This window comes from Candoia aspera, chromosome 3, assembly GCF_035149785.1.
Source record: "Candoia aspera isolate rCanAsp1 chromosome 3, rCanAsp1.hap2, whole genome shotgun sequence".
NCBI classification, from domain to species: Eukaryota; Metazoa; Chordata; class Lepidosauria; order Squamata; family Boidae; genus Candoia; species Candoia aspera.
The window spans coordinates 79,878,887-79,941,045 of record NC_086155.1 but is presented as its reverse complement, the minus strand read 5'-3'; the positions used below and the strand labels follow the sequence as shown (position 1 = coordinate 79,941,045).

The following is a 62,159-nucleotide window of genomic DNA, read 5'->3' as shown; positions in this document are numbered from 1 at the left end:
AGAAAGGAAGGGAAGAGAAATCCCAATGAAAGTGCTGCCTGTGAGTCTGCTCCCTTCATAATTCCAATAAAGTTTTTACAGACTCCATTTGGCTCAAATTTCAACAGAATAAGGTATAAGAAGGGGGCAAAAGAAAGAGCCTAGAAATGATAGAGTCCTGCAGCCGGACCCACCCAATTCTTTCTGCAGTATTGTGCTTTGACAAATGTTTTTCTGGCTGGTGGACAATACTGGGAAGAGGGAGGCAGGCAAAATCAGAGGAATCAACCAATTGCTTTGCTTATCACTTACTGCATGCACAGAATCAGGGCAGAATCATTTGGCAATGAGTCAGAACAGATTCGGTATAGGCAGCCTAGGGATCAACAAAGTGGGCAGCAAATTTCACGCAGTATGGTTTTTTGCCAGTTTCAAGGATGAGTGGAAAGCAGTAACTCAGCAATGGGAAGAGGGCCATAGTCAAGGCACATGCAGATGATAATAAAATGTATTGCCTTAAATTTTAAAGCAGGTTTTCATATAACCTCTTTCTCAAAATAAAGCATATAGAAAGTCATCATTTAAAAAAAAAAGAACTGATCTGAGGAATTAGGAACAAGAATGTATCTACAGTAGTTCAAAAATTTATTCTCATAATCATTTTTTAAAACTCCAGCCTTCCCCAATCTTGAGTTCTCCAGATGTGTTGGGACTAGAATCTCAAATTTCCCTGGGAATTTTTTAGGATTTATTTTAGGATAGGAATACTTTGGGATGGCACCGAGGTGGAAAAGGATCAGCCTATTTGAAACTGGACGTTTTAAGTTTTTCTTTTTTTTAATAATACAGTTAGTTTTCTGATGCCCTATACTGAGTCAGACAAAACATCTAGACTGGGGTGGAAAATGTGCTTTCAGCATTGGGTGGGACTCTATCATTTCTAGGCTCTTTTGCCATATTACTGTGGCTGCTGGGAGTGTGTGATTCAGGAACATGTCGGAGATTTTCTGATCCTCAGTGCTAACTAGTCTACATTTTAATTTCCAGTGTACAGTTCATCTAGGACTAAACTGCCTGTTTAGACTTTTTTTTTTTTTAAAGAAATGACCTATGTTTGATTTTACTGTAAGTGGGAGCAGGCACAGTTCTCTGGGAATGGTCTAAGCGGACCTCAAAGGCACAGCTGCGTTATCTATTCTCTCTCTCTGGTTGGCATGGCTGGGCAAATAGGTACAAGTTCTCCTTGTACCACCCAGTGAGGGAAAAAAGTGAGTACAGCATTGCTGGAGAAGGTAACTCCAAAATAAATAGAAGGGGTAGCAAACTTTTGTTGCCCCAACTTTCCAGAGCAGTGTTTCTTAACCTTGGCACAAAAAAGCATTTTGTGATAAATGCTTTTAATGATCTTTTTTATTGAAACTTGTTGAAAGAGAGTACATCTTTGAGAGAAACAAAAGTAAATAAGCATTGCAGTAATAATGGCCACAACAACTGATCTTCAGAACTGTAGGGATATTCTGCTTAGCTACTGCCCCTCGATTTAACGCAGACACATTATGGTTTATATTTGGAAGGATTTACCAGACTTAATTTGTTACGGCATCAGCCTGCCTTACATGGACTGATTATGTGATGTTTAGGGTTTGGAGGTGATAACGAATTCCGTACACTTCTATTGCAATTACTACACAGCCTGGGAATACAGTATATTGTGTTCCATGTTAATAACAGGCTTTTGCGTTAACTCGAGGACGTCAGAGAGCGGGGCAAAGTATGGCAATAAGAGGGGCGCCCGGCTTACTAAGAAGCCGGAGGGAGGAGGAGGCTAGCATCTCCCAACAGCTGCTGTCCCTGAACTGCGTAACCGAGAAGACAAGCGAGGAGGTCGCCCGACAGCGGGTGACTTTGAAATGCAGCGAGCGTCCCCTCCGGGTCCAGCCTCCCCTCCTCGACCCGTCTCGCCCGAAGCAGGAATAATACGAGACTGAATCCGAGCCATCCCCCTTTCCTAGCAGAGCGCTCGCTTTTCACGAACGGAACAAAACCAGCCCTGGTCAAGGGGAGGCAATCGGAAGGAGGCGGAAGAAGCGCCCGTTCGAGGGAGCGGGCAGGGGCTCCCAAGGGAGGGCGCCCCGGCTCCGCAAAGGTTAACCTTCCTCCCGACCGCCCCGCCCCCGGCGCCGGAGGAGCCCGTCCCCGCCCCAGCCGCTGATTTAGCTCGTGGCGCTGCCTTGGCCGGCGGCTTCGGGCTGTGTGAGGTTCGGGTTGGGGACAGATCGCCGGAGAGCAGCGGGCAGATGCCAGGCATCTGAGCGCGGTGAGTGAGTGGCTGGTGCCCTCTGGGTCTGCCTGCCGCCCAGACAAAACGGGCTGGGTGGGGACAGCGTCCCGGCACAGTGACATGCCTGCGCCGATTTTCCCAACTGTGCCTTTGCTAGCGCGGCGGGTGTGATTTGGGGTGTGCGTTTCACGACTTACTCTGACTTTCCTGTTCGAGCCTCTCATTCTGCAGAGAGGCGAAGCCGTTCCCTTGCTGAACTGACGCTCGAATTACCCGTTGGCGGCGTTCGCACGACCGTCGTACTTGCGGTATATGGTCTTGATTCCACCCAGGTTTGCTTCTATCTTAGCCTACTCTAAATTGGAAGGCAAAGGCAAGAGGAATGGCAGGGCCTCCATCCTCAAGGTCCCTGAGCTCCGGGTCAGAGGGGATCAAGGTGACCCAAAACAGGGATTGGGAGCAGGTGCAGTTTTTTTTAATATATGTATATATGATCTTGATTAAAACTTTTAAAAAAGAAAGCTAAAAACTAATACAAACTAATATAAAGTAAGGGAGAAAAATAGAAAAACAAAAAGTGCAAGAAAAGAAAAACTAAATAAAAATAGAAAAGAAAGAAAAAAGATACAAAGAAGTGGCTTCCAATATTCTTTGCAGCAGCTGTACGTGGGAGCAGGCACAGTTCTCTGGGAATGGTCTAAGCGGGCCTCAAAGGCACAGCTGCGTTATCTATTCTCTCTCTCTGGTTGGCATGGCTGGGCAAATAGGTACAAGTTCTCCTTGTACCACCCAGCGAGGGAAAAAAGTGAGTACAGCATTGCTGGAGAAGGTAACTCCAAAATAAATAGAAGGGGTAGCAAACTTTTGTTGCCCCAACTTTCCAGAGCAGTGTTTCTTAACCTTGGCAATTTTAAGATAGGTGGACTTCAGCTCCCAGAATTTCCCAGCCAGCATGACTGGCTAAGGAATTCTGGCAGCTGAAGTCCACCTATCTTAAAAATTGCTAAGGTTGAGAAACACTGTTCCAGAGAAAAAGAAGCCAGGAGTAGCCAGTACTACTTACTGTAGGTTTCTTTTTCCTTCTCCTACTGGTTGTGTTTTCAGAACATGTTTGCTAAAGGTTTGCTCAGAACTCTAGTTTTTGGGCATCTGTGTTGGCTGGATTCACAAAGGACATCAGTCTAAAGTACTGGCTTTGGCATTGTGTGTGTGTCATGCCCTCTCTGCATCACTCAACAGAGATTGCAGGTAGAGGTGAGGTGGATCCACTTTTCATGGCCAGCTCTTTAGATTGCTTTGCCCAGGTGGAAGATGGAATGAGGTGGCTGGCTCAGTTTCTCTCAGGGAATATTTTGGATCCAATTCATGCTTGCACCCAGGGGAGATGAACAGTTTTGGTCTTCCCAGCTCCTCCCTCAGTTCTTAGACCCAGCACAATGAAGAGGAGGAACAGTATCTGTGGGACTCTTTAGGGCAGTGTGTCTCAACCTTGGCCACTTCAAGCTGTGTGGACTTCAACTCCCAGAATTCCCCAGCCAATATGACTGGCTGGGGAATTCTGGGAGTTGAAGTCCACACAGCTTGAAATGGCCAAGGTTGAGAAACACTGCTCTAGGGTCTAGCCAACTTTGGCTGATCCTGCAAAGCTGAGCAGGGTTGGATGCAATTAATACTTGGATGGGACACCAGGAAATCCCAGGGCTGTAAGCTAGGCTGGAAAGTGCGGGGAAAAAAACCCAACAACCTAGCAGAAGGTAACGGCAAATAAATGTGTTGTACTCATTCCAACAAAACTACATTGACATGTTCATGAAATCACCAGGATCTGAGCTCAGCTGGAAGGAGTCTATCTTACATCGTTGGAGTGTGTTTTCACTTTGAGCTGCTGGTCATCTGTGTTTCCTTTACTCTAAAATAAAAGTGGAAACCTCAAGTATGATCTTTTAAAAAAATGTACTTGCTAATCATAGTCTGTAATTTTCAAGTAAGGGTCAGTCACCAGAATTCTGATGCCAGTATCATATTGGTTATCTGTCTGGAGCTGTGACTGACTCAGATTCTGCCTCACAAAGGCCAGTGTTTGGCTTGTGCCTCCTGCCTGAGCATCAGTCACTTGCAGGAAGGCTTAATCCTAACTCACGTTCTGTGCCCCATTGAATTGCTAGTTTGCTTATTTTCTGAAATGTGCATGAATCAAATAAAACGATGGTGGAGTAAACTCTTCGCTTTTCATTTGCTCAACGGTTTGGTGAATAATCTTGAAGTGTTTCTTTTTCTTCTCTTTGTCTGCTGTTAATAATTTTTTTAAAACTGCTTTTTTATAATCTGGCTTTGCTGCTTTTTTGGAGTGTCTATATATTTTTGGTTTTGTCCCAATTTCCTTTGGTACCTTGGCCATACGCAATGCTGGGCACTCCTGAAGTTTCATGTGTAAGCACTAGTGCTGAAAAAAGATGACAAAGTCTGATTATTAGGGGGGGAAAACAGTATTTGAAATAACGCTTCCAGTCCTGGCAGGGAACATGGTATAACCATGAGATGGGTACTGCCTTATGTTAAAAGTGAGATAGGAGTTTGCAACAGTTATTGGATAGCCAGAAAGCTGGTTTATTTAAATCAGGACTCAGCCATAATCTTGTGAGGTTTATACAGTCTGCAAGCAAGCTGGAGCTTTTTGTGTATTGTCAGAACATAGATAAGACCTATAGGGTGGACCTCCCTTGTCACAAATGGAAGGCCGTCGGTTTAAGAATGAGTTTTCATAGGATGAGTGTTTCAGTCAGTTATGAAAAAGAGGTAAGCAATTGTATTCATTAACATCTGTATTCATTTGGGATTAAAACACAAGTGCATGATTTTTTAAAAGGGTGCTAACCAATTCAGTATAATATGTTCTATTTATTGTTTATTGGAAGGTCACAGTTAATCGAAGGCATAGCTTATAAGTCAGCGCCACTGAGTCTTGTAGACAAATAGCTTTTAGAGGGCAAATTATTGACTAATTGATGCATGAAATAGTTGCACCTCGGAGATAAAATGCTTCCGAAGTGGGTAGCAACAGTATGTTTCTGGTTGTTAAGTAGTATAGCTGGGACTTCAGCATAGATACACCCAAGTGTTTAATGCTAACATTTGAATATGTTCCCTGAGTTGTGCCTAATGCACATGCAAGTATTTGCTGGAGTCTGTGTTTCAAAAAGGTAGTAGAACAGTAATGGTTTGTTTGCTGTTTCATCTTAGCAGTCCCCCTAAGGGCTCTCTTAGATGCAACCTAACTACGACAGCCCTAGATGGAGCTGAATATGAATTTGGGAAATATTTCCATATTCACATTTTACTTAAACTCTGACTATGTACTTTTAAACATGAAATTAGCTCCCCCCTCCCCCTCCCAATTCCCTTACCCCACTTGTGTGCTGGAACGTGGTGCTCGATGAAAATATTGAAAGTTCTTGAAAGGGTGTATATTCTAATCTTCTTGATATATATATATATATATATATATATATATATAGTAATTGCATTAAGATGGATTTTGGAATGGTTAAGAAAGGAAAATAGCACACAAAATTGTCTTCTTGCCAATAGCTTGCTGTCCTGTAGCCTATACTGTTGACCTGGGATAAAAATGCTTGGAGAATAAACTACTGTGCTGGGGAAGAATGAGAATCTATCAGCATACCGTCTACCTTCCCTTAAGTTCTCAGAGTCGAGAGATACAGGTGTTACATTGTGCCATGTTCCCATATATGAAGTTTTATATGACTTCTACCTCTCTCCTTGGAGAAGGGGGAAATTTCTCAATTTTTATACAGATCCTTATGTGTCCCTTCTGTTGCTTAATGGATTCGCTATTTTTCAGTGTAATTAGGGCATGTGTATTTTGACCCTGAGACGCATCAGAGGATCCAGGGTATAGCAAATGGTGTTCCCACAAGCACCAGCCATTTAAATCACACTGTTCAGAAGGAAGTGATAGACTAAGTGAATAACATAAGCTTGTTTCACTTAAGAGAGTGGCACTTTAAATAAGATGCCCCTCTAATTCTTATTGTGTAGTAACACTTTACATAGCAACATGTTACTTTTGCAATGTTAGAAGATAAGACTTCTAAAATATGGACTCTTTTTACTGGCAGCTACAATCAGATAATCAGATTGGCATGGATGTAAAAATGGTGCACTGGAAGTAAATTACACTGTAGAAAAGGATTTGGGTATGCTATAGCCGAATGATCGGACTGTTATTTTGCTCCAGTGATTAGATTTTTAAAGTTCCCAATTGTGACTTTGTTTTCTGGGGGGAAAAAACCCAGCCTACGCTGAACTAGAATATTGTATACAAGTAAACAAACAAAGAATGTCCTGTCTTTCCATTCTGTGCCAGATATTATATTCCCAAGTGCCTAGGGAGGTAAAATGAACAATATTCTGATTGTGCTACCTTTCTCATTCTGTACATTTAATACAAAGCATGAAATGAGAAAAACATACTGTTTATGGCTTGCTGGCTATTGATAGCAACTTAGGCATTTTTAACTTTGCTTTGTATGAGTTTTGGAAGTACACCGGAAACTGTAACAAAAATATACCCTGTAGTAGGAAGCAAATCCTAGATTTGCTTAGTTTGGACTCTTATTTTATTTTCAGTCCACTGTAATCAAGACATTTTAAGAACCTTGAGGGTGCCTCTTTATAGCTTTCTAAAATCAAAATTTGCTTAGATCTTCTCCTGCTCAAGAATATAAACAGTGTACTTTGACGTTGTTGATTCAGCTTTGAATACTGTCCTGTATATATATAACCAGATTGTTGCAATGTAGATATAGTAAAATGCAATTTGTCCTGTTTTATTTTTTTTTAAGTGAGTCAAGATTTCTACCCAGTGAAACACTGTATCAGAGAAGCCAATGTTTTTTGTGTATATGAAATCCCAAATTCAATTCATGAGATTTCCAATTAATAGTTTTTAAGGAAGCACAGTTGGAAATAAATATATCTGGTAGCTAGTCTTCAAAGGTTCAGACACAGTATGTGGACCAGTGGTCTGATTTAAGCCCTCATTTCATCTTCTTTTCAATATACTGTATGAAGAAAAGTGGGACTATTTTTTTCTAATCTGTATATCTGTTGGCTATGCAAAAAGCCAAAAGAAATAAAAAGAACATCTGTGAATAAGACTATGAATCGGTCAGGTATGCTAGTGTGAATTGGAGCCAAATTAATTGGATATACAGATAGTCCTTGTTTAGTGACTGCCTCATTTAGCAACTATTTGCAGTTACAACAGAGATGAAAAAGTAAATTTACAACCAATTCTTACATTTATGATCTTCGCAGGCCTGTAAAGCAAAAGAAAGCTAGAGTAAGATATAAGCATAGTCACAGTTTCACTTAGTGACCACCACTTAATGACTGAGTTGCTGGTCCCAATTGTGATAGCTAAACAAGGACTACCTGTATGTTCCTTCCAAAGATAATGAGGGTTGTCTGAATATTATAGGAAGATGTACTTTAGGACCATTGTAAGTTATCTCAGTTGCTGTGTATATGGAGTCACTTATTTTTTGGGGTGGGGGGAACTAAGTATTAAATGCTACTTCTGAAGTTGGAATTTCCTTCCTGGATCCTGCCACCTGTCCTTTTTTGAGTGCAGGAAAGACATACGTGTTTTACTAAAACAGTTAGAAAAATTAAAAATGAAGCATATTTGGAAATGTCAAGAAATAATTGAATTTTCCATATTGATTTGTATGTACTAGCCACATGGATCTGACAGCGATGAAAAGAGACGGAATATTCCTCTTTGGTAAGCAGCATCTGTAGAAAAATGAACTATTATGCAAAAGGCTTTGTAATATCCTAAAAGATGAGATTATTTCCACATTATAGACTGAATTGCCAAGTCTTCCTTTAGAGCCCTACTCTGGGAATCTCTAAATGAAAGCTTAGCCATGACCTTTTTAGTTTAGACTCCATGTATAGACTTCCTAAACCATAATTTCAGAAGATCTTAAATTATGAGAGACTCTACAGCCTAAATTTGTGGTAACTAGAGATGTACTGGGTGTCTGTCCTTAACAAGTTGCTGAACGTTTAAAGTGATAACTTTAACTGGAAGAATATACTGTAGTGTAAAGTGGCCTATAATATCATATAGGATTGCACAACGTTTTTTTAATGTGGCTTCTCTCTATATTTGTTTTTCATAGTTAGCTCATCACTGAAAGAAAATGCTGCCAACTGTTTATTGTTTTGTTGTGGATTTTTTTTTGGCTAAGATTCTTCTTTGTAGCTCAGTTAAACAATCATTGGGAGCTGGAATTCCAACACTTTTGAAAGTCAGGTTTAAATATATCTTCCTTAGACTAGATATAGGGACGCGGTGGCGCTGTGGGTTAAACCGCTGAGCTGCCGATCGGAAGATCGGCAGTTCGAAACCGTGCGGCAGGGTGAGCTCCCATTGCTAGTCCCAGCTCCTGCTCACCTAGCAGTTCGAAAACATGCAAATGTGAGTAGATGAATAGGTACCGCTTCGGCGGGCAGGTAACAGCGTTCCGTGTCGTCATGCTGGGCACATGACCCGGAAGTGTCTACGGACAACGCCGGCTCTAAGGCTTAGAAACGGAGATGAGCACCGCCCCCTAGAGTTGGACACGACTGGACTTTACGTCAAGGGAAACCTTTACTTTTACCTTTACCTAGACTAGATATACAACAATAGATATTTAGCATCTATAACAGTGTGGTATAAATTGAGTTGGGATTGGCATATCAGTCAAGGACCCATCAGATATTGACAACTACTTGTTCTTTGACCACATTTTTCAGTGAACTGATGATGCTTGAAGAATTCTTCTGTTCCTTGATTAAGCCTTTTAAACATCTATTTGTAAAGAAAGTTGTACCATTCCATTCCTACCTTTTCTTCCTTCAAATAGAAGTTTTAATATGCCCAACTCAAACTCAAGGATGATAGTACTACTATATTAACTACATTTTTTTTTAAAAAAAATCCTTAATTGTTTCTCAGATAAGTTGATTGAGGCCAGAATTATATACATACTCCTTAGGGGTTATGAAACATAATTCAGTGTTGGTTTAACTTCAAGTTGATATGTATAGATTGGACTGTAATATGTTCCATAAGTATCTTAAAAGAGGTAGTTCTCTACAGTACTTACCTTGAAGTAAGTCCAACTGAACTCACGTGTACTATTAATGTTTTGTTGTAGTGGCTGACTTATACTAACAAAGTACATTTAAAAAAAAAAGAATGTGATGATACTGATTCAATATTTTGATTATCAATTTACCTAACTGTAATTTTAATCAGCCAAACATTTGACTACTTTGCACAAGTTTTAGCATTTAAGATACTTCTAGGCCGATTGTCAGACAACATATTACCCAGAGTCACTTATATTAAATCAGTACAATCAGTCTAAATGTAACTATTGAGAGCAATAAAGCTTAAACCATTAATTTCAGTAAAAAAGCAGTATTGCCAAAAGGTAAAATGCTTTTTAGAACGTAATGTAAAATACACACAAGACTGGGATGGTAGCATTATTTTATGGACAATGTTGCTTCTGACAGAACCAGATCTTGAAAGCCAGATTCTTCATGTAATACTAAAATGTAGCTTATTGTTATCTATTGATTAAACATTTGTATGCCAACTCCACAAGGAATTTTGGCAATGTATATACATTCACAAAAGAGTAAACTATAAAATATTCATTAAAACATACCACTAACTATAACAAAATAATATTCCACGTAGTGTCCATGCCCAGCAACTTAAGAATCAAATGCTCTTTGCAACATTTCTGCTTTAATTGTCTTTGTAAAAGGAAAATAAGTTGCTTCATAGGGAAAGAGCACGTAACAGGAACATTGTTTTATAGCTCCTCTTCTCCAGATCTCCCATGGGGAGGGGTGGGTCAACATTCCTAATTAGGAAGTGTAGCCTGTATAGGCAGACTCTACTTGAAGAGGGCAGTCTTAAAGGTGCCCAAGTGCCAAATCATGTTGGACTTTATTTCTAAGTAAAAACCAGTCCTTTGAATTGTGCTTAGAAGCCTACTGGCTTTATTGTTATTCTTCTGTGTTGTTACTTCATGAACCACCCAGAGTCACTAGGAGTCAGGAGGGGTACTAAACAAACAAACAAACACATGCAGTGTCTACAATACCAGAGTTTATGATTATGGCAACTCTCATTTGCCAGAATGCGGGCTGCTACATTCTGTATCAATTGTGGCTTCTAAGTACTGTAATCTCTGAAGGCAGCCAACAGAGAGCATATTACAGTAGTTCAGTCATAGATAACTGTCATCACAACCTCCTCCTTAAGGTAGGGCCACAACAGGTGCAGTAGCAGAAACTGGACAAAGGCCCTGCCTAGTCTAGGATAAATCCCAAATTTTACCTAGGGTGCTGCTTGGAAGCCTTACCACTGACTCAACAAACTTTCTTCAAAAGAAAACATTTGAGCCTGAGCAGTAATCGTTCAAACTGGCTGGATCCCATGAAGGCCTCTTTCAAGGCCTCTGGTATAACCCTTTTTCTCTGCGAAGTGGCTGACTCCCTCCCTGATCCAGCCATTCACCTCCCCCCAGCCTCTTGTAGAAGCCAAGTTGAGCATGGATTTAGCCCACAGGTGACAGAGGTCATTCTACAGATCAGCCTATCCATTTCCTCAGAATCAGCAAACCCCACGGAATCCTAGGTAATCTCAGAAGACCACTTACCTCCTTAGATATTGTGCAGTGTCTAGATCTGAGCAAACTGAGAAATGTTATCAGCCAAACAGGTCAGGTGTACGTTGCCCAAACATCTCATAGCTATCCTCAGGTAAATCTTCTTGTACCGCCCCACTGAAAAGGATTGGGTAACCTACAGCTACACAGGTGCACTTTGCTGACAGAATAAGAGCAGAGAAGTAAAACCACTTTTCCACCCTTATTCCCCCAGTGTACCCCTGGCACAAGCTGTTACCCATGTCCTGGTCTATCTCGTCGTCTTCTGCTGGCATTCCAGGCATTTCAGAGGCTTCTTGGGAGTAATCTGGAAAAGCTGGACAAGGTGCTTGGATGAACCGTCTGCCAAATTACTGGGGAGCTCCCTGAACACCCTTTAGAATCCATCCTTGGGTGGGGCATGGGAATCATTCCAATCGAGTTAGTGGCAGTGGTAAACCTAATTTGGATCAGGGAGTGATATGACTATAGCATCAGACAACTGCAGTGTCTTCCAATTTAGCAATTGTTAGGATATGAAGACCAGATCTAGTGTATGACTGCCTGCATGGGTCAGCCCTGATATTATTTGGGACAAGCCCATATTTACCAAGGTGATTGTGAACTCCTGAACCTTCCCAGAACCTTCTCCTAGGGCATGTAGGGTGAAATCCACCAGCACCCTGGGATATTCCAACACCAACCCTTACAATCTGCTCCAGAAGCTCAGGAAGAGATCCTGCCATATAGCAAGATGGGCAGTACATGAATAGGATCTCTACCTTGTTCCTACAGCCCGATACAGACAGACATAGCCTGTCACATCAGCAGTATGGTCACACCAAGGTTTCTTGGAGGATCATCACAACCTCCCTCCTCTACCTCCACCTCCTCATCCTCTTAGGATGGAGCAAAATAATCAATGGATTCACAAAAGGCATAATGTGGTTTGTTTACAGGTGACTTAGTGTGATGTCTGAATGCAGCTATTATAGTTTGAAAATTATAGTTTATGGCTTAATACAGGCAGTGAACTTAGGTAATTGTGATTTATTGAAAAAACAATTGTTAATGAAGTCATGGCTTAGCATGATGTGCAACCCAGGCACAATTTATTAACGCACCAGAAATGATGAAATCCTAAATGCTAAATGCTTTGTATCTGGCAATTCATTTTTTTTCCATTTGTTGTTTTGCATATGAACCAATTTCTTATTTCAAACGCCTACCATACATTAATAGATAAATTTACATTCTTATAAACATTAAGAAATATTACAATAAAATATAGAGGATCCAGAAATGCTTTATATCTTCAGTACAAATCAGAAACATACACCTCTTGCCAATTCTACTACATGAAAGCTTTTCTTTTCCTTTTGCTCTTCAGATATTCTTAAGTAAGGTTGTATGTTACTCTGTCCAAAAAGTAGGCCATTATTTTTGCAAACCCGCACTTGGTGACGGGAATCTGGTAGCAAGCCTTTTCACTGCAAATCAAGTTGCACTGGATATTATTACACAATGTGCAAAGTTAATGATTCATGTTTATGTGTATAAAGCAACCAGATTAATTTAACAAGGATATAATCAAAGCCTAATCACAGTGTTTGCCTTTACACTTCACATTTACAATGTTGTTTCTCAATATTCTTCTCTCCTGTAGCCTCAAGTTGCTGCTTTTTTTAGAGTTAACCTTTTGATGGTAGGTACAATTATATCATCCTAACTTTTCCCAATGTGGCAACTTCCATAAGTATTAGATTAAACTCCGAGATTTCCCACCATGCTTATAAATAGGGACAATGTCCAGTTGGAAAAGCTAATCCATGCTCTTTTGAAAGTTTGTTGAAAATGTGTATTTGCTCATCTTCACAGTTGCTTCTGTGCTTCCCACTTCATGATTTCAAGGCTTGAGCATGCTCCTTAGTGATCATGTCTGAAAATGTTCATTGAGTTAACTATGAGTGATACTGCACGAAGAACTTGTTCAGAATGGCAATAACCATTTTTATCCCTATTAGTCTACATAGACTGGCACAAAACATACTGCAACTGTGATGGTCACTCATAAAGCTAGTTTCATTTGAAAGTCTTTAAACAAGTGCTTCCTGGATTCTCATGGCCATTGCTAGTCTAGACAGGTTTGGAAGTGTCTTATCTTTCTCTAAGTGTTGGTTATTTATGAGGAGTGGCTTGCCAGATAGACTGGGTGATCTTTCCTTGTGCCATTGTGAATCTTTGACGGTATCTGAAAAAGTAAGGGAGAGAATTGTCTGTCACAAGCCGTGAGTCAAGTGCAGTGATTTTTAACCAATTTACAGCTTTATGCAGTGGATGCCTCAGACCTTTTGAATATCTGCACTTGAGAATTTAAAGGAGAAGGGGGAAAACCCCACATTCTTCAGCAGAAATTCTGTTACGCATTTTGTTAGGCTACTGCATGAGCAAGGCAAGTACACTGTGTGTTTATATGGAACAAGCAGCATGTTCTTATTCTTTGGGGATAACAATGTAAGCTAACTGTTTTTGTCATGGGAAGGATCTCGTGAATGATTACTTTCAGAATTATGTGGAGGACTGAAAATAAAATGGGACAAGTGCTCATAATCTCCAGTGTAATAATAGGTTAAGTTTTTAAAATTTATTTTTGGTTCCTTTGGGTTAGGGTCAGTCTTGCTTTCTGGTGACTGCCTGGACAAGTCCCTGCGGTTTTCTTGGCAAGATTTTGGAAGTGGTTTGCCATTGCCTCCTTCCTAGGGCTGAGAGAGAGTGACTGGCCCAAGATCACCCATCCAGCTTTGTGCCTTAGACAAGACTAGAGCTAACGTCTTCCAGTTTATAGCCTGGTGCCTTAACCGCTACACCAAACCGGCTCTTTGGTTAAGTTTTAGTTGATGTTAATAGCCACACACCACATACTCTTCCTCAGAAATTACAGCACTTACCAATATAGCTGTTCAGTAACTAATCTATTACCCTAACCGCCTAACTCCCTTGAAGTAGAGAGAGAGAAAAAATTCACATTTGCCAAATTGGTAATGAACCCAGGATTGCGTGGCTTGATTCAAGAGGCAACCACATAGAAGAATAATGCTGCTGGCTCAAATGCAGCCATCACCCATAATTTCTAATACCCAAATATGAAGTGGTGCTGGACAAGGATGGACTGAGTGCTGGTCTACTTGGGTAATAGAAAAAGGGCTGCAATTTACAATTAATGATGGCCAGTGGCAGAGAGCTATATAAATTCCATAATCAAATACCCTCTGTTTTATCAGATTTCTACACTTGTAAGAAGAATATAATAGGGCATATGATGAGCTGAAACCCCTCTGTTCATTGACATGAAATTGTGGCTTCAGTGCCAAAAGGAAAGCTAATTCATGTAGAATTAGTTGCTGAGATTACATTTTCACAATTTATAATTCTCGGTCCTCTCTAGATTTGGTGCCTTTTTTTTTTCATTTTACTTTGGTAGGACTTTGTAACAGAGGTTGCTCAGTCTGGGGAGGAGTGCTTTGTCACTTAATGATTCCATATTCTATTGTTTAAGTAATCGGCTGCAATGATACACTTAGTTTTAATCTTCAGAGTCTGAGATTTGCTAACAGGGAAACTGAGTCTTCCTGTGCTTGCCAATGTATTGTTGACAGGACAAGTAGCGGACAGGACCGGACTGGACGGAAGGAGTAACACTTTTTGTGCCACTATAGCAACCAAGGAGGAAAATGGAGAGTTCTATGGTTTATGGGTGTGGTTTGATGTTATAATCAAGAGACCTTCTTTGCACTAACTGTAGCAGATTTGCTACTGTTTCCCAAAGCTGTAGTACATCTTACTCAAGGTGTTGCCTTCAGACTCGGCAGTGTGGTGCTATTGTTTTTATAAATGCATGTTGTTTCATGTTATTTGAACCTAAGACTCATGGTATTTCGTATCACTCAACTTTCTTTATGGGTGTAAGTTTCTGAAGCAAAATATCTGTTTCTGATCATAATATTGTCATTATAAGCTGAGGAGAGTAGAAAAGGACTATTTTACTCTGATTAGCATACAATAGGTACATTTTAAATTACCATTCCCAGGGATGTCCATATGTTTTTGTAATGAAGAACTGAAACCTAGGATAAAGCTAATTATTCCCTGAGCTAACTGTATAGATTTTTTTTAAACAAAGGTGCACAATGAACATGATCCCTTACAATTTGCTTTTGAAGTTTTTAGAAGATTCCATCCATCAACGTTTTTTTTAACCATCTTTTAAAGTACATTTTGTATTTACAAATATTTCCTGTAATATTCTGCAAGTGCTTTCCCTTGGAAAACAAATACGAACAGGAGCATTTAGTTCTGGCAGTATTCCCAGTCCCTCTCCACTATTTTATCAATGGCTGTGATATGAAGGACCATGGATGTACTTTAGCTGGTCTAAAAAAATTGCTTTTTGTATTTTCAACTGAATATCAAGAGTCATGTTGCTGACCGCTTCTATGTTTCTTCAGTGATTGGGCAAAGTGATTGGCCTTTGAATAACAAGAAATGTTTCCTATCACACTTCATCTTCTAAAAATTTGTGGAGGCACTAATCATTTCCATTCAAGTATTCTGTTTTGATTTCCTACCATTCTGGATGTCTTTCTCCCACAAAATTTGAGCTATGAATAAAGAAGAGTTGTTTTATCAGACCAAAAGTTTGTATCTCTTTTGTCTTTCTCCTGCTGTCTATATTAAACTGAAAATTCAGCTTTGCTTCCTAAGTTTGTAATAGCCATCTTTAAGTTATAGGATTTGATACCATGCAATAAGAAAGCCTGTGCTTTTCTCTGCTGCTGTTCTCTGATTTGAAGACTCTCCTCTACTGAGATTCTGGGAAACTAAGAGAACAAGGCTGCTGTCATGGTGGACATTTGGACAATTACTAGGACATACTCGGATGACTTTGATAGCATCCCTTTGTTCTAAGCCTGGTTCAGTAAAACACACTTAAAAAAATAGCCAGAATGGCCTGGTTCATAGAAGCACCAAGCCATGAACCATGAGCACACAATGACTGCAGTTGCAGGTTGCCCATAACTGAAACCAAGCCATTGTATTATAACTTGGCACAATATGTGAACCCAGTCATCTTTGTCTGTTTCATTTTAGGACCACAACTAATCTGTTTTCTGATCTGGGATCAGGGGATTGTAATCTCTGTGGGATAGATAGGAAGTTTTGTGATCACTGTGTTTAGAAGGTTTCTGTTAAGCACTGTGGGTGCTTAAATTCCTTGATGGTATATGCTAGTGACTTTATTGAATAAGGAATATTTATGTGTATTATTCTGCTTTCTGGAAGTTTATCGTAACTATTGTTTTAATAGTTGTGGCTTATACATTATGACTTAATTTGAAGTTTGGCACATTATGTTTAACATTTTATTATGTTCTGCATTTAAAGAGAGAGAGTTTCATATTTTAACCAGTGGAGTTCACAATCCTGTATTTATTTATTTAAAATGTTTTATTCCTATATGAAAAGTATAGAAAGTGGCTCAAAATATCCTAGTTCTGCAGCTAGCTTATGTTGCCTGTACATAAACAGGGTTAGGTTTTGTGCAACAAATCATAGTTGGAAATTTTGATTTAATGATATTAATGTGAAAATCATTTTTGAGTGAAAATGTACTTAGTCAAGGCAATTGTAAAAGCACAATGAAGCAAAACTTCACTCTAACTACTTTTTTTTTTATCTTTCCCCCCCTCTAGAATGCAATTCTCCAGTCCAGGATGAATGAATGCCACTATGACAAACGCATGGACTTCTTTTATAATAGGAGTAATGCTGACACAGCAGACGAGTGGTCAGGGACCACTCTTGTAATTGTTTTATGCTTTGGCACCTTTTTTTGTTTCTTTATTTTCCTTTCAAATTCCTTGGTTATAGCTGCTGTAGTAAAAAATAAGAAGTTTCACTACCCTTTTTATTATTTGCTAGCCAATCTCGCTGCTGCAGACTTTTTTGCAGGCATTGCTTATGTATTTTTGATGTTCAACACTGGCCCAGTGTCAAAAACATTAACTGTAAATAGGTGGTTTTTGCGCCAGGGACTTTTGGATACAAGTTTGACAGCTTCTCTGGCCAACTTACTGGTAATCGCTGTTGAGCGGCACATGTCTATTGTGAAGATGCGGGTTCACAGTAATCTCACAAAGAAGAGGGTCACCTTTTTCATTTTGTTGATCTGGGCCATAGCTATTTTCATGGGTGCAGTGCCCACATTAGGCTGGAACTGCCTCTGTGACATATCAACCTGCTCTTCTCTAGCTCCTATTTATAGTAGGAGTTATTTGATATTTTGGACAGTCTCCAATCTGGGAGTTTTCTTCATCATGGTTGTTGTGTACATAAGAATCTACATGTATGTCCAGAGAAAAACAAATGTTTTGTCTCCACATACTAGTGGATCCATCAGCCGCAGGAAAACGCCGATGAAGCTTATGAAGACAGTCATGGCAGTGTTAGGTAAGATATAGTCAGCTGTGCTCCTATCATTATTTAATTTTAAGAAGCGTTTTCTCTGCACCTGGATATCTATTTCTATTTGTTGTTCCATCCTTCAAGTAATTAGGACCCGGTCTCTGTTCTTCTGATGTATCACACAATCCTGGCCCCATTCTTCAGAAAAATATACTCAGCTGTTTTACATGTAGTTGATTTGTGATGTTGTGGGAGGGCTATGCAGCTGTTGAACCAACACTAAGACTTGAATTCCTCCTCTTTAGGCTGTCTGTGAATGACAAGTTTTAACGGACTGTTTTATTAGTGAAAAACATTCCAATTGCGGATAGAAAACCTATTTGCCTCAGAGTCACCTAAATTCCCAGGTTGGTGTTTTAGTGCAAAAATGGAAGTACAGCCATATTAACTACCTCCGCTCAAATGATTATTTTAGATGGTAGCTGTGGCATTCACTCTTTGCGAGGACCCTGATGCTTATGATAATAGCTTAAGTTGGTCATGTTTCTAGCCATCCCAGTAGTGAAGATGCTGCTTAAGGATCAGTGATAGCCATGCATTACTATTGGCATATAGGAATCAAGAGGCCAAATAAGCAAGGATTGTGCACACAATGTCTTGTTAAGATGCTGTATTGGAACTATTTTGCTAAAAGACAGAATCCACCAAAGAATAATAAGTGTCAAAGGGCAACAAATGAATCATTGTTAGTAATAGGAGCATTGAAATGAAAAATGGGGAGCAGTTTGGTTTGAGCTTGATAGTTATCACATATGCTCAATTGTCTATCTAAATTAGAGGAAAATTGGTGTATTCTGTCCTTCAGGCCATAAATAAGTCACCTTTAGTTACTTAATTAAGTAATTAACAAAATTTTGTAAAACACCTTTGTTAGTTGCTTGAATGGCTAATATGGATTGGTAAAAATTGAGGTAGCTTTGGTGTTCTACAAAACTAGTTGAAATACTGGCATGGTCTGAGAGTTCAAATTATAGAGGATTTAGGGAATTTGTCCCCTTTAAAACCTGTTTGTTCTGAGATATTTATTTTTACTTCATCTTTTTGACAATCGGGGGCCCATCAGATGTGATGGACTATAGTTCTCATCATCCCCAATTATGGGTATGCGGCTATAATTCAGCATATTTGGAGGATATCAGTTTAGGAAAGGCTAATAAAAAGTGTTACCTTATATTGCTTGTATCATATTTCCTAACTGTTAGCAACTTGGTTGGGATTCCTGTCTTATGTAAGATACTTTTACAAAGACCATTTCTTTCCCCATGTTTACTGTCATCTGAGAGGAGAGTTGTAATGTTACAAAGCAACATCTTGGACTCAAGCTGTTGAGCAGGTGTTCAGTTCAGTTTTATTACGGTCACTGACCAGTACAAGATACAATTCTATAAATATATAGAAGAACAGAAGCTGTTGAGCAGGTGTTCAAAAAAGGAAGATGAAGAGGCCTTGAGAAGCTTGGGGGTGGCTGTTTGCACAGCTTATGATAATAGCTTAATTTGGTTGTGTTTTTAGCCATCCCAGTAGTGAAGATGCTGCTTAAGGATCAGTGATAGCCATGCATTACTATTGGCATATAGGAATCAAGAGGCCAAATAAGCTGAATACCTTCTTTCCTAATTATGAATATGTCATGTTAATCTTCTTAGAATTGTCTTATTAACAGAAGATAACAAAAGAAAGCATTGCTCTGTCTTGCTGGGGACAACTCCCATCCATATTATAACATTGTGAGATAGCAGTGACTTGCAGAATGCAAGCGTAACATGCTTATCTATGCTGTGCCCAAGGACATAGTCTGGTAGATGAATTCAGTCTGGCAGATGACTTGCTTTTCATCTAACAAGACTTTAGAGGGATGGAAAAACCTATCTATATAACCTAAATAAATAGTGGCATAGTTAATAATATACATCGATAGTAGCCCACTTCAAGATAGATTTCTGCACTTAGAGTGCAGTCTTCTATTGCTAAAACAAAACTTGAATTGTTTCACTCATCCAAACCTTTTGGCACCTCTTTCTAGTTTTATTTAGCAGATACAAACTATAGATCAGGAGTGTGTTTGCAGGTATACATTTCTGAAATTAGACTGTGGCATTGGGTAGGGGGCGTAAGTCAGTGCTAAGCCAAGTAAATCAATGTTACCACTGCTATACAGACCTTTTGTATGTTTATAAGCATTACTAGTTGTTGGGAGGTAATGTAATCTGTTATCCTAAGCAATAACTTTGTGTATGCTCTATGATGTGAAATTTCTTCTAGACTTTCCCCCCCCCCTTCTCTAGGTGGTTTTACCTTTCTTTTCCTTATTTTAATTTCCTGTTAGGGCCTGCTGCGAGACATACTATGGGATGTCACAATCAAGACAGTCTCTCTAAAAGTGGTGCTAGATCAGATCTATCAAATGTAAAGCTTCCATATGGTGAAGATTAAATTAAGCCATAGTTCACAAAGGCTTGCAGAACTTCCTCAGCAGTAGCTGGTTGAAATCCAAAGTATCAGCATTACAGTTCCCTTACCATGTGTAAAGCCAAAACAAATACCCATATAGCTGTATTTATAAAAGAAAAGCTCTTAAACAAGAACAGCCCCCCTGCAATTTGGTGCCCTCCAGAAATTTGACTGCAAATCTCTTCTCACATGGCCAGCACATGGTTGGTAGATTATGGCTTCTGAACAGTTTTTCAGAATAGGTGATATTTAGTGGCATTTTTAATTTATTCCTGTTTAATCCAGCTTTCTGCTGAAATGGATACTCACGGCCCTTAGCAAAATTTTAAGAAGTGAACTCATGCAAAAAATTAAACATAATAATGATTAACAATAATGCTTAAAAGCATGGCATAAGAGATGCATCTTTACAGATTTTTGAGATAGCAAGAGCGGGGGGGCCAAATGCAGCTCTCCAGTAATTCATTCCATGGCTTGGGAGTGAATACAGGAAAAAGCTCTCTTCCTCATGGCAGATGGACAAACCTCTGACAGTGAGAGTATCTTTAAAAGGACCTCTTCTGTAGATAACACCAGGACAGGTTTGTAATGAGAGAGGGGGCCCTCATGGAGTCAAGACCCAAGCCACGGAAGCCTTTAAATGTTAAATTTTGTTTGCTAAGCAACTGACAACCAGAACAGATTTTTCAGTACAAGCATCATGTGATCCCTGTACCTTGCAGCGATTAATAGTTTTACGTTTATCACAAACTGCAACTTCCAGGAACTTTTCAGAAGTAATCCTGTATAGAATGCATTGCACTGCAGTAATCAAGACCGAGTGTAACTAGTGCATAGATTATGGTGTGTACCTCATTATGCCCATGTTACTCCTTTGTTCCATGAGCCACACTGGCTCCCAATTTGCTTCCGGGTGCAATTCAAGGTGCTGGTTATTACCTTTAAAGCCTTTTTTGGCATGGGGTGGGTGGGGTATTTGAGGAACTACCTTGCTCCCATTGTTTCTCCTTGACCCATTTGGTCAGGCAGGAGGGGCATGTTCTGCATCCTCATCTAGTGGGACCCAGGAAGTGTGCCTTTTCTGTAGCTCTGCCTGCTCTGTGAAGTACCATGCTGTCTGAGGTGAGGATGGCCCTGACCCTGTTCACCTTTTGGAAAGCCTTGAAGACCTGGCCACTTTCCTGGGCATGTGGGTCAAGAGAGTAATTCAGCCCACATTGTTGGTGTAGGCTTTTTTCAGCAGCCACGTTGTTGTTTTTTTTAGCTTGTCAGGATATGTATTTTTATATTGTATTTTTTTACCTGTATTAGCCACTCAAAAGTCATATTAGTGAGATGGGCACCCATATAAATCAATTAAAAGAAAATAATTAAAACTAGTTAACTTGCCAAATCTAAGCAGCTCAGAAAGAACCTCAGCTGCATAGCAGCCATCATTATGCAAATGCACTCATTGCAACAGGTACTACCTTTGAATCCAGTGACACCTGAGGATCAGGGAGCACTCCCAGACAGTGGACCTGCTCTTTCAGGGGAAGGACAATCCCATCCATGAAAGACTAAACCTCTGCCCAGCATCCAGATTTGTGTTCACTAGCAGCACCTCAGTCTTGTTCCCCCTCATCCAGTCCATTATTAAACTTAGTGTCCAAGGGTACCAGCTGTTTCCTTGAATTGGATGGCAAGGAGCAATATATCTTGGTGTCATCTGCATACTCCAGAGGTCCATATGTCCTCCCCTAGCAGTTTCATGTGGCATTTCATGTGGATTTGAGCTCCTTTTAGTACACAAATGAAATTAAAACCTTGACAGCTAGATTTGAGAAGAGGAAGTGGCTCTGTCACATATACATGTGCCTGGGCAAACTTGTACTTCTTGGAAGGGCTCTGTTACACATGTTTGTGTATATAAAATTGTAGTTCATCTCCCAGTTCCCTGACCTTCTAAATGTTATATCCATTTAAACCTGGCAAATTTAGTGCTTAGTTGTCTTCCTATGTAGGGAAATGGTGACCATCCACTGTACAGAAGAGAACAAAAAGATACATTTGGTGGACACCATTTTGGTGTCAAGACTCAATATGCCATTAATAACTTCAATTTCTAAGGTTCTGATCAGCCTTTACTGTGACACATAACTTCCTAATGCCTTTTTCTCATGGAACTCAAGCCTGTAAACCAGCACCTCTGGGCCAGGTCTTAAGATTGTAGTCTGCAGAGTGATTTCTAAAGTGTAGTAGATATTTAGGAACCTCAAAGATAAAAACTTTCAACAGGGAGGCCTTGAATTCTGAATAGGATTACACCCAGTCTCTTTGTCAGAGCTTTTGCATTCTTCAAACCTGTGTGTCAGCAGAAATTCATCCAGCAACTTTTTCCTGTCAGGAATATTCATACAGAAGCTCAGTTGATGAACTTCTGCAGTCATTAGATTGAAGGAATATTTCTAGGAAAAGATTTACAATCCTAATTTTGATTTCAAATAAGATCAGTTGGTGTTCATGATTCAGCTTTTAAAATATATGATCAGAAGTGCAAGTGGAATGAGCATCTGATAACCCTTGCTCTAGTAAGTACAGCTAACAAGAATTACAGATACCTCTAGATAAAAGTGATATTCTAGAGGTGATGGACTCATCCCTGGGGGAGCTGGGGGTGTTGACGACCGACAGGAAGCTCTGGCGTGGGCTGGTCCATGAAGTCACGAAGAGTCGGAAGCGACTGAACGAATAAACAACAACTAGATAAAAGACCTAATGCACATATTTGCACTCTTTCGAGTATGTTTCATTGACTTTGGGTGGGAAAAAAAGTTTTCTAGTATGAACTGCTTGTAAAATAAAGCATCTAGCCAATCTAAACTGATGGAGACATTTTCAGTAATCAGATAAAGGCTATGTTTGCAGTAAGTTATAACTGATTAATTTGTTCAGAAGAACAGAAGTATTTTCTTTAAGGTCACACGTCATCCCAGTTGCCTTTCAGAAGTTTCTAATTCTTTCTACAATTATGTTTAGAGATAACAATCTACCTAAGTTTCTTAAATGACTGTTCCCACTCCCTGGATCTGCGTATTTTAGTGCTTGAAAAATTACAATGCCCCTTTCATTTATCCTAAGTTGTCCAATGTCTTATTTTTATTCCCCAAAAATAGTTTCCCATGGATTGATACCTAAGAAATGGAAATGTGTCAATGGGGAAATTTCTGTATGGCTGGTGTTGATTCCTGTATTTGAAATCTTAACTGGAGCCTGGGAGTCCCCGCTGAATATTCTTATGCCATCAGAGTCTTTGGACAAACCTTTTAGAAAGTGGGTGGGGATTGAAGAAATACTCTCTCAAACTAGCTAGCCTGGATACCATCATCACTTGAAACAAAAGACACAGGTTCTTAGAATAAAAGACCTTGGTAGACTAGCAGGATTGTATTGCTAGCTGCTTTAGCTAAGATTCAGTTTGCTGTGAACTAGTGTTTGAAGCAACAATAGTGTATGAGGGCTTATATTTCTGCTCCTGTACTCCAAGCTCTTGATGCTTTCTTTGTTTCTGATCCCTTGCTATTAATTCTCATTTCATCTTGCGTTATAGACTGTGCGTGATGCCTGACCTTCACATTCATAGACTAAAAGCTGTTATCTGCAGCCAGACAGGGAAACATATGTAAAAATTCACTCCCTATTTCCACTTAAGTTTTTTAAGAAGACGAACAGTTTTGGGTTTTGGCCAATTTACTCACTTCTTCATGTTCCTTTAGAATAGAAGACTAGAAACCAGAAGTGTACAAGTTTGTTCTGTTTTTTTTTTAACATCATATAAGTGCACAAACAGAAATTACCATGCTGTCTTATCTCTTTGCATGATGACAGGAACTTTCTGGAAAGAGCATCAACTGCAGTAGGAAGTAGTAGAGAAATATAGATAATCATGGATAGCAATTCTTTTCTTCTTAGTTCTTAGTTCCTTTGATATAATGTATATAATGTCAGTGTCAGCCTTTTGAGTGTTGGACAGATATGCTCTACATAGTGAGACTTTTATGAAGCTGAATCTTGAGATATGTTGGATGAATGAAAGTTTTTCTTCCTGCAGTACATAGCTGAACTATTGATTGCAAGATGTTGTGATTTCCACTAACTCAGTTGGCTTTAAAAGGTCATTAGACAGCTATATGGAGGGAAAGACTATCAGTAGCAAGTGGGCATGATGGCAGCGTGTCTTGGAATACCAGTTGCTGATTAACAACAGAAGGAAATTCCACATTTTCATCTCACATCTAATTGGCTGTTGTAGGGAATAAGAAGCTGAACTATGGGAATCTTTAGCTGATTTAGCAGGAGTCTTTTTATATTCTTCACTTTCCCCCCCTTTTTGCTCTTTATGTTAATTTCCACACATATACACACACAAGTAATTATATAGGGTGCAAAACTCACAAACTATATCTTTTGGATTTTTTTAAAAAATGCAAACAGTTGATATTCTTTAGGAATATCTCAAACATAACTAGAGAGTTATCTTCATAGTTTCCCATTTCTTGCTTGTAGTCTTGATGTGCTGAAGATCAGGTAACAGCAGATGCTCTAGGACAAGAAGTGCTTTAACATACGATCATCGCTGTCATCCAAACTTATGCACTCAATCATTGTTTAGTAGCTGCATCAGATACTAAATATTTAATATTTGTTCCTTGCTTTCCTCTGAAAGGAAGCTTTAAGTGGTTAACTGTAACTAGAAAGAAAGACTTAAGTGGTTAACAGGAATGATTAAGCAACCTATGTAAAAACACTGGAATTAAGGTCAAAATATGTAAAAAGGATATGTAATATGTATTATATAATATATAATAGGTACCAAGATATATGACAAAAGTAAAAGTTACTGTCCTGAATTCATGATGCATCAACCAATAAATGAAAAAAACATTTGAATGATACAATGTAATGTTCTGTTGAATATTATATGTTAGTTTATCCAAAAGGATTTTTTTTCATGTTTTAGATCAGTGTTTCCCAACTTTGGACAACAACTTCTAATACCTTCAATCAGTGTGCTTGATGGGACTGTAGTTCAAAGTATCTAGAAGTTGCTAGGTCAGAGAGGTTGCTCTAGAATAGCTTTTCTCAACCTTTTGACCCTGGATGAACCCTTGAAATATTTTTCAAGCCTTGGGGAACCCTTGCACATTCAGGCTCAAATATAGGCCACAAGTTACAAAATTACTAGATTTCTTTCATGGGCAGGCCAGTATATATGCATTAATACTGTTCTTAAACTAAAAACAAAGAATGAAACTTAACCTCTTTAATGTGAAGTTGCCTGAATTTGAAATAATTTTTTTAATAAATCGTGCTCTCCCAGGGAACCCTTAGTGACCTCTCACGGAATCTGGTTGAGAAATCCTGCTCTAGAAGCTTCTCAATTTGCAGACTACTTTTAAAAAAGCATCTTGGCTAAAAATGCAAAACAACTTTTTGAAAAGAAAGAATATGGCATTCCAGGCAAGCCAGCACAAGACTTTTGGTTTGCTAATTCGAAGTGTGCTTGGCAGTTGTTGTGACATGCCTATATTTGAGAAGAAATGCTATTATTTCCCTAAGTCTCTCTTCATATAAACATATATGCTTACACTGACAGTATACAAATGTTTTGAGTGGTTGTTTAAGAATGTTTAAGAGTGGTTAAGAATGTGCTTTCCAGAATGTGGAATGCAGGAACTAATAATTGAAGCTAGAGGATTCATCAATGCAGTTTTAAAGAAAGACTTTCAGAGAAATTGGATTTAGGTTGCAAACCCTTTGAATAGATTTGTGAATGCAGCTAATATTGTAGCAATGTTACAGAATGTCTTCCAAGTCTCAAACTCATCCAGATTCTGAGAAAGTAACAAAAAATCATTCTGATTTGAAGAAAACTAGACCTGCAGACCAAAGGTACTTGCATTCTTGAATCAGCATCATATATGGAAGAAGTGGGTACCAGTAGGAGAAATCTTATGCCTTGATGATGAGTTACATATGTATGAAAGCTTTATTACACTTTATTTACTTGTCCTGTTCAATGCTGTTCTAAATATACTAATATTTAAGTATTTGCAAAACTTAGAAAGTCTAGCCATCTGCATGGCGCAGTTATGGCCGCAATTTCAGAAAAAAAATTAAACAATTAAAAATGAATGTGATTATTTTTAAAAGCCAAATCTTCCCTGACTTGGTATCATCTAGATATGGTGGGATTACAACTCCTATGATGGTGACATCAAAAGGGATTATGGAAGTTGTAGCCCAAGACATTGAGAGCGCCAGATTGGGGGAGGTTGCTTAAGGCGGTATCCTGACAATACTTCCTGTAATTATTACTTACAGGAACTTCTTTCAACATCTAAAAATGCTCCAAATTAAACCCTCTGTATTTATGCTTTGGATGTTAAATTATTTGGGGCTGTAAGCTAGAGTTGGAAGTTGAAAAACATTCTGCAAGAAAAAAAGGCCAAACCATTTCCTACTGTTCCTAAGAAAAGTAGAAGAACCTAACTGTGGAGTCACCAGGAGTCGAGCTTGATTTGCAGGCTTTAGCATTCTTAGCTAAAATTCATGCTCATGTGGTGCAGAATGGAAGCATGTAATATACACATGCAGTCTTGATCATATAATCAAGCTTTATTACTCACATTTTGCAGTTAGAAAAGTGAAGGGCTTCCTTAAAGCTGCACAGCAAGTTGGGCACAAAAATAGGAATTGAACTCAACTTCCTTCCCTATATACTAAGAGTTACTGAATTGAATATTAGTTGGATGGTACACTGGTAAATTGAACTCTAGGCAGGTAGTTGAATCACTTATTTTAATATCTGCCTGGTCAAAGGATAGCCATACCACCTAAAGTGTAATTCCTTGTTGCCACAAGAACACTTACTAAAATATTTATGTGTAGACTTTAGGAGAGTGGGGAAAGACTTCTTGGAATATAAATTGTGACTTTAAAAAAAGCAAACTTTCTTCGGTATGACTTCTGTAGCCTGCTTTTTGTGCAGAGCTGTAATTTTTCTATTCTTATAAGCTAGGCTGCAATTGTGGCTTCAGCTAAGCACACATTTGGTTTATGAGTAGCTTCTCTCTCTCTCTCCTCTCTTACACTGAAAGCCTAGAGTGACAAACTTGCAGTGTTGGCACTAGATATGAGAGCATAATACAGTTGAACTGCTTTATAATTATTTAATGTATTGGAGGGTTTTTTTTTAACATGGTAGCTTTAATTTTTAATTTAATAGACATTCTGTTAACTGTGGAATTGAATAATGGGATGTAAATAAAATAAAATGCCCTACTGTTGAACCTTTCTAACCTGCTCATCTATGCTTTCGTAATCATTCTGTTGTGAATCCCCTTCAACCAATCCTTTAATGTTTGAATGGATGATGCAGTTTTTACAGGTGAATAAGACTTGTTGCATTTATTTTTACATCCCCGACATATTTTCTTTACTGTTATAAGACGGTAGTGAGAACAGGGGAGTCAGTGGAAGCAACTTCCTCTATTTTTATTTTTGGACGGTAAAGGATGTGGCATACCCCAAAAGGTCTAAGCAGGAAGTAAGCCATTAGCCATGGTTTTCAGTGAGATACCATGAAAGATCTGGGAGGAAGCTGCCTGAATTAAACAAGCTAGCCAAACTCTAATTGCAGAGCTGTGCTATATTCCTTGAATGAATTTGATGGTGGTTTTGTGCTTTGCATGTGCATCTGTTGTAAGCTGTTCTTAGTTTCTTTTTCAACATCGCACCTTATTTCTGAGCAACATGATGTTTCAGGAGTTCCAGCATTCACTTAGTATCTTTAGAAGGCAGTAAAAGCTGAGCATAAGATGGGGATTCTCTTTTTTGACTGGAGGCTAGACTAACTTCCTGTCAGAGGGAAAGTGATGGAGTTGAAGGGAGGAGAAAGATTTGTCATTTCCGTCCATTACTTCTGCTTCCTTGGGCTATCTTAATTGCCATTGAAATACACTATCGGAATGTTACTAGCCATCAACAGCTTTCTACCAATTTGTAAGGACATTGCCTCAAGGAAAAAATACTGATGAATTTATACTCTCAAATTTTACTCAAGAATTAGATTGGAAGGGATCCTGTGGAATCATGTGACCAACTCCTAATCCATCACAGCCCCCCTTTTTCATACCAGATAAAATGTGTAGGATTTAAACATTGGATTCAGAAACCTATTATGTAAGTTGAGGATAGTTAATCTTTCTAGCTGTTGCAATCTGAAAATTCCTCCTATTTTATCACCGCCTTGATTTTTTTAAAAAAGAATGATCCTTCACTGGTGTTCTTATAACAAAAAATTGTAACACAGGGTATCAAAACAATGGAAGTTTAAGCCTTTGTAGTTCATGTGGATGCTCCCGCCCAGTGCTTTGTGAAAACATAGGTCAGCCACTTGATTCATAGTCCATAAAACATCTCTTGTAGCACTCCATGTTATTTTGAATGGTTTAAAAATATTTTAGGCGATAACAACAGAGAATTTTGGAGGATGTTCAAAAGCAAGTTAAGCCCTCTTCTGCTGATTATCTGATTTAAGGCTTCCAAGGAGCATTAGTGGGTGTGGTATACTTCCCTTTATCTCTGGAGCAGATCTTATACTGCTTAATTAGACACCTTTAAATGTAAAATAATTTGAGGGGAGGGTAAACTAGTGGAATCTTGCTCCATTCACAATCTGTAGATGAATTGTGTGAGTTTAGTACTGTTTTAAGCCTATACATTTTAGGCTGAGTAGTGTTTTTTGTTTAGAAAATGTAAATTTGTTCTTGAATAATCCTTCTAAATCTTTCCTTTGTTCTCCCTGGTAGGTGCTTTTGTTGTGTGCTGGACTCCTGGACTTGTTGTACTACTCCTTGATGGCTTGAATTGCACTCGTTGTGAGGTTCAGAACGTGAAAAGGTGGTTCCTTCTCCTGGCTCTGCTGAACTCTGTCATGAATCCAATAATTTACTCCTATAAAGACGACGAGATGTCAAATACCATGAGGCGCATGATCTGTTGCTCATTTGAGGAGAGAAGCCAGGAGCGTCGGTCTTCTAGGATCCCCTCTGCGGTACTCAGTAGGAGCACAGATTCCTCTAGCCAATACTTAGAAAATGGCATTAGTCAAGTAACTATCAGTGGCAAAGAAAATACATGATCATGAATTCTTTTTCTCCGAATGTGGACTGCAGTGGGGGGAGGCCGCAATCCAAATGATCTCTGAACTACCTGAGATCACTGAACCCTGAAACCACAGAAGAATATGTTCTCTGTACCAAAACCCAGATCCCAGGGTTACCTGACATCGTTGTAAATAATTACTGGATGGGAAAAAAATGTACTTGAAGGGATGAAAAAGAATAGAAGGAGTGGTTTTAACTCTGCAGTGTTCCTTTTAAGTCTGGAAACAGTACAAGCAGCTTTATGGAGTCTCCTTCTTCAGAGGTCTAGGCAGTGGTGAGATGTCACTGTGCCAGAGCTGCACCTCAACAGTCAGTTGTGGTGAGGTGGCAGGGTCAGGAGCAGGGTGAGATCCTCATCCTCAGGTGAGGTTTTATTTTTTCATCTTTTGAGGGCTGCCATTGCCAAATGTGTTTTTTGTGCCTGGCACAAGCTACCTCAGTTGCCAGACATGGGACCCAGCTGGCCCAGTGCTCAGCACCTCCTTCTGACAAACTTCTGTTGAGAATTGGACATTAAGCAAGTACTCCAAAGCATTGACTGCTTTTCTGCCACCACAGCAAAGCAGCTGGTTTGGTCTTCTGGAGCTTTCTTTCCTCCAAGTAAGGCATGTTAGTGGCCCAGCAAGTAGAAGACACTCTTCACCCTCAGGTGGCAGAATGAGTTGCACCCCCATTGCAGACTTGGGGTGGTTCCCATTTAATAAAAATCCACACAGGTAACCAGGATATTAGGGAACAATGTAAATAAGCTTCTCCACAAGGTTCTAGTTCTTTACTGAAGGGCCTACTCTTTTGTGATTAGTGTTTCTGTAATATAGAGCTTTCAGTCATATTTGCTACCCCTCCTCTGAAGTGGTACAGCTCAGATACAGTTTTCTTTGGAGGAGCTAGACCAGAATTAACATCTGTTATTCAGTGTGCCTGACTTTCAAATTGTTTGCTTTAGGTAGCAGCCTACAGCTGCTCTGAACTCAGTGGGACTTGCTTCTGAGTAAACATAATTGGCTGTTTAGTTTTCTAAGTGGAATACTGTATGTGTTCCTCAATTAAGCATTTTAATACAATTTTTTTCAGGCTGTAAATGTGAGCTGTAGAACCAACATTTGTCCTTTATCTGGTATTTATCTCCCCCCCACAAAAAAAATCAGTGTACAGAAGTAGTTTCTAAGCATGGCACTTCCACTCCAGAGTGGAAATATTTAGTAACATTCTAAAAAATTAAGTGCATGCTATAGACCTCCTAATAACAAGTTATTCCATGCACATGTAGCTCCCATGTCATGTTAATAGACCTAGAATGGCTGGACTTCCAAATCATTAGCATCTGTTTTAACTGAATGAGTGGACTGATTATGGTATTTTATTAAAAATGTAAAGGTTTTTGCCTTACAATCATTTATAGCCCCATTCCAGTGTATTGCTAGCAGAAGTACGTTAGACATTTTGTTAGCAAGCTGAATTTCTTGAAAGCGTGTGAGTTTAGAAAGCAGTATGGTCAAGGTAGTCTGTTATAATCAGAAGAAAAAGAGAAAAAGGTAATAATATTTATGCAGTTGTGATTGAGGGACGTAATCTTCTCACATTAGTACACGATCCTGGAAGCTCCTGCAAAAGCATGAATTTGTATATACTTTTATTGCAATATTTTCATTTTTAAAAATCTTAATACGTACAGATTACTTTTCACATGTTACATTTTAAATGGTTTATTGCCTGTGGAATGTGTGTAAGACAGGATTGCAGTTATCCAGTGTTTTGAATAAATACTTGTATCTGAGTTTGGATACCTCAAGTACTGGGATTTTTTTTTGGAAGAAATTCTGAGGGTCTAATCACATATGTTGTTAATCTCCTTACTGCAATCTTGTTCATTTAATTGCATGTGATGAATTGTTAATGGTGGATCATTTCTATTGAGCCACAAAGTGGTGGTTTATCCTTTCCTTTTCATGCTGCAATTATCTTTTTAAAAAACCCTGTCTGCAATTAACAAATAAAAACCAATCACAATTAAGGACATATATAGTTAGGTTCCAAAAGGTTGGCTGAAATGTTCCAGAAGAAAGGACAAGGAATAGTTGCTTTACAAGGTGAAGGGGAAAATACAATATATGCTCATTTATTCTGAATCATGAATATTTTGGCCTAGGTTTCAGAATAATCACGTATTGAAAGAAAGAGGTGCATTTTCTCTCTGTGTTCCTGCCATAAAAAACAATCAAAAGAGCCCATATATATGTATGTATGTATGTATATAACTCAGATATAAGCACCGTTCTTTTAAAAAAAGTATTTTTTTTCTAAAGGAATTTCATACATTGTATTCTGGATTTTCTGCAGTTGCAACCTGCACAGAGGCATATGACAGAATTTGTTGTTAGAACTCCTAGAAGGGTTAAGAATGATTTCATGTTTAAGCCAGTTAAAAAATATAGACTACCCTAGAAATAAAAATATCCTGTCTATGATTCTGTGTAAAAATTGAACTAGTTTCAGATTATGTCAGTTATCTACATCTCTCAATGTGATCATTCTCCAAGCCTCATCTTGTAAAGGTAGTCGTTGTTTAGCAACCACAATTGGGACCAGCAACTTGGTCATTAAGCAAAGTGGTCGCTGAGTGAAACTGCAGCTGTGCTTATGATCTTCTTCAGCTTTCCTTTGCAGACCTGCAAAGATTGTAAATGGGAGGACTGGTCACAAAGTTACTTTTTCACCACTGTTGTAACTGCAAACGGTTGCTAAATGAGTCAGTCACTAAATGTGGACTGCCTGTATATAGCTTCTTGATTGCTATTGTATCTTTCATTAGTAGCATTCCATAACACCAGTATCTCTCTTCCAATATTTATTTATTGGTCATATTTGTAGAGCTGCCCATGTCACAAGAAAGTGACTCTGGGCAGTGTACAACACTCAGTTAAAACAACCAATAAATACATATAAAGCAAACAAAACAGGAGAGGATGATGTTAACCATAGCAAGGGAGCCATCGCAAAATCTCCCCAGTCCTGTGAGACCCCCAGGCCTGATCACTCAGCCAGGTCTTGAGGGACTTGCAGAATGTCAAAAGGGATGGAGCTAACCTCACTTCTGGGGGGAGAAGGTGCATTATTTATTTATTTATTAAATTTATAAGGCTGCCCAACTCACAAACGGTGACTCTGGGCAGCTTACAGAATTAAAAAGCAAAAAAAAAACAATACACACCCACGGCAGCAGCAAACACATTCATATCAGCCACTTGATTGGCGCCAAAGCAACCTGGGGTCCTCAGGTCCACTGACAAAACCGTGTCTTCAGGGCCTTCTGGAAGAGGAGCAAAGAGAGGGCCAATCCTACCTCTGGGGGAATGATGTTCTAAAGGGAGGGAGCCACCACGAAGAAGGCCCTTTTCCTTGGCCCCACTAGATGTACGCTACCTCTCTAACTGAAGGGACCTGCCTCCCCGCTCTGGTGGGCCAGGTGGATGTGATGGGGGAAAGGCAGTCCTGCAATAACTTGGCCCCAAGCCATGTAGGGCTTTAAAAGTGATAACCAGCACCTTGAATTGGACCCGGAAGCAAATTGGCAACCATTGCAGCTCCCGCACCAGAGGTGACACATGCGCAAATCTAGATTTGCGCAAAACTGTGGGCCGCTGCATTTTGAACCAACTGAAGCTTCTGGATACTCTTCAAGGGCAGCCCCAAGTAGAGCGCATTACAATAGTCTAAATGGGAGATTCCACAAGGCAGGCACACTCCCCCCCCCCACTTTTTAAAGAAAAACTTAACTCCAGTTCTCCACTTTTCTCTCCTTTGTATCAAATCAAATTATTATCAGTCCCAGAGCAATAAAACACAAGTACAAAACTTAAAATACAGAAAACCAAACCTGAAACAATAATGAGAAGAGGGTATCAACTGGCTTCCACAAGCCATAGCTATTGCTAGAAGCTTGTATTATTTTGAATCTGTTAAAGTTACTGAAGATTCATCTGTACATGTCCTGTTTGCCCAGCTTGAAGCTGTGTTACTAATCATGTGGAGACATGATTCCCTGTCATTCCTAACTCTCCCCTGACCCACTCACCTTGAGGTGTTTTAAGTTGGAAGAAATAGCTCTGCTGCCTGTGCTCCTGTGGGAACAGACCAGGAAGGCCCCCTTCCCTTCCCTCTCTCCCCCACTTTGACTGCCACCCACAGCAAGAGGGGCAAGAAATGGGGAATTGGGTCTCATCCCTCCCCTTCCACTTCTGTGGCCATGGGGAGTGGGGAGGATGGCTCCTATTATGCCAGTTCTCTGATCCAGCATGTGTAGTTGGAGAACTGACAGCACAGGACCCAGAGGGCTGCGGCCTCCCACTGTATAACCAGCACCAAAGGAGACATTTCCCTCCTCTTCTGTCCAGGGCTTTCACTGTGGACAGAACTTCTATTTTGCTTTGTGGGTGAGGCAAAACAAGAGTTCAAAATACTTCTCTGAATCAGCACACTTCTGTGCCAACTCCTGTACGGGATAACAGCACTGAGGGCTGCTGTGGGAAGACCCCTGAATGTAAAATCTTCTGCATGCAAAGTTGCAGTGCTGCAGCACCATGACCCAGCCATTTTCTAAAAGTCTCTGTTAATTTCTTTCATAGAAATAAAGAGTGGGAAGAGACTTCAGCCTTCATCTAGTCCAGACACGAGCACAGGCACTGCTGAACAAACACTTCCAGCAGCTTCAGTCAATCAGCATGACCATTGGTAGAGATACTGGGAATGGCAATCAGCCTCATTTGGAGGACCAAGATTCCCAATCCTTGATCTACTTCAGCTTTAATTAATGCAGAAGTTGCAATGCAGAACAAAATTACAACGTTTCTGAAAGTTACTCCCTCCACCGAAGAAGGGAGCCCCTCATCTTACAAGGCAGCCTGTTGCACAGTACTCCCCTCTGGAGAACATGACTTTCCCAATAGATAAAGACTCTCCTCTGGATAGTTGAATAAATAGAGGCACTTGAAATGGGAAGGTAAAGACGAGCTGATGATAGGGATCTACAAGTTCTGCTTCTCCCTGTACAACCTTGAAAAAAGCAGTCTGACACCTGCTTCCCCTTCTCACAAGTAAAATGGTGATTCAAATAGTAACTTAGTGCTTTACCTATTGTAATTATCCCTCTGACTTTTTTTCCCTTCATACTTCATTCCCGTCATTTATTCTCAAAACTCCAGCCAAAGCTGTTCACCTCTCCCATCACTCCAACCTCGTGGCACTCACTCTCAACCATTAAGCAGCTTCCCATTCTTTTTGGAATCTAGCCCAGATTCCTTGCCTTAATTCTACAACTACTCCCTGCTTGCCTCTCCCCGTGCTCTCTTAGCTCCTCTTTCTCATGACTTGGTGGTTCGTACCTGCCACCCTTATCCATCCAATCACAATTTTTTTATTCCTTTAAATGACGTCCTGATTGTCTGTGTGGAACTTTGTCTGAATGTTTCCATGGTGTTAATCTCCATGCTCCAAATTAGAGTGTTTAACTGATATTCCTGATAAGGTACTGGTAATCTAACATGTAATAACCAACCCATGTTCCCCTCCCTTCCCCCCAACCCTTCCCTACATCAGTCTAGCCATTCTATGCATCTGATGAGGTGAGCTGCAGCTCACCAAAGCTTATGCCTTTTAATAAAATGTGTTAGTCAGAAAAATGCTACCAGGCACCTTCTGAGCACCACGAGAGACTATTCAGGGCCTCACTTGGGTACTGTAATGTTAATCTATCCACACTAATCGGAGAGCAGCAAAATGGCTTATATTGGCAAACAGGAAGTATTTAATTAAATTTTACTTTAATCTATCTGGAACTCATGCAGCTTTTGATTATGTTCCCATTCAGATTTTCTCTACAAAATTTCCACAAAAATATCTATAAAAATGATTCTATGAAGGCTCTTCAGATTGTTGCTGGATCACTCTTATGCACATCCAGATATGTATCTCCTAAATCTGTACCTGCTGAAAGTACACAAGTTGACTTTTTTGTCAGAGACTCGGGTATCTGCAAGGTACAGTTAAAAAAAAAAAGGCAAGATGGTGGCTGTGACTGTGCAGTTGAAGCTGCACTTAAATTCTAAAATTAAAGCAATCATCTAGGACTTTAATTAGATCTGCACCTGCTATTTTACTTAAAATTATCTCTTTAGAGTTGCTTTGTTTGTGTCTCGTGGGCTCAAACCTATTCTTATCTGATCTCTACTAGAATTTATTATTCTGCACTGACACAGTCTGACTCAACTATTACCCTCAATTTTTCCCTATAAATTTATTCTTTTTGAACTTCATTCTTTTATTCTACTGGAATCTTCAGAGAAGCATGAATTACAAGTGGCATTCATGGATTTGTTTTTATAGAGTATTCTGGTAAATATTTTAGGTCCTGAAAAACAAGCTTTATTTGCAACTTATTGAATTGAGGGGTTGGCAGCTTCATGAAAAATTGTGATTAAAATTGAACATTGCATGCATTAAAGAAAGTTAAAACAATTAGCAGCAGTCACAAAAAAATCAAGGCTTGATTAAACAAATGGTTTATAATAGCTATTTAAAAACTTTTATAGGCCTTACAGATAGGATTGGGAGAGGTAATTGCCCATCATTTAAAAAGGCTTTTTTGATAGCTTTATGTGAAGACTGCAGTCCTATGCATACACATAAGTCTCACCTTAGAGGTAAATATATAAAAGATCTTTTCTCTTTTGTCATTTTCCCCATGCTAAAGTTTATTATAACAATTAAATATGTGGGAGATTTTTCATTAGGATACCTCCCTGTTTAAGTGCTGGATAGTAGCAGCTACACTTAACAGCTCTGGAGGTGAAAAGTATGATACCTGGATATAGAATGTTTTAAGCTTTTTATCCTATGTTTCTGTATTCCCCACCCAGCTGCTGTTAGCTTTATGTATCTTGTTTGTAAAATATAAAAAAGTCAGAAATAAATACAGATTAACTATAAATTCCTTTGGGTCATAGGAACTAACTCTGGAGAAGACAAACAAAATTGAATTGGGAAACTCACTATCTAAGCCTGAGACTTTTCCACAGGGCACCATTCCCCATTCTGATTCTGCAAAAGCATTGTGAAGTTTGGTGTGTAAACATTTCACTCTTGCTGACCTCAGAATGTTGAGAACAGGCAGAGAACACACTATGAGTCAATCAGAGCACCCTCCAGCCAACCAACAGGAGAGTTCAAACATTGTCATTTGATTATGTTACATTCCTTTGAATAAAAACCCATTGAAAGCAGTGACTATGACAAGATCTGGTAACTTGCTCCCCATGTGCTTTCCTCAACAGCTGCAACCACGAATGCAGACTGCTGTCTAGAGCCTTCGAGTGGGTGGAGTAATGGCTTCAGTATACTCAGAGGCTAGGCAAGGCAAGATTTTTGGGCACGCTGCCTGTATAAGCAGGGAATATCAAGCTAAGCAGCTGCCGCCAGGTGGGAGGGTGTCAAGATGGCAGCCATGACTGCAGGATCAAAACCCTTTTTCACATGCATCATATACAAGTGAAAAAAGGGGCAGAGCTTTGATTGCGTGGTTGAAACTGCCATCTTAACTTTTTTGACTCCACTCCACTGATGTCTGTCCTAGCTTGTTTTTTTCTACATGGATTTGAAACTGATTAAAATAATTAAGATTTTTGAGCTGATAGTGTTTTCTAGAGAATATGAGAGGCAGCAATGAGATAAGAACACCCACAAACAGATGGACTTTTAGTGTGGCAAATCACAAAATGGAAGTATTATCTGTCCTGAGTGTAGAGAGCATTGTATGCTATGTTGTTGGTTGGCAAACCACGACAGCTGTGCGAGATGCTTATTTACATTGAACCTTCCTTGAACTTCCATAGTGGATAAGGTTGTAGCAAAAACTTTCCTCACAAGGCAACAGGAGCTGTAACCTGAGCTGTGCCAGGAGGCTATCAGGGGGGTTACATGAGGTATGCATTGCTATTTAGACCAATCAGCCTTCTGCTATGTGAATTACTGTTTTAGTGCACTTGCTTAGCTGGGGGAATAATAAAAGAGCTTACGGCTTGAATCGGGGCTCTCATCCCAAGAAACTGTGTGTCGTGTATATTCTTCATGAGAGACCACAAGCTCTCATCCCGAGGAAGTTGTGTCTGTGCATTCTTCCTACATTCTTCATGAGAGACCACAAGCTCTCATCCTGAGAAAACTTGCAGCCTGTGTATCCTTCATGAGAGACCACCACACCTGAGCATACCCAGATTGGAGGAAAATGAGCTCTGCTATCAAGAACAACATTTAGAAATAGAACAGTGCCAATGCCAGATTGGTGTAAAAACCTGGTGTGGAAGGTCCCCATTGCTCCTTTAAGAGAAATGAATATGCATTTTTAAGAAATAGTAACTAATTTTAAGCAGTATATTTAAGGTGGTTTATACAGCAAAAATGTTTGAAAATGTTTGATCAAGTAGTTGATCAAGAATAAGTCACACCTTCCCTTTGAAACCATAATTTAATCAAGAGTGATTTATTCAGTAAAAAATAGAACCAAATATTTAGCACAGGGTGGTTTTTTGGTTTGTTTGACCAAGGGTCTTCATAGCCTATTGATAGCCAGGGAGAGGCACTAAATTGGATGGGCTAAAAATATTTGGTTCTTTTTCAACATGCAGGGTTAAGGGGATTTAATAGTGAGGAGTGATGCACTAAATTACCTTTTTCAGGGAAAAAGCTAAATTGTGTAGGTGAATATCTGTGTAATGTTGCATGCCCAGAGGTTTGCAAATTGGGGAGCACATGTGGTCTGCTGACCTCAGGTCATAGATTCCTGATTTTACTTAGTATTTCTAATCAGTATGCAAAGCTTGGGCTCCCTCTGTCTTACTGCTTCCATCTTAAACTGCTAAATCCTTTTGTCTCCTGTCTTAATCAGAACCTGCTCCTCCTGTTCTTAAGTCTCAAGAAGACTTTCTGTTTTGTTCACTGCAGCTATGCTAATCTTTAAAAATCCTATTAAGGGTCTATAGTTTTTAGTATATCACACTGATCAATTTAGCACTAAGAAATAGGGTTTCCTGGGAAAGAAAAATGTTGATCTCATGAAAGTTCGTTTTGTTTTCTGTGGATTGTTAATATTCTACCTCAAAGAAAAGCTATACATTTTCCTGAATAATTCATTTCTGATAGTTACTGTATGCCATGTGTTCTTACTACAGTAACTATCAGAAATGAATTATTTGTATCAATGTAAGAGGAGACTGGGGAACGAAAAATGAACGTCTTGTTGGTCTGATTCTTTAAAATTGTCTTCCTGAAATGGGTTGGTCAGTCTGTCTGTCTGTCTGTCTGTCTGTCTGTCTATCATATTTGTATGGCCACCCATCTTAGAGCACAACTCTGGGCAGTTCACAACAATAAAACCAATAAAAACCATAAAAACAAAAACCTGGCACCTCGGCCATCCTTTTTGTATGCCTCCAGCAAAACCATCCACAGGCTCCCATCTCACAATGACTGGGGTAAGAGCCAGTTCTTTATGGCCTTCCAGAAGGCTAAAAGGGTAGGGGCCTGCTGGATCCTTAAGGGAAGGGTGTTCCACAGGGCGTGGGCCACTAAGGAAAAGGCGTGCTTCCTAAGTCCCACTAGATGGCAACATTTAAGGGAAGGGGTCTGGAGCATGCCCACTCTATCTGATGTGGTGGGGTGGGCAGATATCCTCAGGGAGAGGTGATCCTGCAAATAATCTGGCCCCATGCCATGTAGGGTTTTAAAGGTGATGAGTAGCACTTTGAATTGCATCTGGAAAGAAACTGGGAGCTACTGCAGCTTGCACAACAGCAGTGTAATATGGGTTAACTGAGGGGCACCCAACACTGTGCCTCCTGCTGCATTCTGGACCAGTTGTAACTTCTGTGTGGTCTTCAAGGGCAGCCTCAGGTAGAGCATATTGCAATAGTCCAACTAGGAAGTGACCAAGACCAACATCTAGGTCTTTCCCAAACCTACAGAGAATGTAACCTTTGAAACAAATCCCATAACCTAATGGTACAGTACATACACCTTGTATGCATACGATCACTGATTCACATACTTAGTACATCTAGTTCAAAGGATTACTCAGCAGACCAATTTATTCTGTATTTATAAACAGAATTCATATTTATACCATCACTTATATCAAGAGTTACTCCGAAGTCTAAACATTTTACCTCTCCTTTGTGGATCTGTGTTGCATTATAGAATGCACGCATTGTCTATAAAAGTAAAATTCTTCATAAGCAATAAATTAGAACCAGTCTATTTAAATTCAAAGTTTTTATTCAACTTTCACTCACTTAGGTTTGATTGCCTAAACTGGTTCAGTTGGCTTGGTGCACCAGTTACCTTTCAATGAACATAGTGGTTCCTCATTGCTGATTTATAAAATCAAACTTTGCCATCCTTAGTTCCTTATCTTTCAGAAATATTCCAATATCTCTATGATCAGATAGTTTAGTAGTTCTCTGAATCTCCTTTTGCAGCATTGTAGCCAATGATTCTCAACTGTTGGGCAAAAAAGGAATGGTGGAATATTTGAGGCAGAACAAAGGAAGCATATTTTCACACAAAACAAAACTCAGCTGTAGAATTCAGTGGTGTCATCAGGGTGGTACCATCAGGGAGGACTTCAGGGCAGAACTCCAGGTTTCTGTACAGCAGAAGGAACAGGAGGGATCCTCCAAAAGCAACAAAACTCACTGACCACATTTTAAGTGATACACAGAGATAGTCTTTTGAAGTAGCAATTGAAGTATGTGAAGAAATACACATGGCTATCTAAACAGCTTTCCTAAGACCATTATGTCTTGAGTGGGACTGCCATAAGGCCATTAGGTCCAATGAACAAAGTGTTAACCACTGGTAGAATTTGCTAATCTAAGAGGCAGCAATGCCCATAAACTAGAACAACTTTAGAGAGAAATTAGAAAAACTCAAGGAAGGTTACAGTCTCAGTACTAGTCATGATGGTTCTGTTTTGCCTCCAGCATCAGAAGCATTATAACTCAGTGCCAGTTTCTGGAGTCTTTACATATAGGGTGCTCTGGGCTTTAGGTCTTCTCTATGGGCTTCACATTGACAAATATATTAGCCAGTGTTCCAGTCCGACATGGCTTTCTAATGCTTTGCATAAACAATAAATGTAGTCTGAATATACACTTGTATCAAAAGGAGGCAATAATAGGCCTGAGTTGGAAATAACAATTGTTTTCTTTCTTTCTGCAGAGATGGGGTGGGGGATCATATCTTTACAATAAATCCCTACAAATATAAAACCACTGCAGTTCTGTGTAAACTGTTTTAGTTTTCAACATGTAATGCAATATGCCTTCTTTTAACTGGGAAAACATGAAAAATGGTATGCAGCTGCCCTTGGTGCAGTCCACTCTCCTACCACATTCACTTAGATATGTAGGCCAGGTTGCCAAAAATTATTGGAAAGAAAATTCCCTCAGAAGGCACAAGCCTACTTAAGTAAAAGCCAACATTTTGTGGCTTTAAATTAAACAATTAAGAAAGTAGTTTTTTTTTTCAGTTGTGCAATTGTCCAACAAAGGAATTACTGTAGTTCTATACTTCTATAGGTGGGACGCGGTGGCGCTGCGGGTTAAACCACTGAGCTGCTGAGCTTGCCGATCGGAAGGTCGGCGGTTCGAATCTGCATGATGGGGTGAGCTCCCGTTGCTAGTCCCAGCTCCTGCCAACCTAGCAGTTCGAAAACATGCAAATGTGAGTAGATGAATAGGTACCGCTTTGGCGGGCAGGTAACGGTGTCCCGTTTAGTCATGCTGGCCACATGACCATGGAAGTGTCTATGGACAAACGCCGGCTCTTCGGCTTTGAAACGGAGATGAGCACTGCCCCCTAGAGTCGGACACGACTGGACTTAATGTCAAGGGAAACCTTTACCTTTACTATACTTCTATAGACTGTAGTAGAATATGCTACCCTTAAGGATACAGAAGGTGGCATACTCAGTCTCTGCTAATATCCCAAGTGTTCTTCCTTGGATTTCATTCCCATAGAAATATATAACTCATATTCTAAAACAATAATAGTATGCACTTTGGGCAAGCATTTTTATTCTATTGCATTGCATTGCCTTGATTTATTCTCTATCTGTACTAAGGTATATTTTTCTTTACAACTCTATTCTCCTTTTTGTGTGCAGCTGTGACCCTCTTTATTTTCTTTTTAGGAGTACATTTGCAATATGCCATTCCAAGAACCAATCCACCCTGAAGGATGCACAGCTTCACAGGATGTGCACATACCATTGATTTGATATACCCTTCCCATTTCTTGCATTTGCTCCATCTCTATGTATGGATGATTTCCCTGCGTTCCTTAAGTGAAAATAAATGACCAAAAGTAAATATTTACTTATGAGTGATCTAATGTTTTAAAAGCAACAGGCTTGTTTCATGCTTGAAAGTATTTGATTGTTAACTAGGTGTAATTTTGCAACCTACTCCATTCTTTTTGTTAATATAGTACTGCACATCCAGAGATACATTCATTGTTATGAATCCAGTGCTCCATATAATAAAGCATTAAAATTTCTGCTGGTTGGAGGTAAGTAACATGAAACAAAGAGAAGATATCCAAAGAGGTAAACCAGTCAACCTACTGGACAAGTTTTACTCATGTGCTGTTAAATGATTTAATAATCCATATTGTTTAATTGATGATAAATAACAATATATGTCATTTTCTAGAACACTTGAATCAATGTTTTCAAGACTTAAATAATGAGAAAGAAGGGTATTTCCAAATTGGAGGATTTTAATCCATGGAATGAATGTTGGATGTAGTGCTTTTTCTGCATGTATGTAAACAGAGACACTAGTAAGCATAATCACTAGGGTGGAATTATTCACCTAACCACATGATTTAAAACTGCATGTTGAATTTTTAAAGTACTCTAAATTGAATCTCCAATATGCACATATTAAATGGAGTTTTTAAAAAATACCAGTGGATGTAGATTAAGAAATGTAAAGATTAAGAAAAATAAGCATTCTGTTAATGAGACAGTACAGAAGATATGCTAAAATAAAGTAGCATGACAAACAGACTCAGACCCATGAGTCAGTTACAAGTCCTAAAGCAATCTGTTATACCTACTGAAGTGATACTTCTGTTTTGTTCTTTCCTCTACTCTCCCAACCCCAAATCAAACCTTTCCCTAAAGAAACAGAAGTATGGAGAAAATGGAAATTACAAAAGCAGGTTTTGATTATAATATATATTTCATTACATTTATTAGATTTATATGCTGATTTTTTGTTTGAAATGAACACCCGGTTTTCTAGTAAAAGCAGCACATATAGGTGCAAAATTTTAAAAAGTTGTTTTTTAAAAAAACAGATAACTTCATAATTGTTCTTTAAAGACCTACTGAAAAAGACAACATCCTGACTACTTTTCTAAAGGGACAGAGTGGGGCCAAATGGAAACCCCAAGAGAGTGTACTGCATAGCTGGGGACCACCACCAAAAGTGGGTGCTTGTTAAAAGTGGGCTTAGTCTGATGTGGTCTGACTAACAGGTTGCAGGTGCAGAGGTGTTTTATGCTTGTGATCTCTCAATCAGGCTATTTCTGAAACTTGGCCTAGAGTTCTTTTGAAAGAGTGTTAAGACCATCTCTAAAATATAGCCTGGCTGATAGATCAGAGGTGCAGCGGGAGGGCACAGAGTGAAGTGGGAGGGAAAGATTGAGAACTAGCAACCCCCAACCTAGTCTAATGTTAAAAAGAAATGGCAATGCTGGTAGTGAGTGGCTGTGGCCATCAGCACCCAGATGTAGCTGATGGAGTTGGCAAAATGCGCCATTGCAATAGTAATAAAGACAGTTAAAACTATAGCCATAAGAAAGTCTTGCTGGCAGAAGCAAGGAAAAACATGTGATATACCCTTGATATCTGCAAGGAGATGGGTGGTGGCAAAATTTGATGAATAAATAAATAAATATCAAATAAATAAATGAATAAATATCAAAACCAGCAATACATGACTGGCAGAATCCAGCTCTCCTTTCTGATTTTGCCTAGTGCATCACAGAGTGAGTCCTGTTTTAACCCCAATCTAATGCTCTTGCATTAGAAGAAGAGTCTAAACTCATGTATATAACGAGACCATGTAAGACCAGACAAGAACTTCAGAAAGCACCAGTACAGAATTATTGAGACAGTTCTCTCTGCAGAAACTCAGTCTCCCCAGCATCCCAAGTCAAAATGGCCATGGAAGGCAGGGCCAAGTGACTAAGCAGAAAGGAGCTTAAAGTGACCAATGGGGGTTGAGCAGACCTTAGCCCCCAACTATATCATCAACTATTGTACTTTATTGATGAAGCAAGTAGATAGTTTCCACAGCATAAATTTTGTTGGAAGAAAAGGGAAAACGCTATTTTAAAGCTGCTTCTGTGGAGGGCTGGGGATGAAACAAAGGCTATGTCATAGGGAGATGTCCTACAAAATCCATTGCTAGGGAATGTTCATCCTGTGATTAGGGAACCAGGAGGATTCAGATAAACTAAGCCACCTCTTACACATGTTCTACATAATAGTCCTAATTTCTGTTCTGATAGTTTGGCCTATCTAGGAGGCTGTGGGGAAGAAATCTTTTGTTTGCAAGAGAATTAAAAAATACAGTGCTGAAAATAAAGATACAGTACAATGTTGTTTTGTGAGTGTGAGGGAATGACAGGGATGTCAAGTGGAAGTAGTTGTATCCACTCAAGGGACATAACTTTCTAATAGGTGGTCACAGAAAGTTCCTTTTTTTGTAGAACACCCTTGTCTCAGTATTTCTATGACTCCCTCCCTCTTATTTGCCTTGTAGAAAGCTCTGAGACAATTTAGTTTATCTCTATAGGACCAAAAACCAAAACATCATTCAGAATGTGTTTTATTTAATTCATATGCAATGTTTTTAGCAGCAAACAGCAGTGACAGTGGCACAGTCACACCTGTGCCTCAGGAGCTCAGAAGGATGGGAGTCCCAGAAGGAAATTTTTTTCAATGATATTCCTGTCCCACTGGAATATACTATCTATGAAATCTGTATGCTTCTATACTCCTAATGTTTTGGAGAGCTGTAAAAACCTGGCTCTTTATAGAACCCGTGGAACTAAAGATCTTGTTGGGCAGGGCCATTTTTAATTTTTTTTTAGTTGATTTGATTTTAGATGCAGCAGGAGCTGCATTGGTTGCCAATTTGCTTCTGAATCCAATTCAAGGTGCTGGTTATCACATTTAAAGTCCTACACAGCTTGGGGCCTGGTTATTTGAAGGACTGCCTTTTCCCAGTCACATCTACCCGGCCCGCCAGAGCGGGGAGGCAGGATATGTTACAAGTCCCTTCTATGAGGCAAATTCATCTAGTGGGACCATGAAAAAGGGCCTTCTCTATGGTGGCTCCCTCTCTGTGGAACATCATTGCCCCAGAGATTAGATTGCCCCCCACCTTGCTTTTCCGAAAGGCCCTAAAGAGGTGGTTCTGTCAGCAGGCCTGGGGACCCCAGACTGAGATGGAGCTGATCAAGTGGTTGATTTGATCGTGTTGTAGCCACTGCAGGGGGTGGGGTGGGGGGTTGAAGGGTTTTTATATTGTGGATTTTAATTTTGTAATCTGCCTGAAGTCACTGTGAGTGAGTTGGGCAGCCATATAAATTAGTTGAATAATAAATAAACAAACAAATAAATAAATAAATAAAAGAGTTAAGCATTATCAGAGGAAATACAGAAAAATCCCAATTCTATTTTTTAATTGGCTGATTGTTAATTTTATACGAATTATTCTTATTCTTATTTTTTAAATTACCATGTTAAATACTTATTGCTCTTGCTTGTCAGCTGCCTGGTGTCTAAGGGAGAAGGGGAAGAAAGGGAAATTTCTGTCTTCAAGTCAGTTTTGGCTCCTGGAGACTGCCTGGACAAATCCATGCAGTTTTCTTGGCAACATTTTCAGAGGTAGCTAGCCAGTTCTGTCTTCCTAGGGGTGAGAAAGTGACTTGCCCAAGGCAGGACTAGAACTCAGTCTCCTCTGGTTTCTAGCCTGGTGCCTTAACCACTACACCAAACTGGGAGAGGCAGCTTTAATTAAATACACAAATACAGGGAGCCTACCCTGTGAAACAGCTTGCCCCCAAGATTTGGATAAACCTGACTGTGTTGGCCTTTCATGAGGCTCCTAAGACCTGGCTGTTCCCTCAGGCATTAGGCCAGAGTGTTGAATTACCCCATTTCTAGGAAACATGGTAGTATATTGGTTAGTGTCTTCAACTGCCAATTTTTTCTGCTGTTTTGATATGTTTTTTAATGATTGTTTTTGATTTGTTAGTAAGCTGCCCAGAGTTCCTGTGAATTGGGTGACTGACCATACAAGCTACATACATACATACATACATATAAAAATATAAACTGAGAGCAAGTCACATTCCCTTTTCGCACTGAAGATGTTGGCTAGTGTCATGTTCACTGTTTCAATGTGCACTGTACATCGTAACATTTCACATGCCATGGTGCTGATGCGCGTTTCTGTTGGGAGGGAGCTGCTGTGAAACCTTGTGCCAAGCTCTGTATCTATGTTCATTTCAATGGAATGTGTTTGGGTATTGTGCTCTGCTCAAGGACTTTTCCTGCGGACCAGCAGAAGCCGTTAGGAGCACCTGGGATTGTGAGCCTGGGAAGATTCTATGGGGGGAGGGATCTCGTTTGTACCGAGGGTTTTTTAGTTTGCATTTGGCATGCGTTTTCCATTCTCAGCTTTCTTTGTGATCCTGCATACTATTCTTTAATAAATCAGATATCTTTATGAACCTGTTCATGAGTCTGATGGTGTTTTAGGATAGGCAATCATTACATAAAGCTGAGAATACCCAAAGTTGTACTGTCAGCTCCTGCCGAGATTAGTTTCTTGTGAGGGAAAACAGTTAATGATGGCCAAAGCCAAACCCACAACCGGGAGACTCGAGGAGCCGACTAGCTTGATGCCCAAGTCAACGGTCAGGAACAAAGAACGGAGCTTCACCCCAGAACCTTCAGCTTCACGGCAGCATTCGAGTTCCAGCCCGGAGGGAGAGGGATCTGAAGATGGGAGAGCACCAATGCAACCAGCACCCAGCAAATTGCCCGCAGAGTTGATCACCTGGGATGAAATGGGAGAACCCCAGCCAGGGACGTCCCAGGCATCCTGGAAGTATCGGTTCCCACTGGCCCCAAACGTAGAATCTACCACGGTATCAGAAGGGAGTCAGCCTAATGCTCGAGGGAGGGAGGAATCTCAAACTCCTGAAAGGCTAAGAGTGATAGAGGCCAAATTAAAATCAATGGAGTACATGCTAAAAGCCCTGTCTCTGTCATGGGGGGGGGGGCAGCCAAGGCGTGAAGGAGATTCCAGCTCCACGCAATCATCCTCCATCCCCTCACCTGGGCCACTGGCGGAGCGGGGCCGGAGACGAAGCCGGAATGAGTCTCCACCCCGCAGAGCCCGTCCATCAGTGTCCCCACCCCGAGACAGGAGAACTACTGTAACCTGGGGCCCAACCACTCAAGCAGCTGCTAATTCAGCTCCAACAGGAGCGGGGGTGAAAGACTTTTCTGTCAAGCTTGACGGGGATCCAACTAAGTTGTCTTTCTTCCTCACTAATGCTAAAAGTTATATGAAACAGTTTGGACCCTGCTTCCCTTCCGAAGAGGCTAAAATAACTTCCATTGCCACCAAGCTGAAGGGATGAGCGGCTGATTGGTATGTTTAATTAAGCAAGGCTAGCTCCCCTGAGCTTGAGGATTTCGAGGAATTTATGTGGGTGTTAAAGCTGCATTTTGAAGATCCGCTAGCCAAAGCAAGGGCTAAAAGGGCAGGGCTAAAAGGGCACTGAAGGATCTTAGCCAGGGCCAACTGTCTGTAGCTGATTATGCCCTGGAGTTTAAGGCTTTAGCTGGGAAAATTACTGACTGGTCCCAGTCTACCTTAATAGAACGATTTAAAGAGGGACTCAACAGGGACGTCCTGTGGTGGGCGTTGTGTAGAGATGACCCAGAGACATTGTACGAATGGATCTGTCTGGCCGGCAAGGCTGAGCATGCCCAGCATACCTACATGAAAACCAAACGACCTGAAAAGCAACCAGCCACCATGAGGGGACCCTGAAGTGCCGCAACTGCTGCCCGGCCAGGCTACAGAGCCTGGGAAGAGGAGAGAGATCAGCACTATGCGAAGGGTCAGTGTCTCCGATGCGGAAAGGAAGGACACCGAGCATCTGATTGCCCAAAAGCCAAGGCTGGAGACCGAGTGGGCAAACTGCTGGCCAAATCGCCGCCCTCATCGCGGCGGATGACGGCAGCCAAGGGGGCAGCCGATGCTGAAGAAGTACCCTACTTCTCAGGAGAGGTTGAAGATGACTCTAAGGAACCGGTGGGAAACGCCAGCCACCTGCCTTGAAAAGCGCCTGCGGGCAGGTGGAGGAGGATGGGCATGAAGTTGCTATGGTGAGTGTTGACTGTCCAACTCTAGCAGTAAAAGTGAAATTGGGCTCCCGCACTAAGACTACAGAAGTCTGGGCTTTAGTGGACTCTGGGTGTTCCAGGTGTATGATTCACCCTGATCTGGTTGCTGCTTTGGACCTGCCTAGCTTTTCCCTTCAGCAGCCTTTGATCTTCACACAGTTGGATGGTTCAACAGCGGGGGGGGGGGGGGGGCTGGCAACCCATTTCACTGGAACTGTCGCGATGCAAATGGGCAGCCACCGTGAGTCTTTAAAATTTGTAGTGGCACCTGTTGGCAATCCCTTGGTAATTCTGGGGATTCCCTGGTTGACCTATTGAAGCCCATATATAAACTGGGAACACAGAACTCTGACTTTTAAGGATGGGTTTTACCAAGCCCCTACAGCGGAGAGAGCTTCACATGTGGGGGTTGGAAGGGCTGCAATTGCCATGCCGCGCCTTAGTTTGGCACATTTAGAAGGCTTGCCAGATCGATACCAAGACTTTGCAGACATCTTTGGGGAAATGGAAGCAGATCAACTACCCCCCCCATCGAAAAACCGACTGTGCAATAGAGTTGGTTCCCAACGCTCAATTGCCCAAGCCGAAAATTTATCCAATGACTCAGAAAGAGCTTGAGGCATTACAGGACTTTATTGACAAAAATCTGTCAAGGTGGTTTATTGAACCTGCAAATTCCCCAGTTGGGGCCCCTGTGCTTTTCCGGGAAAAGGATGGCACGCTTAGACTTTGTACAGACTATCAGGGGTTAAATTCTGTCTCGATCTGCAACAAATATCCTCTGCCACTAATGAAAGACATGTTAGCCCATTTGTCCAAGGGCAAGATTTTTTCCAAGCTCGACCTTCGTGAAGCCTATTTTCACATCCGCATATGAGCTGGAGATGAATGGAAAACTGCTTTTAATTGCCCATTGGGTTCATTTCAGTACAAAGTCCTCCCTTTTCGTTTAGCAGGGGCACCCGGGGTCTTCATGCAATTAATGAAGTGTTACATGATCATTTGTTTAAAGGGGTCCTGGTTTATTTAGACGATGTTCTCATTTACACTGAAACCGAGGAGGAACACGAACGCCTCCTCAAACAGGTGTTAAGCAAACTTAGAGATGCCAAACTCTATGCCAAGCTTTCCAAATGTGAATTTCACAAAACCCAACTTGACTATCTAGGCTATAGGGTATCTGACAAAGGCATTGAGATGGACCCTGAAAAAATTCAGGTGATTTTAAGCTGGGAACGCCCCCGCACCCGGAGGCAATTACAAAGTTACTTAGGGTTCAGTAATTACTATCGGCAGTTTATCCAGGGATTTGCTGAGATTGCTTTGCCCCTTACTGACTTACTATGTACCAAGGGTTTGGGAGAGACACGCAAGGTGAAAAATCCTAGGGCAGTGCTGAATTGGACACCTGAATGCCAGGCAGCATTCGAAAAGTTAAAAACCCTTTTCACTGCTGAGCCTATTTTACAGCACCCTGATCCTGACCGCCCCTTTGTGGTCCAAGTTGATGCTTCTGACTTCTCAATTGGGGCTATATTGTTACAGAAAGATTCTGAAAATCACTTAAAACCCTGCACTTATCTGTCCAGAAAATTTTCTGAAACTGAGCAACGGTGGCATGTTTGGGAAAAAGAGGCTTTTGCTGTAAAAGCTGCTTTAGAACCATGGTGTCACCTCCTGGAAGGCGCTAAATGGCCTTTCGAGGTTTGGACTGATCACAGGAATTTGGAAGCCCTCCGCGCCCCCCGGTGTCTCAGTCCTAATTCGCTGGGCTAAATTTTTCAGTCGCTTTAACTTCCAGTTAAAATTTATTACGGGAAAGAAAAACTTTCTGGCCAATGCTTTGTCGCGTTTGCCTCAGGACTCTGACCACGTGGCAGATATAGTTGGCACTGTTCTCACTGAACCACAACTGGGCCTGGTTGCAGTCACCCGGAGCCAGACCCGTGTGTAGGCAACCCTGCCCCCAGCTCCATCTGGGAAGCAGAAAGTGCAAGTTCCTTGTCAGTTACAAAAAGACTTTCTCCAGGCACTGAAATCTGACACTTGGTTGCTAGCTAATAGAGCCAATGTTTCTTTTGAAAACGGTCTGGCATGGGTGGAACACTGCCTTTATGTGCCTGAAACTTTAAGGGCTGATGTTTTGCAGCGTTCCCATGATGACAAACTTGCTGGACACTTTGGTTTTGTCAAAATCTTGCATTTGGTTCGCCGTCAATTTTGGTGGCCGACGTTAAGGCGTGACGTAAAAGACTATGTTGCTTCCTATCCTGTTTGTGCCATGTCAAAGCGGAAAGGAGGTAAACCACAGGGGCTTCTGCAGCCAGTGGCCAGCCCATCCCGTCCCTGGGAGGAGATTTCTATGGATTTTATTGTGGACTTACCCCCCAGTCAGAAGAAGACTGTCATTTGGGTTGTAAAAGATTTTTTCTCCAAACAAGCCCATTTCATTCCATGTGCGTCCATCCTGTCAGCCCCGCAATTGGCCCGCCTCTTTCTCATCCACATCTACCGTCTCCACGGTAGCCCCTCCCGTTTGGTCAGTGACCGTGGGACACAGTTCACTTCCCAGTTTTGGAAATCATTTTTAAAATTGATTGGCACAAACAGGCGTTGTCCACATCATCACATCCTGAGACTGACGGATCTACAGAGGTTTTGAACTCTACCCTTGAACAATTCCTAAGGGCATACATAAATTACCATCAGGACAACTGGGTTGACTTGTTGCCCTTTGCTGAGGTGGCTTACAACAATGCTGTCCATCAGAGCACTGGGCATACCCCTTTTCGTGTGGTTTCTGGTCATGACTTTGTTCCCATCCCTGAGCTGCCACAAACCCCTCCCCAGTCCTGTTCTGCCTCTGACTGGGCTGTTCAGCTGGCTGATTCCTGGCCGGTGATTCAGCAGGCTTTGGCTGATGCCCAGTCTGCTTACAAATTCCACGCCGATAAACGCCGTTCTGTGCAACACAATTTCAAACTTGGGGATCAGGTTTATCTTTCTACCAAATTCATAAAGTCCCCACAGCCCTCGAAAAAGCTTGCTCCCAGATTCATTGGTCCTTTCCCTATTGTTGGTATTGTCAATCCAGTTACTGTTAAGTTGGACTTGCCTCACAATTTGAAATGCTTGCACCCTGTTTTCCATTGCATCCTGCTCAAGCCTGTCCACCACTCTTCCCACTGGCATCCCCAACCTCCTCCTCCTGCTCCGATCATGATTGACGGGCAACAACACTTTGAAGTCGAGGAGGTCGTTGATTCTCGCAAGCTTCGAGGCACCCTCCAGTACCTGATCCTCTGGAAACACTTTCCTCATCCTGAGTGGGTGCCTGCTCGCCACGTTAATGCTCCTGATTTAGTTAACCGTTTCCACTTAGCTTACCCTTTGAAGCCTGCCACTTAAAATTTTCTTTCTTTTGGGGGGGCGGTATGTCATGTTCACTGTTTCAATGTGCACTGTACATCGTAACGTTTCACATGCCATGGTGCTGACATGCATTTCTGTTGGGAGGGAGCTGCTGTGAAACCTTGTCCTAACAGTGAGACACACGCTGAGACGAGGAGTAGTTCTCTAATGTTTATTACTGCTACATAAACAGAATCCTAACAAACTGAATAAGCGTGGGAAAAACCCAGACATATAAACCCCAAAGACTAAGGCGGGCCTGATCTGTGTCTCTTTGAATGGCTGCTTAATTCCTCAGTACTACGCATGTGCTTTACAGCCTGGATGGGAGCCCCCTGCTCACCATCCTTACTCATGACATCACCCTCCCCTCCAGATTCACATTCCATTTCAGCCCCCTCCCTTCCAGGGGCTTGATAAGAGTCTATGTCTCCTTCTAAGGTCCCATGGGAACTGGGCAATGATGGAAAGTCTTCAAAGGAAAACTCCTCCAAGGACGAATCAGTGCTGCTCTCCAGGTCTGATAACACTTCTGGCCCAGGTGGCCGCTGCTGGAAAATAGCTAGATAATTAGAAGAGTCATCCCCCCTCCCCCCTGGGAAATGCATGCCTGAGGTGGAGGGCTGTGTCCCCCCCCCCCCCTGTAACTGGAGTCAAGGCTTCAGGTGAGGGTGGAAGGTGCAAACTTACGAATTCCTCTGCCTGCTCATCCAAGTGAGGAATCTCTGGTAGAGTGCAAGGCTTGGGTTTGTGAGGGAAAAGCTGATGGAATTGATGAACCAGTGCTGGAGCATGTACATCTCTGGCATTCTCCCATGTGCGCTCTTCCTCAGGGTACCCTTTCCAGTGTATGAAATATTGGATGCCCCTTCCCCTCCTCCTAGAGTCCAGAATTTCCTCGACTTCGTATTCCTCCTCCCCCTCCACAATTACTGGAGGTGGGGGGGGGCAGTTGTGATCGTAAGGCACTTGGGGGAGGGTCTTTGGCTAGCAAGGCTCTGTGAAACACTGGATGGACTTTCATGGATGCTGGTAGCTGTAAACGATAAGCCACTGGATTTGTCTGCTATACCACAGTGAAAGGGCCCATAAACTTAGAGTCCAATTTCTTGGAGGGCCTGGTAGAGTTCAAAAACTTGGTAGAGAGCCACACTCTGTCTCCTACTGCAATCGCTGGCCCCTCTTGTCTGTGAGCATCTGCAGCTCTCTTGTAAGCACTCTTTGCCCTGTTCAGCTCCTCCTTTAACAACTCCTATGCGGCTTGTTGCTCTTTAAGAAAATCAGCCGTGGCTGGAACAGCTCCCTGCTGGGAGGAGGTGGGCAACACCCGAGGGTTAACCCTGTAGAGTGCCTGGAAAGGGGACATCTTGGTCGAGGATTGCACAGAGTTGTTATAAGTAAATTCTGCCATGGGGAGCAGGGCTGGCCAATTGTCTTGCTGATAAGTGGTGTAACACCTGAGATACTGCTGTAACCATTGGTTAATTTTCTCGGCTTGCCCGTTACTAGCAGGATGATGCGATGATGACAGGTGGATCTGGACCCCTAATGACTGGAAAAGGGCCCTCCAGAACCTGGAAGTGAACTGTGGGCCTCTGTCACTCACCAAGTGATTCACCATGCCTCTATACCTAAAAACATGGTCCATGAACAACTGCGCTCTGGCTTGTGCAGATGGGAGGCCCTTGCAAGGAATAAAATGCACCATTTTTGTGAAAAGGTCCACCACCACTCGTATGGAAGTCAGCCCCTGGACCGGGGGTAAATCAGTGATGAAATCCACGGAGATTGTATCCCAAGGCCTACTGGGGGTGGGTAGGGTTTGCAAGAGTCCTGTGGGCTTCCCTGGGAGAGGCTTGACTCATCTGCAGGTGTGACAAGAAGCAACGTAACCCTTTATGTCTGCAGTCATCTTAGGCCACCAGTAGTCTCTCAGAGCTCTATGGAGAGTTTTGAAAACACCTCCGTGGCCTGCCGTTTGATGGTCATGGCAAAGTCTCAGTACTTCTTCCCTCAATGAAGGGGGAATATATAATCGCCCACTATGCCAGAGGATTCCTGCCTCCACATTGAATGGGGGGGCAGTGTTTTGTGGGCCCCTCTGGAGGTCATCCATCCTGGCCCTGGCATATGGGTCCTGTTGCTGCTGAGTTCTGACTCTTGTAAATAGGTCCTCTGCTTGTCTGCCTGCTGCTAAAATCTCTGCTTGGTTCCCCCTCATAGACTGATCAAAGTTGTGAGGTTGTAATATAGTAGCCTGTACCTCCTGGTGAGTGGCGGAGGTTGCCTGAAAGGATCGAGACAGGGCATCTGCCAAGCAGTTTTGCGCCCAGGGCACATAAGAAATAACAAAATTGAAACGGGAGAAAAACTGGCTCCATCTGATTTGGCGTGGGGTGAGGGATCTGGTGTTTTGTAGAAGCTGTAAATTCTTGTGATCGGTGCAAACTTTCACAGGAAAGGTTGCACCTTCTAGCCAGTGCCTCCACTCTTGGAATGCTGCTTTAATTGCCAGCAACTCCTTGTTAAAAACATCATAGTTTCTCTCTGCTGGTGAGAGCATGCATGAAAAAAAAGCACACGAAAGCAATGTATTCTCGATTTTGTTTGTATATTGCAATAACACCGCCCCAATGGTAATATCGGAAGCATCTGAATGCGTTATGAATTGCTTCGTGGGATCAGGGTGTCTTAACAGCAGCTGGGATGCAAAGAGTTGCTTAAATTCTTGGAAGGCTGCTTGCTCTCTCTCCCCCCAAATGAATTTTGATCCTTTCTTCAAAAGCTGTGTGAGGGGTCTAGCGCTGTCACTAAAATTCTTTATGAACCACCTATAGAAATTGGAGAATCCTAGAAATCTTTGTACATCTTTAACATTTCAGGGAGGTTGCCAACAGAGAATTGCCTGGACCTTAGAAGGATCCATGGATATGCCTTCTGTTGATACTTTATAGCCCAGGAAATGTAATTCAGTTAAATCAAAGGCACACTTCTCTAGCTTGGCGAACAGCTTGTTCTCTCTCAGTCTTTGTAAGACATTACGTACATGGGTTACATGAGTTGTAGCATCCTCAGAGAAAATTAATATGTCATCTAGATAAATGACCAGATACTTATCTAGTAAATCAGAGAAAATTTGATTCATAAATCGGGAAAATATGGCTCCTGCATTAGACAAGCCAAAGGGCAAAACAAGGTACTCAAATTTACCAAACCTGGTGTCGAAGGCAGTTAGATATTTGTGCCCCTCTTTCATCTGGATCAGATTGTACACATTCCTGAGATCCAACCTGGTAAAAATGTGTGCTTTCTGTAAGCGATCCAGCAGATCAGATATTAGGGGCAGTGGATAAGTTTCTTTCTTTGTGAGTTTATTTAAAAAACTGAAATCGTGGACCACTCTCATGGGTGTCTCCTGGTTTGCAGGTGCCAACGGGTCAGGCTTCTTTGGTACGAAGAAGGTAGGAGCAGACGCTGGGGAAGTAGATGGCTGGATGAACCCCTTTTGGAGATTAGAATCCAAGTAATCCTTTAAAGTGGCTAGTTCCTTGGGAGACATGGTGTCATGTTCACCATTGCGATGTTTCTGCATCGTAACAGTTCACTTGCCAAAGTGCTGATACGTGCCCCTGGCTGGGAGGGTGCTGCTGAGAAACCTTGTATGGGAGACGTGCTGGACTGTGCCAGGGAGGAATGTGTTTCGGCTATCTCTTAAATGTCAAGGTCTTTTTACCCGTTGATCAGCAGAGCTCGTTAGGAGCACCTGGGAATGTGGAATTGTACTGGATGTGAGGGGGGTGGGTGGGATGATGTTTGAAACAATGCTATTTAGTTTGAGTTTAGGCGCGCTTTTCTCATTCTCAGCTTTTTACTTGTTTGCACTCTATTCTAAATAAACCCAGAACCTGAACTGTGATTTTGAGTCTGAGCATTTTATTCGGATTAAGGCAATCATTACACATGGGATATTGTTTCCTTGCTGGAATCCTGGCTCCTGGTATCAACTCAATGGTGCAATCACAGTCCCTATGGGGGGGTAGTGCTGTGGCCTCTTGTTAGCTGAAAACGTCTGCGAAATCTGCATACTTGGCTGGCAACTGGACCCCCCCTGCTTCCGTGACTGCGTTGGTTGCTGGAGAGCGGAGAGCGGCTTGAATCTTGTGGTGCTGGCATTCCTTAGCTGGGAAGGAGATTGTTCCCATAGTCCAGTTCAGCAATGGGTTGTGGATTCTCAGCCAAGGCGTGCCTAGGATTACAGGCACATTAAGCGATGCAGTAACATAAAGCTGGATCCACTCAGTATGGTCTCCCGTTGTCAGTTGCACCAGTTCTGTGAACCTTCTAATCAGCCCTGCCTTGAGGGGTTGGCCATCAATGGTCTCCACTTCTATGGGACATGGCAATTCTATGGTCGGGATGTTGAAGTCTTGTACGGTCTGCACATCAATAAAATTGGTTGAAGCTCCAGAATCCACAAGGGCCTCTAGCTTGACCTGGTGCTCTGGGTTGACGTGCATTATTACTGGTAAGTAGTAAAAGGATTGCCTGGAATCCTCGGAATGAGCCCTCCTTAATTGATTGATGGTCTCCCTGCTGAGCTCTGTGGAGGGAGACTGACGGAGTTTCCCTGGTTGGAAGCAGAGGTGGAGATGGCTCTTGTTTCCACTGCTTGCCCTGGGGCTCTTACTGAAGTTGCTTGGCTTCTCGCTGGGCAAGCTCTCACCATGTGCCCCTGGGCTCCGCAGTAGAAACAGAGGGCTCTCTCTCTCCTTCTCTGCCTCTCAGCCTCGGAAATAAGCCTCCTGCTCGCCCCGATCTGCATCGGCTCCTCTGGTCCTGAGTGAGGAGATGCTACGGAGAGAGCTGGAAATCCTGGAAGTGTCCTGAGGCCCCTGCCTCTCCCCGGCTGCATCTGTCTGAGCTCTTCTAGCCTGGCATCTATGACCACAGACAACTGATATAAGGCTTCTAGGTTAGCTGGTGTTCCCTGGTGCACTAATTCATTCTTAATTTCTTCATCCAGCCCCTGTTTGGTCTTTTAATGCACTGTCATTCCAGTCCAGATCTCCTGCTAACAACTTGAAATCGGCAATGTAGATTCCCACCCTCTTGTTACCTTGCTTGAGCTTCCGAATTTCCCGACTGGCAGTGACCTCTCTGATCGGGTCGTCAAAGTGTGCTCGGAACCCTGCCAAAAAGTTCTGGTAGTCATTGAGAATTGGGTCGTTGTTCTCCACCATGGGAATAGCCCATTTGGCTGCTGGTCCCTTTAGCAGACTTAGGATGAAGGTGACTCTGGTTCTGTCTGTGGGGAACTCTGCCGGTCTGCTGTTGAAAAACAATGTACACTGTGTGAGAAAGGTCCTCAACTGTCCGGCTTCTCCTCCAAACTTCTCTGGTAGACTGCCCTGGGATCTCAAGACTACTGGTGGAGCTGCTGCTGCTGCTGGCACCAGTTGCGGGTTAATCGGAGCTGGTTGTTGTAACTGCTGTAGCATGGCAGCTTGTAATGTGTTGACCTGTAGATCTACCTATTGTTGGTGTTGTTGCAGGGCTGCTGCCAATTGTTGGATGGCGAGCTGAATTTCTTGGTTTTCTGAAGACATTTTCCAAATGTCTCTCCTTTAATTTCTTTGTTCCTCCCTCTTTCGATGGGAGTTCGGTTTGTTAGGATTGATATCCTAACAGTGAGACACACGCTGAGATGAGGAGTAGTTCTCTAATGTCTATTACTGCTACATAAACAGAATCCTAACAAACTGAATAAGCGTGGGAAAAACCCAGACATATAAACCCCAAAGACTAAGGCGGGCCTGATCTGTGTATCTTTGAATGGCTGCTTAATTCCTCAGTACTATGCATGTGCTTTACAGCCTGGATGGGAGCCCCCTGCTCGCCATCCTTACTCATGACAAACCTTGTGCCAAGCTCTGTATCTATGTTCATTTCAATGGAATGTGTTTGGGTTATGTGCTCTGCTCAAGGACTTTTCCCGTGGACCAGCAGAAGCCGTTAGGAGCACCTGGGATTGTGAGCCTGGGAAGATTCTATGGGGGGGACGGATCTCGTTTGTACCGAGGGTTTTTTAGTTTGCATTTGGCGTGCTTTTTCCATTCTCAGCTTTCTTTGTGATCCTGCATACTATTCTTTAATAAATCAGATATCTTTATGAACCTGTTCATGAGTCTGATGGTGTTTTAGGATAGGCAATCATTACAGCTAGTCTGGCAATGAAATGTCTGCAAGAAAACAACAAGGCTCAGAGAGCACCAAGGACTCCACAGTTCAACCCTGAGCTACAAATATTCTCTTCGATTGATAAGAAAATGAACAATTAAAGTATTTAAAACAGTAATGAAGTGCATTCCTCTAGCAAAGTAGCATCTGTGGTGAAAGGTGCTTGACCAAAAATGCCTGTCAGTGAAAGGGTAATTGAGGGGCAACAAGCCAGACCTTTCTTAGGAGGGAGTTCAAAAGCTCTGATAGTGGGAGGACTAAGAGTAGAGCACCTGCCAGAGATCTTGGAGCTTAAGAGAGGCTTGTAAGAGAGCTTGTGGTCTTTCAAATAGTCCTGTTCCATGTTGTAAGAGGGCTTTATAAAGTGTAACTAGCATTTGAACTAGTCCTAAAATCAAACTGGTTGCTAACTGAGCTGTTTTAATGAGTGGATCTAAATTGTCCCAGACAATTATGGAGTATTTGGATTTCTGTTGTTTATTTATTCATTTTATTTATTTCTATTGATCTTGAAAATTATTCCAGATCAGTAAGGTGGGAATGTTTTAACTTGTATAGAAAAAAAATCCAAGTGAAATAATTACTTGTTGCAAGTATTTTCTTATGGAAAACAGGATCAGGGATGGAAGAGTAAACGTAATTAAATTTCCACTGTTTTTCTTTAGCTTCTGCCTACAGAAATTTCAGAAAAGAGAGGTAAATAGTATGAGAGAGTGAACAGAAGACTCAGTTCACCGTTATATATGTTTAAACAGATGCTCATTTAAAGTCATGGTACGATATTCAACAGCATAAACTCATTACCTCCTTAAAATCATAAATAGCTAATGGACATCTCTCTCTGTTTCCTGATGGGGATGGTATTTCAGAGGATTCTGGCTGAAGGCTCTTTATGTTAGCAAAGCTGAGTGTGGTCCACTCAGTTTATAGGAGAACAAGCACAAGAACATCTTGGAAACTCCTGGCATCTGAATGGTTTACATGGTGTGCACGTTGTATCTTGGCTACTGCTGTCAAAATGGGCTCAGCCATCCAAAATGCAAGGTATTAAACTGCCTCGTGATAGTCTTGCTGCTGCTTGTTTTTTAAATGCAGTTTTACTCTGTTATCCTTGTATGATGTAATTCCTGGCATATGGATACTTTGTGAAGATTTGTTACTACCTTTGATCTTGACAGATAAACTTAGGCTGAACATGTTTATCCAAACCTTGTGTGTTTGCAGTGCATAATCATGAATCTGGGCTGCTGTTACTATGTTTTTAAGTTTTTTTTTAAATCTAGGAGGCCTCACTGTAATTAATATGAGAAATTGAAGAGTACTGACATTCAGGAACTCCCCACTGAGACTGTGCTGTGTTGAGAGGGTGGAGGTAGGGTCTTCCTAGTGAATTCTGCCTAATTTTGCGGCTGAGAGGTCCTGAGAGTTTCAGCAAATAAAAAGAGGAACTACTAGATTGTATTTAATGATCCTATCTTCTGAAAGAATAGCAAGCGCCAATGAATCAGATTCTCAACCCCCCCCCCATCTCCCACATACCCTGCTGTACTCCACATTTGTTCTGGTGGATTGGAGACCCTCTGGAGTGGGTGGAGGGACAGTTGCGTGCCCATGAGTCTGTGGCAGGAGAAAAGCAATGGGGAATTCCTCTGTTTAGTGTGGGATACTGCCCTTTGCTGTGATGGGCACTCTTGTTTCTCCCTCCAGTTCCCAATCCAATAATACATCTCTTTTTTGCTGTCTTTAAATTAAATGATCACAATGATAGGAATATTATGTTACCTTAGCTTGGAATGTGTATATTAAATGCTGGTTAAGAAACTTCATTATTGGAAGCAGCTATTCATAATGAAAACTCATCTGATTCTACAATTATTTTATTGGGCTATCTGAAGGGGCATTAAGCAATAAACATAAAAGTAGCCAATACAGTAATGGGTTCTTGGCAAAAGCATGAAGGCAGGTTAAACTGCTCTCCATAAGACCTGAAATACAGAATCTTTAAAAAGTTAAATTCCCATTTCAATATATGATATTCCTATTAAAGTTTACTGAACCATATATCCCCTCGAGGTATACTGAATTAACTCTATATATGGGAATTGCTGCAAGGATATTATATTGTGTAAATACAATATTACTATCTTGATATCATATCATATCAAATTTTAATTGCATGGTATTATTGCTTTCTTTCGATATCTAGAATGCACTAGGCTGAGGAAAACTGCTGTATAACAATGAAAATGGCAACTATAAAATCAAATCATTGCAGTAAAGAATCATACAGCACTTGGTCCTCAGATCTGTTCCAGTCATAGCCACTAGATGTCTCTGACAGCTTGAACAAAACAGAAAACCAGCATCATGTTAACTATCTCATCTGCCTGGCTTCACAGTACTTACATCTGAATGGCATATAATTTAAAAAGTGGTAACAAGCTCCTTTTCTTACTCTTAATTTGTCCAATAGCTCGGATTTCCCGGGCAGATCAACTGTAGATTAGTGCCTCTGACCCCTTGCAGTAACTTTTGTCAGTTTCTCAGTTCAAGCATTGCTCACCTTATTTCTCCAGTCTTAAATTTGGTTCATCCAATGTCTTCATTACACTGAGATTTTTTTGAAACAAAGGATTGGCAATAAAACAGCACACACATGTATTGTGTGTGTTTCTTATAATGTATCAAGGCCCCTGTGGAATCAAATTAAAACTTCATCTATTCCAGCATTTGTATGTCACAAAAGTATCAAAAAGGGTATCTGGGAAGACATGCAGCAGGGCAATATCCCCATTTCCTTCTATGGGTTCTGTCAACTGCTGTTAAAAAACCCACCACCTTTCATGCTAGAACTATCATAGAATATAATACCTACATATATTAGAAGCTGAAGTATTTGTTTATTAATCTAAGACTCCTGCAGATTGAAGGCAAGCTTTCTCCCCTCTCCCAGTATGGAGAAAGGGATGGCCCTCCCCCAATGCTGAAAAAGGGGAAAGGATAGGGATAGGATGGGGAAAACTTGACACATAGTTGAGGTTGCATGTGATTTTCTCTGTGCCTGAAATAAATAATCCCACACCCACCAATTCTTATCATTCCCATCTGGCAGTGACTGTTCCAAGCAATGCATGCTACAGCAGTTTAGTTATCAATGACAGTGTAAATGGAGCCTCTTGGGAGCCTGGGTACATTAGGCCCATTAGCTCAAGAAGGGGCTTCTAAGAATGACTGCTAGAAAGGCATTAGCTCTAAGGATTATTTTCTGGCAGCTGATCTCTGTACCATGAAACACTGCATGTTTTCACCAGTTCTACATGACAAAATTTTAAAAAGTTATTATTCACAATCCTCACTCGTATACAATATAGTTGTTATTAAAGAACTTGATGGAAACCACTTTTGTGGTTACTTTAATTGTGGAAAAATTAATATGAGAATCAGACTTGAAATGACTTAGTCATGCTTTTGATTGGACTAACTACTGAGAGTTGGAAAGAAGATAGAAACTCAAGATAGTGAATCTTTCCTCAAATAGTACTGATGTGACTCAGATTCAGGCCACCGTCCTGCAAATTTAGTTGCAGGAATTTTTAAAATTCTTAAAAGTTGTATTACTTGTTTTACTTGTCTCACATGCAAATCCCCATTCAAGCAGTGGGGAAGAAGTCAAGGAATCAGTGTACTCAGCATGCAACAACCAATGAGGTGTATCTTTGAATATGTATGATAAATCAGGAAACTTACAGTATAGAGCAGCACACAATACATATTTCTTGACTTCAGGCCATTTCCACACAGCCACTTGCTGCACTTGTTACATCTTTGGCACCAGTTTTCTGTTGCTCCACTGAATTCCCCAATGCTGTGCTCCATTCAGCCATGGAAGTAGTCAGTACTCCCTCCTGCTGGCCAATGGGTGGGCATAAAAAACTAGCCAGACAGTGCCATCCTTGTTCTTCCCTCACTGCATTTGCTTTTTGCAAAAATAATGCTGGTTTATCTATTTATTGGATTATCCTACTTTTCCTTCAAATTCTCAAATGGCTTGCATGGAATTTCCCTTCATTTTATGCTCATAACAGTCCTGTGAGATAGGTTGGAGTGGAAGAGAGAGACACCAGCCCAAAGTCACCTAGTGAGTTTTCATGACTGAGGATAGACTTGAATCTGGGTCTCACTTCTTTAGACTCACACTTGAACTGCTATGCCACACAGGCTTTGAAAGTATATTCCAGTACACTTGATAGATGTCAATTTGGGGCTGCTTGACTGCAAATCCTCAGAAGCTGTTGATGACTATGGCATTATATTATCCTCTTCTGTTTCAGCATCTAGTTGTTTTATAGTTCATGGAAGAATGATTTATGGATGCACAGTAATACAAGAGGAAGATATATCCAGATAACCCTCAGATGATATAGGCAGATCATGAAGATGGAAAATATGGTGAGACTGAACTTTCCTCACTTCTGAAACAGGCTATTTGCTTGACATTTGTTGCTTGGATAAGCAATGTGGGAAGAATGGCATAATTATTCCTTGGTGTCAGGGCCAGCCTCGCTTCGCAATAAGACACAGACTCACTTAATGGATATTAAGGATTTCTGGTTTATTGGAATGATAGCTGACAGAACGAAAAACGGGAACGGGGTAGGTAGTGTGGGGGTGCCCCTTTTATACCCTCCTGTATTGCCCCGGGCTTCCCCACCCCTCAATGCCCCGATCCCTCTTGATGGGACCCTTGATGGCTGCTTGGGCGTTTTCCCCGG

General features: G+C 41.1%; 1 protein-coding gene across 1 annotated transcript; it reads left to right on the top strand.

Annotated features, from left to right (window-relative positions):
- The first annotated feature begins 2,186 nt into the window (after positions 1-2,186).
- Positions 2,187-30,500, top strand: LPAR3 (lysophosphatidic acid receptor 3). Its single transcript, XM_063298199.1, has 3 exons — positions 2,187-2,296; positions 16,755-17,511; positions 28,830-30,500. Exons 2-3 carry the CDS (start codon positions 16,776-16,778, stop codon positions 29,159-29,161), a joined length of 1,068 nt encoding a protein of 355 aa, XP_063154269.1. The 5' UTR covers positions 2,187-2,296; positions 16,755-16,775; the 3' UTR covers positions 29,162-30,500.
- Positions 30,501-62,159: the final 31,659 nt, after the last annotated feature.

Excerpts from the sequence above, each read along its gene's own strand:
- LPAR3 (XM_063298199.1), top strand. The coding sequence starts at position 16,776 with ATGAATGAATGCCACTATGACAAACGCATGGACTTCTTTTATAATAGG. Across the intron at positions 17,512-28,829 it reads GACAGTCATGGCAGTGTTAG|GTGCTTTTGTTGTGTGCTGG; the intron begins GTAAGATATAGT and ends TCTCCCTGGTAG.